At 41.5% G+C, this 54,270-nt stretch overlaps 4 protein-coding genes across 13 annotated transcripts in view; 2 read left to right on the top strand and 2 right to left on the bottom strand.

Moving 5' to 3' along the window:
• Positions 1–16,595: 16,595 nt before the first annotated feature.
• LOC122664624 (epidermal growth factor receptor substrate 15 homolog) lies at positions 16,596–41,189 on the top strand. 7 transcript variants are annotated; one of them, XR_006333364.1, is made up of 17 exons: positions 29,027–29,177; positions 29,291–29,347; positions 29,457–29,693; positions 30,365–30,463; positions 30,572–30,627; positions 30,919–31,030; positions 32,305–32,484; positions 32,718–32,984; positions 37,415–37,634; positions 37,736–37,938; positions 38,038–38,157; positions 38,393–38,692; positions 38,816–38,914; positions 39,002–39,519; positions 39,650–39,682; positions 40,871–40,941; positions 41,178–41,189. XR_006333364.1 is itself a non-coding variant. In XM_043860529.1 (16 exons), coding segments are annotated over exons 3-16 (2,397 nt in total). In that variant the 5' UTR covers positions 16,596–16,606; positions 29,291–29,347; positions 29,463–29,504; the 3' UTR covers positions 40,872–41,082. The 7 variants fall into 7 exon arrangements, 5 of the variants coding, with proteins under 5 accessions (XP_043716464.1, XP_043716461.1, XP_043716460.1 ...); XM_043860529.1 differs by lacking the exons at positions 29,027–29,177; positions 41,178–41,189 and adding an exon at positions 16,596–16,606 and having other exon boundaries at positions 29,463–29,693; positions 40,871–41,082; XR_006333365.1 differs by lacking the exon at positions 41,178–41,189 and having other exon boundaries at positions 39,002–39,567; positions 39,600–39,682; positions 40,871–41,082.
• On the top strand, positions 23,430–23,906 carry LOC122666104. Its single transcript, XM_043862213.1, has one exon. The coding sequence runs from the start codon at positions 23,430–23,432 to the stop codon at positions 23,904–23,906; it is 477 nt and encodes a 158-aa protein (XP_043718148.1).
• A 1,266-nt stretch (positions 41,190–42,455) lies between the features above and the next one.
• LOC122664441 (GRF1-interacting factor 2-like) lies at positions 42,456–48,250 on the bottom strand. Of its 2 annotated transcripts, XM_043860252.1 has the most exons (5): positions 48,146–48,250; positions 45,767–45,843; positions 43,233–43,317; positions 42,838–43,147; positions 42,456–42,807 (listed from the first exon to the last, which is right to left on the bottom strand). In XM_043860252.1, exons 1-5 carry the CDS (start codon positions 48,221–48,223, stop codon positions 42,677–42,679), a joined length of 681 nt encoding a protein of 226 aa, XP_043716187.1. In that variant the 5' UTR covers positions 48,224–48,250; the 3' UTR covers positions 42,456–42,676. The 2 variants fall into 2 exon arrangements, with proteins under 2 accessions (XP_043716187.1, XP_043716185.1); XM_043860250.1 differs by having other exon boundaries at positions 42,456–43,147.
• A 5,592-nt stretch (positions 48,251–53,842) lies between these two features.
• Positions 53,843–54,270, bottom strand: part of LOC122664440 (probable lysophospholipase BODYGUARD 3) — a 3,231-nt gene continuing 2,803 nt past the window's right edge. For all 3 annotated transcript variants that reach the window (XM_043860249.1, XM_043860247.1, XM_043860248.1), the window contains exon 4: positions 53,843–54,175. In XM_043860249.1, the coding sequence (XP_043716184.1) occupies positions 53,845–54,175 (331 nt within the window). In that variant the 3' untranslated portion in view covers positions 53,843–53,844. The remainder of the gene's footprint in view (positions 54,176–54,270) is intronic.

Here is a 54,270-nt window from a genome sequence, read left to right as displayed (position 1 = left end):
CTTTATCGAAGATCCCCTTTTTTTCCCCCATGAAATTAATCAAATCATTCTAAAAAATACCCAATAACCATAAATGGAATTGAGAGATACCTGAGCATTGTTGATCGATTGAGAGATAACGAGTGTGAGTTTAGAGGTAATGTCACTATGGGTGAGCGTATAAGTTCTCGGAAGATTTCCTGGGTGTTTCTTTTCATCTACTCCTAAGAACAGTACCTTCGACTTGATGCTTCAAGACGCCGCCCAAAAAGCCGTGCAACTCTTTGATCAAAGTAAAACCCTCGAGAAATTAATTAAAACTTCAAGGAGAAACAAAGGAGAAATCCCAAAACGAATTTTTACTGGAACAAGTGATCGGTTCTTCCTGGGCTTTTTGTCATAGATGAAGAGAGAACCCTTTTGTTCCCAGAGAGATGGTTTCAGTTGTGAGGGGAGAGGGAAGGTAGATGCAGAACCCATCTCAGAATGAATCAAATATGTGTCTAATTAGTCTTCTGGGGACTGAAAGCTCCGATCTTGGAGTAGAGAGGAGGCGATGACTTAAAAGGTTACAGGTTGGACTGTTTGGTTGTGTTTAGAGAGATTTTTGCTTTTCTTCTTCTTCGCTTTTGCTTTGCTTGCGTGGCTATTTTGATTTGCTTCGCGTTTACTGTTTGTCTTTAATAATTTGATTTCGGTGGGTAGCGGAAGTGACTATAGAGGAAAAGGGAAGGGTGTGTTGCGTGTGGAAACCTCCGGTGTCCGGTTCGCCCACGGATGAGCCTACAAAAAATCGAGTGAGCGCAAAAGAGCTGATGTGGCTCTGGTCTAGGAATCTCCAACGCTCAAGTTAGGTCTCCAATGCGACAGCGTAACAGCTAGTGAAAAGTAAGGTTTTGAATTGTGCTCCATACCTGGGTATTTATAGAGCGTGGATGAGGTGAGGCGGTTGGGAGAGTCCTAGTATGGTAGGAGTTCTTCTTTTGGAAGGCTCCCTCGCGTAGAGCAAAGTGGAGAGTTATTTTTGGGGTCGGACTCTTATTAAGGTAAGAGTCCATGTAAAGTGTGATTCCGTATCGCGTTGGGATCATGGCTCGATCCTTATTCCGGGATACTCGGGCGGTGGTGTCGTGGCTCCGCGATTCTTGGCAGGCCGTTGTGATGACCTTGATGGAGGGCTCGGCCATGGAGGTCGGTCATGGGAGGTCGATCTCGGCAGTCACCTCAGCCTTGACCGTCCTGTGTATGTTCGGCCAGGGAGGACGAGCTCATCAGTTACCTCGGCTTAGGCCGTCCTATGTATGCTCGGCCAGGGAGGTCGAGCTCATTAGCTATCTCGGCCTAGGCCGTCTTGTGTATGCTCGGCTAAGGTGGTCGGCATGGATGATGTGTCGTGGGCTCTGCAGAGTGCTTGGCCCATCCATGCGATATGACGGAGATCAGGTCGGCCCAGTTTCTGATTAAGCTCAGTTCGGTTCATGGGATGACCCCGGCTCGGCCACGTGGCAGCTTCTGATTGGTGAGGTGATTTTATGTTGTATCACGGGCCCCCCCACTCATCAGGGGTCTGTCCAGTGCTGATGAGTGAAGTCTTCTGGTCAGCTCGGCTGGTTTATCTTGTGGTCGGCCCGACCTTACTTTGTCGGCGACATGACGTTGTACAGTCTGACAGTTGAGCTGCCAGCGCCCCGTTATCCATCTCTAAAAATGAGCTCTAGAATTCGAATCGTCTTTTGATCTGGACCATTGGATCATGCTGAGCTCTCCTTGGCCGTTGGATCAGTTCAGCCCAAAAGTTATAAATAGGCGACTCCTCCCTGTTCATTCTTCACTGCTTTAAGTTGTTGACTTCTCGTCAAGCTCAGATTTCTCAGCCCTACAGTGCTCGGTGCTTTCTAGTTCGTGCTTAGTTCGGCTTTTGTTTCGTTCGTGTTCAGCTCATCTTTAGCTCTTCTTCAACCAGTAAGTCCTCTCCGCCCAGTATGTCAGTTGGTAGCAATCATATAGGCGAGCTGCTCGTCGGGGCGGCAGAGGGCTCGAGTCTGAGCCGAGAGCTCCCCGCTCATTCTCCCACAATAGACTTGTTGGGCTTGACTTCGGATGAGCCCGGTGTAGTGGAGCCTCGTCAGGCCGAAGTTGCCGAGCTTCCATTACCTCTGGAGTCCGGCCTCGTGGCCCAACCAATTCCCGGAGACCGAGCCGAGAGCTCCGGATCGTCCTCGTCCGATGATGAGGAGTCAAGTGAGGGTAATTCTTCAAAGTGGGGGTTGGTTCGGTCAGCTCGTCCACTGATGCCCCTGAACCCGAAGAAGGGAGTGTCAGCACTGTCCCGAGCACGATCCCGGATGCCGACCTCAACTACCTCAGGACGACCTATGCCATCCCCGAGAACATCCAGCTCCGAGCTCCCAACCCAGGGGAGATGGCCTGCTATATCAGGCCCTGCGAGGTGGCTTTGTACGAGTTGCCCTTCAAGTATGCATTCAGGCTCCCCGTCCTCCACCTGGTGGACCAGATCTTGGACCACTTCCACCTGTCCCCAGGTCAGCTGGTGCCGAACTCTTGGCTGGCCGTGTATGGCTTCTACGCCCTATTTTACGAGATGGGCCGAGGTGTAAGCGTAGCGCTTTTCTCTCTGCTCCTTTTCTTGAAGAAGTCGCTAGAGAAGGGGTGGTACTATTTTAGTCACCGATCTGGGAAGAGTGCGGCCCTAAGTTTTTGGTCGATACGCCGAGCTTCAATAAGTATTGGAAACCTCATTTTTTCTTTGCTTCCATTCCAAACAGCCCTCTCTGAGTCGAGTGGAAGGAGATCCACTTAAACTACGTCAACAGGGTATTGCCCTTGACCGAGAATGAGCTGACCTCACTCGACCTGATCCTCCAGCGTTAGCCCCTCGATGTCCTCCAGCTTCAGGACGAGGGGTTCCTTCAAAGGTGGCATATGACCCCTGGTAGGAGTCTGAGCTGAGCCCGTTTCTGTCGCCCGAGCTGACCCCTTTACTTAGTCTTCTTTCTTTCTTGGTTTATTTCTAACATTTTATCTTTCTTGCAGTGGTCGGCCATATTCCCCCAATGGATTCAGCTTGGCTCAGGGTCGAGACCATTGTGGACAGAAGGAAGAACACCGCGAAGAAACCTCGAGGTGAGTCTTCCAAGGCGTAGAAGGGTAAGGCGACGATTCTGAGCCTAGCTGACGTGGTGGTCGGCCGCGAGGCCGAGAAGGATAGAGCCCCGTTGAGCCACTCCAGAAGAGGGAAGGGTCGAAAGGGTGAGCTGAGCCCACCGAGGGACATCAAACACCAGAAGTTCTTGGTCAATCTGTAGGGTGGTGGTCCTCTGCTCGAGGCCTCACCCCTCAACATCTCCCGATACATCTTGGGAAGGGCCTCGGCCGACAATGTTCTGCTGAGGCAGACCTGGTGCCTCTTCCCAGGGGATTCGACTTTGGCATCGGCCTCGCATGATAAGGAATGACTGGACGCAGGTCGGCTCCCGACTGATAGGGAGAAGCTCGAGGCGCTGTTCGACCCCGAGCTCCTCTCTACTCTGTTCCAGGATTTTAACATGGTAAGTATTGTGTTCGGCTCTTGAGACTGGATCCGACCTGTGGAGTTTGACCTGACCTTTGTTTAGATGTTTTCTTGAAGGGCTTCGCCAAGGCCATGGAGACCATGCTCCGTTTTGAGCGGCTCTTGACTGAGAACCACTCCCTGGGCGTCTAATGTAAAAAGGCTTACCAGGATGCTCAGGAGGCCGTTCAGAGGAGTCGGGTGACTCAGGAGAAGCTCACCGCCGCCGAGGCTAAGGTGAAGGGCTTTAAGGCCGAGGTGACCAGGCAGAAGGAGAAAGTCAAGGCTCTGCAGGCTCAGCTGGAGAAGGCCAAGGAGGACCTGGCTCTGGCTCGGGACGAGGCGATCAATGACTACTTCCTATCGAAGGAGTATGCTAACATATGCCATGAGATCAGGAAGCCTCCTTATGCTAATGGTTTCAAGGCAGGCCAGGCTGATTTCTTGGCCGAGATCAAGGCTGCCTATCCCAATCTCAATCTCTCACGCTTTGACAATGATGCAACCACTGTGGCTGAGGAATTAGGAGATGAGGAGGGCACCGAGGTCACACAGGCTCTGCTAATCGAGGACCCTACGTAGGCCGATCCCCTCGCCCTTGGCGCTGAGCCCCAAGACCTCCTTGTTGAGCACACTACAGTAGAGGTCGCTGAGGTCGCTTCTAAGAACGCTACCGAGGAGAGTGAAATGCAAAGTTTTTATTTTTTATTTTTTTATGCTGGGCCGAGCTGCCCACTTTTGTAACCTTGCTGAGCAGTCGGCTTGAATTGAATGAAAATCTCTTTTTCTCCAAATTGTCTAAGTGTTTTAGCTTGGTAATTGCTTGCTTTGCTTTTCCTTGTAGTTTTGAATGTTGAGATTGAGCTGCCGACCCGATCTTGTAGCCAAGCTCAAGGACGATCGGCCTAACAGCATGGATGCCATACGTCAGATCCGGTCGGATACCATTTGAGTGGCTATACTGCCGAGATGACGCTATGGCCGAGCTCAATGCCTTAGATATTTTACTTGATATTTAGTTTTCGTTTAGCTTGACCGTAACGCGCTTTGGTAGTTGTTGGTTTAGACGTCGGCCAATCTATGAGGACCGGTCTTACGACTTGGTTGCTGACCTATGAGGGTCAGTCTTCGAGGTCGGCCAGGTCTATGAGAATCGGTCTTACAACTTGGTTGCCGACCTATGAGGGTCGGTCTTCGAGGTCAGCCAGGTCTATGAGGACCCGTCTTATGACTTGGTTGCCGACCTATAAGGGTCGGTCTTCGAGGTCGGCCAGGTCTATGAGGACCAGTCTTACGACTTGGTTGTCGACCTATGAGGGTTGGTCTTCGAGGTTGTTCAGGTCTATGAGGACCAGTCTTACGACTTGGTTGCCGACCTATGAGGGTCGATCTTAGAGGTCGGCCAGGTCTATGAGGACTGGTCTTACGACTTAATTTTGAAGCTTGAAAATATGCTAAGTGGTGGAGAAAGACTTTATTTTATCGAATCAAACATCGGGGCCGAAGCCGAATACAAATATGCTCGTCATAAACTGTGTCGAGCAAAATACTGAAAAAATTTCTTCAAATTTTTCGAGTTCCAAGGTCTTGGTACCTTCTTGCCCCCCCGGAGTCTGCAAGCGATACATCCCTGGGCGAATTTGCTTGGAGACTATGTACGGGCCTTCCCAATTTGGTGCTAACTTTCCTTGTTGCCTTGGCTAGGACGCGCTGAGCTTTTTGAGGACGAGGTCCCCCTGAAGGAAGTGCCGCTTTTTTCCCTTAAGTCATAGTACTTTGTCGTCCTCTATTGGTATGTTGTGTTCCGGAGTAGGGCATTTTCTTTAACTTCGTTGAGGAAATCAAGGTTCGCTCTCAGCCCATCTTCATAGGTCTTCTCATTGAAATTGAGCACTCGGTATGATGATACCATGACCTCGACTGGGGTGAGGGCCTCGGTCCCATATGCTAGCCGAAAAGGGCTCTCCCCAGTTGGCATTCTTATAGTCGTCCTATATGCCCATAGGATACTTGGGAGCTCTTCCACCCATCTTCCTTTGGCCTCATCCAACATTCTCTTGATGACGGCGAATAATGTTCAGTTGGACACTTCTACTTGTCCATTTGCTTGTGGATGAGCTACCAAGACTGGTCAAAAGTCAATATAGAAGTGCTCGCAGAACTCTCAGAAGGTCGGGTTGTTGAATTGCGCGCCATTGTCCGTGATGAGCACTTTTGGTAGTCCAAACCGGTAGATGACCTTATCTCAAAAGAACTTTTCCATGCTCTTCTCGGTGATGGTTGCCAAGGGCTCAGCCTCGACCCACTTGGTGAAGTAGTCGATTGTCACGACCACATACTTTTGATTCCCTAATGCCGGGGTGAAATCCCCGAGAATATCCATCCCCCACATAGCGAAGGGGATCGGGCTCAGCATTGGGGTCAGCTTTGTTGCAGGTCGGCTTGGTACTGGTGTGAAGAGCTGACATTTTTTGCATGTCTTCACATACTTCATGGTCTCTTCTTACATTCTCAGCCAATAAAATCCCTGTCGTAGTATCTTGTATGCCAGAGCTCAGCCACCCATATGGCTTCTGCATATTCCTTCATGTACCTCGGCTAAGGCATACTCGGCTCCCTTCGGACTGAGACATCGGAGAAGGGGCATTGAGATGGCTTTCTTATAGAGCACCTTGTCGATCATGGTGTACTTGGCAGCTCGAATTTTGACTTTCCTTGCTTCATCTCGATTCTCCGGGAGTTGGTCATTCTCCAAGTAGTTGACAATGGGGTCCATCCAGGTCGGTCCATCCTCCACAATGTGTTTGACGCTTTCCTCCTGTAATGAGGGCCTCTCTTGGATTTCTATGTATACTGATCGGCTCAGATGTTGGAGGTCAGCCTCGGCCAACTTTGATAAGGAGTCTGCCATCGCGTTCTCCTTTCTCGATACTCGGGTCATCTCAAAGTGCTCAAGCTTAGAGATCAGATCTCGTGCTCGATTCAGGTAAGCTATCATCCTTTCATCTTTCGCCTCATAGTCTCCGTTGACTTGGTTGACCACGAGTTGGGAGTCTCCTTATAACTTTAATCGCTTTATGCCTATGGCTCTGCTGACTCGGAGTCCGGCCAGGAGGGCCTCATACTCGGCCTCATTGTTTGAGGCTGAGAACTTGAACCTTAGGGCATATTGGACGTGAAAGCCCTCAGGGCTCACCAGGATCAGCCCTGCCCCGCTTCCCCCGGGGTTGCTCGAGCCGTCAACGTTCATGGTCCAGGTCGGGTCGGCCTTAGCTTCTCCATTGACCTCTTCTGCTGTCTTCTCTTCCTCGACCTTGAGGTCGGGCATTATGCACTCGGCGACGAAGTCGGCCAGGGCTTGTCCTTTGATCGTGGTTCTTGGGCTATAGCTTATGTCATACTCAGTCAGCTCGACCGCCCAGGTGATCAGCCGACCTGACACGTCGGGCTTGTGCAATTTCTTCTTGAGAGGCTGGTCGGTCAGCACTGATATCGGATGAGCTTGAAAGTATGGCCTTAGCTTTCTCGCGACCGTGACAAGGGCGAAAGCTATCTTCTTGAACTTGGAGTATCTCATGTCGATGTCGCCAAGAACATGGTTGATGTAGTATATAGGCTTCTGAGCTCGGCTTTCTTCCCTAACCAACACCGCGCTGACTGCCACCGGGGTGGTAGCTAAGTAAACTTAAAGCTCCTCTTTTGGCTCGGGTCGGTTGAGAAGAGGCTGGTTCTCCAAGTATTTCTTTAGCTCTTCAAAAGATTATTGGTACTCGTCCGACCAGACGAAGTCCTTCGGGTTCCGGATGTTCTTGAGGGCCTTGAAGAACGACAGACACTTATCGCCCAACCTCGACATGAATCATGCAAACACTGCCACTCGCCCATTTAGCCTTTGCACTTCTCGGATCGTCCTTGGAGGGCTCATCTCTTGGATGACCTTGATTTTTATCGGATTGGCTTCAATGCCCATAACAGAGACCATGAAGCAGAGGAACTTTCCCAAAGTTATGCCGAATGCACACTTGGCGGGGTTCAATTTTATTTAGTTCTTCCTCAATACACCAAAGGCCTCTTCTAGGTCGGCCAATTGGTGCTCGGCCTTCAAGCTCTTTACTAACATGTCATCCACGTAGACTTCCATGTTTCTTCCGATCTGCTCGTGGAATATATAGTTTACGAGCCGCTGGTATGTCGCTCCTGTGTTCTTCAATCCGAACGGCATGACCTTATAGCAAAAATTTTCTTGGTCAGTTCAAAATGTCGTGTATGACTCATCCTCCATATGCATCATGATTTGGTTGTAGCCGGAGTATGCATCCATGAAGCTTAGCATTTCGTGCCTTGCCATAGCGTCAATCAAGAAGTCGATCCGAGGTAGCGGATACTCGTCTTTCGGACAAGCCTTGTTGGGGTCGGTGTAGTCGACACACATTCTCCACTTCCCGTACTGCTTAGGGACCATGACGACGTTAGCCAACCAGGTCAGAAATTTTTTTTCTCGGATGAACCCTGAATGGTGAAGCTTCTCCACCTCTTCTTTGATCGCAGCTTACCGATCAAGGGGGAAGTTCCTTCTCTTCTACTGGATCGACTTTTGGCTAGGATCCACGTGGAGTTGGTGCTCGGCTATGTGCCTTGATATGCCAGGCATGTCGACAGTCGACCAGGTGAAGACATCGGCGTTCGCCTTTAAGTAGTTTCCGAGCTGATTCCTTTGATCCTCGCTCAATAATGATCCGAGCTGGACCACCTTTGTTGGGTCTTCCTCGCTGAGGGGGAATGGGGTCAGGTCTTCCATGGGTCGTCCTCTCCTTTCGATGAGCTCATCCCGTTGATCCTCAGGGAGGTGCTCGACGTACATTGCCATTCCTCGGACATGGCCTTTGTTTTGCTTAACAAAAGTAGCATAGCACTCCTGCGCTTTCTTCTAGTCACCTCGGAACTCGCCGATACCGTTCTCGGTAGAGAACTTCATCTTCAAGTGCGTTGGCGAGATGATGGCTTGGAGAGCGATCAATGATGGGCGGCCGAGTATGACGTTGAAAGCCAACACTAATCGTACTACCATGAATTTGACCTGGATCGTCGCTTGACATGGAGCTTATCCGATCGTGACCATCAGGTCGATTGAGCTCTTGATGGTCGCGGCGGCTCTTGAGAACCCATGAAGTGAGGTGCTGATGAGCACATTTATGTGTGAAACCTAGGGCATAAAACATACGTTTTACCACATTGGACAGAGTTACTCCGTGCTTTCTTGTACTTTTTAGATTTTAGGTGAATTCTTGTGAAAATGGAGGAGATGATGCTAAGGAAATGTTTTTAAGCTCTTTAGAGATGTGAATAGTGTGGATGCGTAGCCCATCAAGTCAGCTTCGTAACGGTTCAAACGACACTTGATTCTGAGTTGAAACGAAGAAGTTACGGCTGTTTCTGTAACGACGCACGAAAATGGTCTGTAGGGGTTTATTTGTAATTATTGATAGTCGGTCGGGGACAAAGTGAAGCGGAGGTTTGGATTCCAGGGGCCTTAATGAATTATCAGAAGTTACTTTACTATATCCGAAAGATTCCATTTGGAAGGCTCTGGATAGTTCAACTTCAACTTGAGATATCTTGGGTTCCCCAACTCCGAATTAGACGAAATTTGGGTCTCTTTTGGGTATTTTTTGCAAGGAACACAATGGTGAGGCCTATATAAGCACCCCATGCTCCACGTTTTCTGAAGGACAGAATGGGTATTTTATTCTTGAAGGAATACTAGTCATCACCCTTACTCTCTCTCTCCTCCAACTTCTCAAGGGCACTTCTGGAATTCTACTTGGGATAGATTTATATTTTCTCATCTATGGAAGGTTGAAAAATCAAAGAGGTTTTGATTTTATTGCTTGGAGAAGATATCTACAAAGAAAAAGAAGCACTTGTTAGAATTGAAAATTTACTTTTCTAGAAATAGAAGGTCTATGTAAACAATCTTCTCTTCTTCTTCTTTCAATTTTTTTTCTTTTTTCTTAGGATTCAAGGCATTGTAAAAGAGGAAAGAGAAGAGAATATTCTCTTTTCTTAGGGAATATTTCTCCTACGCTTCCATCTTCTCTCTTCTCCTCTCTTCCACCTATAAATACCCCCTACCTCTCTTGTAAAAATGGCTCATTCACTTAGTGAAATTTCTTCTCTTCTTCTCCTTCTAATTTGTGATTTTTGGCTTTTCTAAGTTTTAGTTTACTTTTATGATTTTTTGTTAATGGTTATAATAGGTTTAGTTTATGCTTTAATTTCAATTTAAGTCTTCAATTGGGTTGTAATTTCTTAATTCTAGTTTAGGTTTTAAGCCTTCTAGTTTAAGTTCTTAAATTGATGACAAGACTTGAAGATTTAGAAGAGGAGGCCATGGTAAGTTTATACAAGTATTCAAGCTTTTCAATTACATTCATGCAAGCACATCCAGGTTTTACTATCTAAACTCTCAATCTCATTCTCCATCTCCTCTATCTCTCTCTATCTTCTTCATCTTCCCCCTCTATTTTTTTTATTTTAATTTTATATGGTTGTGGTTTATGGATGCATTTTTATTCCCTTATTTCTTTTTATGTGGTTAGTATGTGTGGCTGCATTTTTATTCCTTTCAATTCACTTTAGTTTGATAGGTTAGATGCTCATGTGTTAGGATGCCGATTTAATCCCTTAATTTTGTTAGATGCTTTTGAGTTAGGATGCATTGATTTTCGTTAGTTTAATTAGTTTAATTTAACACTTTAATTTGGTTCACTTTGCATTACTTTGAAGTTAGTTAAATAGAGTGGCGTATGCCTCCTCGTGTTCGACCTGTAGCTACGATTGACCCGTACGCTTGCGATTTTATTTTAACTCAAACAAGTTTTTGGCGCCGTTGCCTGGGAGATTATTGTCCATTTTATTTATCTGATTTTTAAGTAGTTCAAAGTGTTTTAGTTTATTATTTTCTCTTTTTTTTTTTGAAAAAAAAAAAAAATCAGTTTTTGAAAACCTCTTCTTGTTTCTCTTCTGTTTCAAATAGTGTGCGCCCAATCTAAAGTCCTTCATATGCTTCAACCCTCCATCTTTTGGTGTCCCTCATAGGATTAAGTTACCTATGATGCTACATCTTGACTTGGTTGGGTGGATTGACATGTGACTTATCTTTGGAGGTGATCATTCTTGATAACAGGAAAGCGATATAGTGAGAGTGTTGGAAACATAAACGTATAGTAGACCTCCATTCTACATCAGAATCCATTTTGGAGTCGCACGTAGGTGGCTATAGAAGACTATACGGGTTCCCTTGTTGTCAACCTATATGGCATCCTTACAGCTTTTGAACCATTATTTCGCTTTTTGAGGGATAGAGATGCACTATCTACCTTGGGCTCCCTCTTGTTTCTATTTTTTTTTTAAGTGTTTTATTTTTCTTTAATTTTTCTAAAGGAGACCTCATATCTATTTAGGTAACTAAGGTGTGGACTCATGATTCAAGTAATCATCTTATTAGAATACCACCTTTGACCATGAGTGACCAACAACCCAAGACTCTTAAGGATAGGTTTTACCCCACCAGGGCTGCACAGCCCTCATGCATTAGTCTGCCTGTTGTTACAGGGAATAACTATGAACTCAAGACCAACTTCATCAACATGCTACTCCATTTCCATAGGATGGCTAATGAGGATGCATATCTCTTCCTTAGGGAATTTGAGGAGGTCTGTGTTCTAATTAAGGTCCAGAATTTGACTGATGATGCAGTTAGGCTTAGGTTTATACCCTTTGCCCTGAAAGACCAGGTCAAGAAGTGGCTCTATGGACTGCCAACAAACTCCATTAATACATGGGATGAGTTTACCATTGTCTTTTTGAGAAAATTCTTCCCTCTTCACAAGACCAATAAGCTTAAAAGTGACATCCTCCAGTTCAGGCAGAAACCACATGAATCCTTTTCTAAATTCATGGAAAGATTCAAGGACCTCCTCTTAGAATTCCCTCACCATGGTTTTGACTTATGGCAGTTATGCCAAATTATTTATGAGGGTATTGATTATCAGACCAAGCAACTTGTAGAGTCTATGTGTCCAACAGACTTTACTTCTTTTTCTGAGGAGAATGATGCATGGACATTCTTAACCAACTTGGCTGATAAGACTAGGGCATGGGAATCTTTCCAAGAGGCTGAAAGGATCACTAAGGGGTATCTCATTGAGGGTATGCCAGTCAAGGAGGCCAAACTTGACAGTCTTATAAAATGGTTGGAGTCCATAGTTCTTAAAGAGTCTATACCAGTTAATTCGGTTAATCAGGTTGACCATGTGTCGGTATGCAGTTGGTGCCAAACCCCTGGACACATTTCTGAGGAATGCCCCAACACCTTGGTGGGCAATTCCAGCACTGAGAATGTAAGTACTCTCTACTAAAACAACCCATATAGCAATACTTACAATCCAGGATGGAGATATCACCCCAATTTCTCATGGAATCAAGGGAACCAAGCAAGCCCATTCAACTTTAACCATCAAGGTCAGGTTGGTGCTCAAATGCCCAACTATGCACCACAAAGCTAAGGAATGTCTCCTAACCCCTTTCCCCCTCGTCCTCATCTAGGACCTTCTATTAATTCTGCTAGGCCTCCTCTCTTTGCACCTTATCAGCAACCCCCAGGGTTTACCAATACAGGAGAGGCAACAAGACTGAATGAGATGGACAACAAGATAGCTCTTCTCATGACAAACCACAATAACATGAAAAAACAACTCACCCAACTTGTCATAATCCTGTATGAGAGGGAAACAGGGAAGTTATCTAGCCAACCTGAGCCAAATCCTAGGCATCAGGTTCATATTCAGTAAGGTACCCAAGCTCCTCCAACCAATGTTGCACAAGGCCAACAGCACCAAGGGCCCTCCAGACAGGTAAATGTTATTTATGCTTTAAGGAGTGGTCGTGAGTATCAACAGGCTAGTGCCCCTCAGTCTTTACCATCGCATACTCCTGTTGACTCTCCCCCTTTTGAAGAGGCCATTGAAGTGCCTACTGTTCCAGGTTCGTCTGATGAACCTGAAAATATTCCAGATGATTCGGTTGAGGAAACCAAAGAGGATTCTATTGAGGAAGTTAAAAAGCCCAACCCTGAAAGAATTTATACCCCACCTGCCCCTTTCCCAAATATGTTGGTTAGTAAGAAATCTTCTTCTGTGGAGAAAATATTAGATGTGTTCAAACAGGTTCAGGTGAATATCCCTTTGTTGGATGTCATTGCCTAGATCCCCGCTTATGCTAAAGTCCTCAAAGACTTATGCACCCAAAAGCGGACCACCACTATGCCCAAAAAGGCATTCTTGGCTGCTAACATCAGTTCTCTCATCTCGCAGCCAGTAGCAGCCAAGCATAAGGATCCTGGCAGCCCCACCATCTCTTGCACTATAGGCAATACTACTATTGATCATGCCTTATTGGACCTTGGTGCAAGTGTGAACCTCTTACCCTTTCATGTCTACCAACAACTGGGATTGGGAGAACTGCAACCCACCAAAATCACTCTTCAGCTTGCAGATCGATCGGTTAAAGTTCCTAAGGGAATGATTGAGGATGTCCTGTTGAAGGTTGGGAAATTTATTTTTCCTGTGGACTTTATTGTTTTAGATACCCAACTTACTACCAACTTCAAGGACCAAATCCCTATCATCTTGGGTAGGTCATTCCTAGCTACCAGTAATGCTTTAATCAATTGCAGGAATGGTCTCATGAAATTATCTTTTGGCAATACTTTTATTGACTTCAATGTGTTTAGATTGGGCAAGCAGCCTGATATGGATGACAAGGTGCATATGCTTCAAGGATTTTTCGATGATATTGATACGTTCTTTGATATTGATTTTGATTCGGGATTTCAAGAATGTATGTAAGAATTGGAGGGTGTTGATGATACCCCCTTATCTGAGGTCTGGAGCATCCAACCACCTTTGGAGCCTCTTGGACCCCTATCCACTTCCATTCCCAAATCGTCTATTATTGAGCCCCCCACATTAGAGTTGAAGGCATTGCCCTCCAACCTCAAGTATGCCTTCTTAGGACATGATCATACTCTTCCTATTATTATTGCTTCTGATTTGACTTCTATTCAGGAAAAAGAGTTGATTAAGCTTCTAAAGGACCATAAGGAAGCCATAGGTTGGACCATGTCTGACATCAAAGGTATTAGCCCCTCAATTGTTCAACATCATATACATCTGATGGAGAGTTCCAAACCTTCTAAGGAACCCCAAAGGAGGTCTAATCCTGTGATGAAAGAGGCAATCAAGAAAGAGATCCTAAAATGCTTGGATCATGGCATCATTTATCCTATTTTTGATAGCGAATGGGTGAGTCCTGTGCAGGTTGTGCCTAAGAAAGGAGGAGTCACTGTAGTTGAGAATGCCAATAATGAGTTGATTCCAACTCGTATCCAAATGGGATGGAGAGTGTGCATTGACTATAGGAAATTGAATGCGATAACTTGGAAGGACCACTTCCCCTTGCCTTTTATTGATCAGATGTTAGAGAGACTAGCTGGCCATAAATATTATTATTTTCTTGATGGTTATGCAGGCTATAACCAAATTCTCATTGCTCTAGAGGACCAACACACAAGACTACTTTCACATGCCCTTATGGAACCTTTGCTTATCGACGTATGCCTTTTGGGCTTTGCAATGCCCCTGCTACATTTCAAAGGTGCATGATGAGTATCTTTTCTGATATGGTAGAGCACTTCCTAGAGGTGTTTATAGATGATTTTTCTATTCACGGCTCTACTTTTTTTAATTGCTTGCATTATCTCTCTTTGGTTCTTAAAAGATGCATAGAAAAGAACTTGGTCCTGAATTGGGAGAAGTGCCACTTCATGGTGAAGCAAGACATAGTTCTTGGTCATATTGTGTCTAAAGAAGGGATCAAGGTTGATAGATCTAAGGTGGACCTTATTGCCAATTTACAACCACTCAAGAGTGTGAAGGACATTAGATCTTTTCTTGGTCATACAGGTTTTTACAGGAGATTCATCAAGGACTTTAGCCAAATAGCTAGACTTCTCACTTCTCTTTTGGCAAAGGATTGTCCATATGATTTCTCTTCTGAGTGTCATGATAGTTTTGAGCAATTGAAAAGAGCTTTGACCTCAGCCCCCATTATTCAAACTCCAAATTGGACTGTTTCATTTGAGCTTATGTGTGATGCCTCTGATTTTGCTATAGGGGTTGTTCTTGGGCAAAGAATCAACAAATTGTCCCATGTGATTTATTATGCGAGTAGGACTCTTAATGATGCACAACTTAATTATACCACTACTGAGAAAGAATTTTTAGCTATTGTGTTTGCTTTAGAGAAGTTTAGGCCCTACTTGGTTGGATCACATGTGATTGTTTATACTAACCATGCAGCTATCAAATATCTTTTGTAGAAGAAAGATGCCAAGGCTCGCCTCATTAGGTGGGTCTTTTTGTTACAAGAATTTGATCTTGAAATTAGGGATAAGAAAGGGTGTGAAAATTTGGTTGCAGACCATCTATCCCGGCTGCCTAATTCCTTGATTGTTAATTCTCCAGTCAACGAGAATTTTTCTGATGAGTATCTGATGGCAGTGTCTAGTGAACCTTGGTTTGCTGACATTGTTAATTATCTGATTACGGGTGTGACACCTGCACATTGGTCCACCCAAGATAAGAATTATTTCTTTTCACAAGTTAAGTATTTCTTTTGGGATGATCCTTATCTTTTTAAGACCTGCCCGGATCAAGTAATCCGGAGATGTGTCCCTGATCATGAGCAACAATCTGTCTTATCTTTTTGCCATGATCAGGCTTGTGGAGGCCATGGGCCTAATAAGACTGCGGCCAAGGTTTTACAGTGTGGATTTTATAAGCCTAGTCTATTTAAAGACGCTTTTACTTATTGCAAGGCATGTTCTTCATGCCAATCTTTAGGGTGTCTTACTAAGAGAAATATGATGCCCCTCAACCCAATTCTGGCGGTTGAGGTATTTGATGTATGGGGTATTGATTTCATGGGACCTTTCCCTAACTCTTTTGGTAACCTGTACATATTACTTACTATGGACTATATGTCCAAATGGATTGAGGCAGTTGCTTGTAAGACCAATGACCACAAGGTGGTTGTGAAATTTCTGAAGGAGAACATCTTCTCCCGTTTTGGTACTCCCCGGGCTATCATTAGTGATCGGGGTAAGCATTTTTGTACTTGGCCTTTTGAGGCCCTCATGAGAAAGTATGGTGTCATCCATAAGTTGGCCACACCCTACCATCCCCAGACCAGTGGCCAGGTTGAGGTTTCAAATAGGTAGATCAAGTAAATTCTTGAGAAAACCATCAACCCGAACCGTAAGGATTGGTCTAACCGGTTGGTAGATGCATTGTGGGCCCATAGGACAGCCTTCAAGACCGATCTTGGTCAATCTCCATACCATCTGGTATATGAAAAGGCATATCACTTACCTGTAGAGATTGAGCACAAGGCCTTTTGGGCTATCAAGAAGCTTAACTTTGACCTACCCATTGCAGGTGCCCATAGGAAACTCCAACTATCTGAGTTGGAAGAGCTTAGGAATGAGGCATATGAGAATGCCCGGATTTACAAGAAAAAAACCAAGGCTTTCTATGATAGGCACATTTTGAGAAAATCTTTTGAGGTAGGCCAGAAAGTTTTGTTGTACAATTCTCGTTTGCATATCTTTTTAGGTAAGTTGCGTTCTAGATGGGATGGCCCCTATATTATTCAAAAAGTTTATCCTCATGGAGTTGTTGAAGTCCTCAATTCAAGTACGGGTGCTACATTTAAGGTCAATTGTCAAAGATTGAAGCCATACATTAAGATGCCTACTCCACTTGTAGAAGAGGTCATGGATCTCCATGAACCTCTTTACCTTGAAGAATGACCTCCTGGTATATTTCTCCTCCCTAATCCTTACTCTTTCTTTTCTGCATGTATTGAGGACATTGCATAAATTAAGTGTGGGGGGGTGTGTTGGACTTTATTTGTGAATTTTGATTGTAGCGGTAGGTTGGTTATGTGCATAAGTCGCTTTGATTGCGAAGTGAGAGAAAGAGGGAGTTAGGTGCCCTAGCATGCGAAATAATAAAAAAATCCCTTTTCAAGGACGGTAGTTGGTTTGTATTCGGTAATGGAGATTGATTTTGAAAATATGAGTGCTACTTCATTTTATGGTTAGATTCCTCTATGTGTTTATGGACCCCTTTGATCTTTTGGCTAGTAGTTGAGACCAATTTGTTTGTGGCAAGGCATGAAAGTGAAAGTGAATGGGAAAAAAAAAAAAGAAGAGAGAAACAAAAAGAAAAGTGGAATTCTTTGGGACTAGACAGGGTACTGTGCCTCATGAAGCAGGGTGACTTGATCGAAATTCCTTGGAAGGAAACTCAAAAAAAAAACTCTTGCATCAATGTTTCAATGTCTTATAGATACATCCAAAAAGCGAAGCTACCAAGTATTTGGGTGTCTGGTGTATGCTCCACCATGTCATTCAGAGAACAGTAGTGGAGTAGAAAAAGAGTTTGTTGTTGAGAAAGAAAAAAAAAAAATAAAGCTTTTGCCTTAATGCCTGGAAAAGAAAGTATGGTAAAAAATACTTAATGCCTAAGTCTTTGGTTCCATCGGTGCTATTAGTGGTTTACTTGAAGGTGAGCAGTGTTCAGAAAATATGAGGAGATCCCTTGACCTTGATGTATGCTTGTTACTTGAATTGATGTGGGGTGATAAAATTCAAGTGTGGGGGAACCTTTGGCTCCTTAATCTTTAGTTGAGTATTTCTTTGAGACTATGTGCACTATCTTACTTATGCCATGATTAAAATTTGCAGCATTTATTTACAATTGAATTTTGGGTGTATATTCACTGCAAACACTCACGAGACACAACTCGTCCACTAGGGGTAACCTAGGGGTTTAAAGGCTTGTTGCACATGCTAAGTGCGACCGTGATTCCTACGAAAGTGAGTTAGGATTTTTTGCATTTTAGGTTAGTTTTATTTTTCTTTACTTGAGGACAAGTAACATTCAAGTGTGGGGGAATCTGATGAGCACATTTATGTGTGAAATCTTGGGACATAAAACATACATTTTACCACATTGGACAGAGTTACTCGGTGCTTTCTTGTACTTTTCAGGTTTTAGGTGAATTCTTGTGAAAATGGAGGAGATGATACTAAGGAAATGTTTTTAAGCTCTTTAGAGATGTTAATAGTGTGGATGCGTAGCCCATCGAGTCAACTTCGCAACGGTTCAAACGACACTTGATTCCGAGTTGAAACGAAGAAGTTACGGCCGTTTTCGTAACGACGCGCGAAAATGGTCTGTAGGGGTTTATTTGTAATTATTGATAGTCGTCCGGGGACAAAGTGAAGCGGAGGTTTGGATTCCAGAGGCCTTAATGCAATTATCAGAAGTTACTTTACTATACCCGAAAATTCCATTTGGAAGGCTCTGGACAGTCTAACTTCAACTTGAGATATCTTGAGCTCCCCAACTCCGAATTGGACGAAATTTGGGTCTATTTTGGGTGATTTTTCGCAAGAAACACAATGGTGAGGCCTATATAAGCACCCCATGCTCCACGTTTTCTGAAGGACAGAATGGGTATTTTATTCTTGAAGGAATATTAGTCATCACCCTTACTCTCTCTCTCCTCCAACTTCTCAAGGGCACTTCTAGAATTCTACTTGGGATAGATTTATATTTTCTCATCTATGGAAGGTTGAAAAATCAAAGATGCTTTGATTTTATTTCTTGGAGAAGATATCTACAAAGAAAAGGAAGCACTTGTTAGAATTGGAAAATTACTTTTCTAGAAATAGAAAGTCTATGTAAACAATCTTTTCTTCTTCTTCTTTATATTTTTTTTCTTTTTTCTTAGGATTCAAGGCATTGTAAAAGAGGAAAGAGAAGAGAACATTCTCTTTTCTTAGAGAATATTTCTCCTACATTTTCATCTTCTCTCTTCTCCTCTTTTCCACCTATAAATACCCCTACCTCTCTTGTAAAAATGGCCCATTCACTTAGTGAAATTTCTTCTCTTCTTCTCCTTCTAATTTGTGATTTTTGGCTTTTCTAAGTTCTAGTTTGCTTTTATGATTTTTTGTTAATGGTTATAATAGGTTTAGTTTATGCTTTAATTTCAATTTAAGTCTTCAATTAGGTTGTAATTTCTTAATTCTAGTTTAGGTTTTAAGCCTTCTAGTCTAAGTTCTTAAGTTGATGACAAGACTTGAAGATTTAGAAGAGGAGGTCATGGTAAGTTTATATAAGTATTCAAGCTTTTCAATTACATTCATGCAAACACATCCAAGTTTTACTATCTAAACTCTCAATCTCCTCTATCTCTCTCTATCTTCTTTTTCTTCCCCCTCTATTTCTTTTATTTTAATTTTATATGGTTGTGGTTTATGGATGCATTTTTATTCCCTTATTTATTTTTATGTGGTTAGTATGTGTGGCTGCATTTTTATTCCTTTTAATTCACTTTAGTTTGATAGGTTAGATGCTCATGTGTTAGGATGCCGATTTAATCCCTTAATTTTGTTAGATACTTTTGAGTTAAGATGCATTGATTTTCGTTAGTTTAATTAGTTTAATTTAACACTTTAATTTGGTTCACTTTGCATTACTTTTAAGTTAGTTAAATAGAGTGGCGTATGTCTCCTCGTGTTCGACCCATAGCTACGATTGACCCGTACAATTGCGGTTTTATTTTAACTCAAACAGGTGCCCTCCGATTTGAGCCCTTCATTGCCGAAGCCAAATTGTCGGTACGCGTCTAGCGACATAAGGTCCACGGATGCGCCGGTATCGACCCATACCTGATGGATGGGTCTCTTCGTAATTTCTACCCGCACCACTAACGCATCGTCATAAGGCAAACTTATACCTTCGAGGTCGACCTCGGTGAAGGAGATCGTCGCCGCTGGCTTGAGCTTCTTAGTGGGCATCTCGACTACTCCGACGAACCGCGCGTTTGCCTTGGCCTTTCGAGTAGACTCTTGTCCGGGCCCCCCAAGGATAGTGTATATAGGAGCTCCTTTGTCACTGTTCGGCCTGGACCCATTGTCTTTCTTCTCAGCTCGGGCTTTATCCTTGCCCCGATCGGCTCGCCTATTCTCGGACCTCGGGTCGGCCCTCTTCTGGTCGCGGCCCTCGAGCCTTCGACCTCTACGGTCTTCTCGGCCTCCCCTGATGTACCTTTTCAAGTGACCTGCCTTGATCAGCTCTTTGATTTCTCACTTTAACTGATAGCAATCTTCGGTGTCGTGGCCGTTGTCTTTATGGAATAGACAATACTTGTAAGGGTTTCGAGATGACCCGGCCTGCATTGGCCGAGGACGATGGATGTATCCGTCATCTTGGATTTGCATTAAGATCTCTTTTCGCGACGCGTTCAAAGGGGTGTAATCTGGACTTTGAGCTCGGTCCGACCTTTCGGCTCGGTGGTCACTCCTGGTCCTCTTCTCATCCTTTCGATCGTCGGTGGCCGACCTCTTCTTCTGTCCCTTGCTTTCAGTCGTCTTTCACGCTTGGAGCACCTCCGCCATATTCGCGAACTCATTACACCTTTCCAAGAGCTCGACCATGTTTTTGGTTGGTTTTTGGGCCAAGTACTTGATCAGGTCCATGTCGATGAGTCCGTTGCTCATGGCCGTATGAGCCGTGGCCTCATCTAAATCCTTGATGTCTAAGGATTCCTTGTTGAAGTGGGAGACGAATGCTCGGATTAACTCGTCAGACCTTTGCTTCACACTGAGGAGGTTGACTGTCGTCTTCTTGTGTTTTATGCTACTCTGAAAGTGCGTGACTAAGGCTCGACAGACCTGGGCAAAGCCTGTTATGGAGTTTGGCGGCAACCAGGAGAACCATGAGGTTGCCGTGCCCTTGAGAGATGCGGGGAAAGCCCAACAAGAAATTATCTCGGTTCCCCCGTACATGGTCATCATCGCATTAAAGTAGTTGATATGATCCATCGGGTCGGTCGTCCCGTCATACCTGTCGAAAGGTGGTGGCTTGAACCCGGCCGTTAGTGGCGCGGTCATGATTTCGGGAGGATAAGGGTGTCGTCCGACCAGTGAATAGGCGTTTGGGGTCGCCTATTTCTTCAATCCCTCCACCTGCTCGGCCAAGTCTCGTAGGCACCTTTCCAGCTTGGTTTCAGGTGCTCGACGTTTCGGCTCATCCATCTGGTGCAAATTATCTTGTTCACTCGGCCTAGGTCGGCCATTTTGTTCTTCAACTCGAGGTCGGTATGCTCAGTCTTCCCGTTGTGGTCGGTCGTTCTGGTCTGCTCGGTCAGCACCATCCCTCCTTATTCTTCTTTCCACTTGGAAATTGGACCCACGGGGGCTCCTCTGTTGCTCTTCTTGGGGAGGCGGGCTTCGATGCCGGGGGCTATGCCGAGATCCTTCTCCTTGCCTAGCAACACGTCTCCCATTTGGCTCGTTCCCTTGTTCTCGGTTTCCCCTCAGCTGCCCGTCTTCTCCGAGCCGACCAAAAAATATCGACCTTCTCGCTACCGAGCCCGCTAGTTAGATTTCTTGCCCTGCCCCCGGGCTTTGGGGATGCTCTTTCTCATCCCGTCGAGCGCCTCTACTAGGGCATGGAGGAGTCTTCTGACGAGACGGGTGTGATGATGCGGCCCGACTCGGCTCGGCCCAATGTCGACTACCATACTGCTGCAAGTTTCCCTCTATGCGCATCGGGGCTGGAGGGGACACGACCAGTGGTTGGCCCATCAGCCCACCCCGGGCCATCTGGGTCATAAAAGTATGCCGCATCTCGTTGGTGTGGAGCATCTGTAGCTGCAAGTCCATAACTTACCGGTTATTTATCGGGGCTTCGGGGTCCAAATTCTCCGATAAGGGCGGCGGCGTGGTAGGCTCAGCCCGTTCAAGTTTGGGTCGATCTGTGCCCGGTCAGCCGCTACTGTGTCGAGCACACTTCCACCATTCCCACCCTCTGGCAGGGGAATGGGATTGGTCGCGGCACCCGTGCTGGGCTTGGCACCCCCTGCCCGAGGGGGTCTTTCGGTCGTGCCCTGTCGCGAGGCTTCAGGGGGCGGTGATCACCTCGCCTGCACAACGGGTTGTAGCTCATCCCCACAGGAAGTCGAGCGCAAGAGAGCCGATGTGGCTCCGACCTAGGAATCTCCGACGCTCAAGTTAGGTCTCTAATGCGACAGCGTAACAGCTAGTGAAAAGTAAGGTTTTGAATTATGCTCCATACCTGAGTATTTATAGAGCGTGGTTGAGGTGAGGCGGTTGGGAGAGTCCTAATATGGAAGGAGTTCTTCTTTTGGAAGGCTCCCTCGCGTAGAGTGAAGTGGAGAGTTATTTTCGAGGTCGGACTCTTATTAAGGTAAGAGTCCATGTAAAGTGTGATTCCGTATCGCGCTGGGATCGTGGCTCGATCCTTATTTCGGGATACTAGGGCAGTGCTAACGTGGCTCCGTGATTCCTGGCAGGCCGTTGTGATGACCTTGGTGGAGGGCTCGGCCATGGAGGTCGGCCATGGGAGGTCGATCTCGGCAGTCACCTCGGCCTTGACCGTCCTGTGTATGTTCGGCCAGGGAGGTCGAGCTCGTCAGTTACCTCGGCCTAGGCTGTCCTGTGTATGCTCAACCAGGGAGGTCGAGCTCATCAGCTATCTCGGCCTAGGCCGTCCTGTGTATGCTCGGCCAAGGTGGTCGGCATGGATGATGTGTTGCGGGCTCTGAAGAGTGCTCGGCCCATCCATACGATGTGATGGAGATCAGGTAGGCCCAGTTTCTGATTCATCTCGGTTCAATTCTTGGGATGACCCCGGCTCGGCCACGTGGCGGCTTCTGATTGGTGAGGTGATTTTATGTTGTATTAGGGTGGATGCGTGATGAAAGGGGGTTTTATTTTGCGCAATTTCAGTGCGGCAGTGCACATGAAGACATACAAATAAGAAATAGATCAGGTGAAGGCTGCCATGGATAATAGTTCCTGCGCAAGTTCAGGTTGCCTGAGAATGCCAAGATTGATCAGGTGAAGGCTGCCTTGGATAATGGAGTACTCATTGTTACTGTGCTCAAGGAAGAAGTGAAGAAGCCAAAGGTGAAGGCCATTGAAATCTCTGGCTGAGAGTTCTCGTTATTACAAGAGAGAGAGAGAGAGAAAAGGGATGCCTGCAACTCCAGTTGCAGGCCTTTTTTTTTTCCCCCCTCTTGTAAGGGCAATTCCGTCAGTTCAAGTCTAATTTTTAACAGTGTTAGTCATGAACTGACGGAATGGGCTTATTTGTTACCGTTCGCAAACCTCAAGGGGGTATGCAGAATTTTTCAAAACTGGGGGGTGAAAATATCCTTTCGTCAAACCTCAGGGGTGGTATGTGTAAATTTCCCTTTTTTGTTTTGGCTGTTACATGCCAGGGTGTTAATTACGAATGCTTATAGTCGTTAGATTAGTACTCTCCCACACCCATACCAAAAAATATTTTGGTGGCGATAGTTTTTCTTCACCCGAGTAGAAGAAAGAATTGCTTTTCCATCAATGAAGTAACTCTATGATTGGACTCTTGGGCTATTTTTACACTCCCACCCTTATTCACGGGTTAAACTATCCTCCCTATTTGGTTGTCCACTTGGTTCTATCTCTTCAATGAATGGAAATCCATCCATATCAAATTGGATTTGTGGTTGGAAGTCATTCTCTAACCCGTGAAAGAAGGAAGCTCGATCGTTGATAACCTTATACAGCTTTGTTTGTTGGTTTTTGTGGTTATCACGCAATGATCTGATCTTTGGGCGTGGCCTTTGGCATCCAAGTGAGGTAATTTCTGCTACTGTGAAGGCTTTTCAGGAGTTTATGGGTGTACAATCTATTGTTGCTACTACTTCTCCAACAACTCTAATCTTAACACAACGATGGATAGCACCATTTGCAAATTTTATCAAGTGCAACTGTGATGCCAGTCTATCTTTGGACTTATGCAGATCTGGGATTGGTTTCATTTGTAGAGATCACAAGGGAATGCCTTTGATAGTTGTATCCGATCTAATTTCTTTTTCAGATGTTATGGTTGGTGAGGCTCATGCTATTCGTATGGCACTGTTGGAGATGATCAAGACTGGATTTGCGCAAGTTATGGTTGAATCAGATAATATAAATCTGATTACACATATCCAAGATGGTGGTGCCATTGCTGATTCGAGTGATCCCGACTTTATCTATTTTTCTTCCTTCTTTGAATCTTGTAGCTTCACTTATATTCCATGGGAGATTAACAACGCGGCTGACTCCTTGGCTAGGAGGGCTTTGTCGTTAACATGCACGACTGGCTGACCCATTTCCACTCCATGGCTGCATGAGATGTGTCATTCTTTGCTATCATGAGCTTTGCATGTCTTTTTCTTAATAAAGACTTGTTTACCCCAAAAAAAAAACTATCCTCCCTATTTGGCAATGTGACGGTACGAAAGGGGAAGGGAAACTCGATCCATTATTGTTTACATCCATCCTATTCCTATGTGTGTGTGTGAGAGAGAAAGGCTTTCCAACTTGGTAAGAATGTAAGACAAGTAACACAACAAATTAAGTGGCGGTCAAATATTAGGTTGGGAAGTTCATTTAACCATGTGTTAAATTGTAGCAGGACAAATGTCGACCAAATGTGGAATAGGAAAAAAAAAAAAAAACACTTAGAATTAAGGGTCTTTTTGTTTTCAAGTAAAACCGTTGTAAAAATGGAAAAAAAAAAAAAAATTCCTATCGTTCTATGTTAATTTTACCGAATGATTATCCTTGGTGATCTTTTACTTGAAAACAAATAGAGCTTAAGAGTTTTTTTATTTTCCCAATTTTAAATGACTGAATTATATTTTATTAATTGAGGAAGGTTTACAAATACATAACGCTCCTTCTAAAAATTTAAACATAGCATGTTGTCTATTATAATTTTTGGGCAACGGTTTTCTGAGCCGTAAGGGTTTTCGAAGTATACCCTCTCATATAAAATATTTGGGGAAGAGATCATTGTATGAGCTTGTAGGCAACAGGAGTGCAGGCACAAGCATCGCTCTAGACAGGATTTCCGCCTTTCCATTAGGGTAGCATGATACTCTTGCACACTTCTGTGTCTAGATACAAGAATCGTAGATCACGTATCCAAATAGTGTACTTTTCTTCAAAATATTTTATTCATTATTTTTCAGTAAAGAAAAAATAATTTAGAAACTTCATGTCGAAGGACATAAGAAACCCTTGTCGTTTAGAAAACCTTGTCCCATATTTTAAAATCGAGTTGGGCTCCAAATGTGGCCAAGGCCCAAGGGTATGCCAACTCAAAAATGACCCAATTTAGTGGTCCGATATCAAATCTTTGGTTTTTTTTTTTGGGTGGGTTGAAGCCCGATATCAATTCAATACAATGTATCATTTGGTTTTGGGGTTTGGAGGGAGGGGACGATGAATCCACCAAATCCAATGCAACATAACATGTTTAAAATGGGGTGGTGTTTAAGTCATGGTAGTGTTCTGTTCAGGAGAAAAAGCAAAGTCAGCCCGACATGACATGAAATCTCATCAATTGACACAAGGTAACCTAAAACAAAACAAAATTTTCCTTCGTATAAGGAGAAGGAATCGCGCACAACCAAGAGGTATTTCCTCCCTTCTCCAATGGTGAAAGAAAATTTTGTCCGGTAAACTCGGATCGGCATCCACTCCAGTGCAGTCCAAGTTGAACCATGTTCGATACACCCCCAGAGGTCGATACGTAGTCGAGGTGCCGTTCAAAGAGACAGGATGGATACGCACACCCGAGCTGGAAATCCTTCTCTTCATCGTATGTGCACCACACTCATATGTGTACATTCATCCTCGCCGTTTGAATGACACCTCAGCCCCATGTTGACCTCTCGAGGTGCATCGGACATTGTCCAACTTGGAGGTGCGCTGGGGAGGAGCCTGATCCGGCAAGCTCTTTAATTTTGGGCCCCACTTTCTTATGTCTTAATCAACTTGGTTTTTCCTTAATAGGTAGGCACCCATGCGGCAGATTGTACTCACAACTCACCACTATGGTTTGAGGTAGGAAAATAATCCTCTCCAATTCTTAAAAGCGTGTAGTGCGGCAACGTTAGGTGGAGATGTCGACACTTGACAGCTCGGACATCCAACAATGGATGTCAATGAGCTCGGATCATTGGATGTCTGAGTTGCCAGGTGTCGACATCTCCACCTAGGACTGCCGCACTCCACGATTTTAGGAATTGGGGAGGATTAAAATCCGTTTGAGGTATTGGTATCGAATCGCCTGATACGGCTGATGCTGCATGGTTTTGAAGGCGATCGATACCAAAACTTTATCAGTAAAACAATATGGATAAGGACTAAAATAGTTAAAAACCCCGTTTTTTTATTATAAGAAAAATCAAGTGTAAACTTGACCAAAATAATCAATCCATGCCAATACCATATCAATATCGTTTCGGTTTTGAAGGTGACTGATACCCAATCCATCACTGTGCACTAAAACCATGCTCTCAACTTTTTAATTTTGAGGTATTAGTCCTTAGCTACCCCTCTAGGTTGTTTTAAGTTTTAACTCTTCATTATGGAGTACAAAGTAGCAAGCAATTGAATCCACATAAGTAGTCATGTAAGCATCTGGCTCTATGTATTCCATTGGAATTTAATTTGATTGTATCTACTTACCTAAGAACTGATTCTAAGAATTTTATATTATGATGCACTCATCTTACCTATATTTTTAGGGAACTATATAAAGTAAGCTTTTAGTTTTGGGTCAACTTTCTCTGTGAGGAGTGTTGCCCTTGTACACTCACAGGGCCAATGAAAACATGCGCATTGGCATCATGGGGGCGGGGCAATCATTTTGCCCCATGTGTGTCTGGGTGTGGGCGGTAAACTCCCTCACAAAGAACTTTTCTCCTTTATTGAAATGGCTCTGCCTCAAGGCACAAGATTGAGACAATTCTAGCCAACCATTCGATGAACTTCATCTTAGTTGGATTGGCAATTACTTATACTCTTGTGGAAGCCCGATTGGCTGATCCGAGGGGTAGTTCAATTAGACATATTTTTCACATGTATACAAATCTCTATTGTAGTCTTTTTTATTTATTTAAATTCATGTTTTTGTGTTGTACAATAAATTTTGCTTCTAGAAGTGGTAGAATATGAGATGAAGGCACTGTTTGGTATGCATTCTAGGCCTAAAACGAATTATGGGATGATAAAAATAGCATTTGGTATCTATTCTCGTTTTCGATCTCTGGAATGCATCATAGAAAGTGGCTCATTCTAGAACGCACAAGATGACCCATTCCACGTTCTGAGACAAAGGAAAGATCTCGTTCTCAAGCCCACCCCCCCCCCCCCCCCCCAACGACTCAACATTATCCTCAGTGAAGAACCTGTGATTGGAGAAGCTTTAGCGATGAACCTGTGATCCTTCAAAGGACTTCAATCGATTCTGCTTCAAGGTTTATGGACTTCAAATGGCAGCAACAAGGTCTTGCCTCCTAGGATTTTCAAGGCTACCACTGCATTTTTTGTCTCAGACGGTGGAGGTGTCTCACAGTCTAAGCTTACGAGCTCTTCTCATGTCTGTCTGGACAACCTTTCTTCTAAAGCTTCACATCGAGTCCTGTAAGATTGAACCAGCTTTTACGAAGTCAATGTCTGAAGGATGTGAGAATAAGCCTCTTCCAGGTTCAGGTGTGGGGGATTCAAGGCGGTGGAAGTGGATTTGAAAAAGAGGGGTGAAAGTGCATTGCTTATGGAAATGGGGGCTGTGAGCGATTGCAGGGGTGTGGGATGATGCACATTGCAAGGGGGGATGCGCAGGTATGGGTTACGTTGGGGTGAATTGTGGGAGCTAGGATCGCAAGCTTGTGCGGAGTTTGGAGGTGAGGGCGAAGATTGTAGGTTGGGTCGAGTTTGCGTTTGTAGGCGGTGGTGGTGATTGCAGAGTTCGTGATTATGGGTAGAGATTGTAGGTTGGGGACTTGGGGCTATGCCTTTCTTAGAGATGGGGTCTTAGATTGAGATTATACTTATTAAAGAGATTTTGCCTGTGAATTGTTCCACGAAATGCATGAGTATTCTAAAACTTAGAATGCAATGCATTTTAACTAAACATGTATCCAAACAATATTCTCATTCTCCACTAAGAATATATTCTCCATTATGAGAATGGAAATGCAAATCAAACCCAACAGAAATGAATGAAACTAAATGAGAATGGCTAAAAGTGGAGCGTCATCAACATCTTGTACATTGGAAAATCAATTTTCATCTTGTACATTAGTAAAATTTTACCAAAATGGCAAAAATTTCAAATTTTTTTTTTAATTTGATTGAAAAAAATATTCTGCTTCTTCTTTCACTTGCTTTATGTTGTAATCTCTAGTCTCCACGTTGTACCAGTTTACAAATCTAAGTTACTTACCAAATACAACATGTCAAAAAAAAAAAATTTAATGTATTATTTTAATATATTTTATTTAATTTTAAGAAAAAGGTTGGACAAACTGCTGGTATTTAACACCTGTTGTGTCTATCTCTCTCTTCTTTGAAATAACTTCCCTACCCCTCTTATATTATGTCCTGTCCCATGCCATCATTATTGCACTTGAGGTGATAAAAATTTGTGCCACCCACTTATTTTTGTCTCTTGCCCTTATTCTAAATTTTTTTTTTTTGGTAACGCACTTATTCTTATTTCACTTCTTAGTTCTTACGAGTGAAGATACTCAAACCCATGGACCTGGACTGGATCCGAAAAATAAAAACTCGCTCAATGCCTCCATGGGCCTGGGCTGGATCCAAAAAATGGAAAACATGCTCAAAGCCTCCATGGCGGGAGTCTTTCCCTTAGTCCACCCTCTCAGAGTTCACAGCCAAATAACCCAATAGCTCTCTCTCTCCCTCTGTCTCTACCCACTCACTCTCACTCGCTCTCCCGCTCTTTAACCCATAAGCAACTTCTTGGTTAAATATCGTTTCCGTCCCTTCTTTTTGTTGTTACCGTCAACGTTTAGCCTTTTTAATTTTACACTCTAATTCTCTCGACGGCCTATAATCTTAAATATCTCCAAACCCCGTATGAAAATCCTGTTCGAGAAGGTATAATCGAGAGCAGCCGATTTTTGTTCTCGTCTCAAAATTTAAATTCGCTTTTGTTGTTTCTTTCGATTCATTTGGATCCCATTGCAATCGCTGTTCGAGTGAGAATGTTCTGGTTCTAGGGTTTTTCTTGAAGAAAACTAGGGTTTTGATTAGTGGAAACTGGAAAGAGCAATCACGATTGTATTACATATTGAGCTTTTGCTGGGGAGGGGAGAAATATATTACGTATTGGGCTTTAACATTCATTGGGAAAGAGAGTAAGAGACGGAGACGCGGAGAAAGGAGAGAGCGTTAGTGGGGAAAACAGTGTCGGAGGAAGGTTGGAGCTTTGATTTCATGGAGGCTACGGCCGGGGTCGCCGCTGGTCGCGGCGGTTCATTGCCGATGCCGTCTTCTCAGTCTGCGAGGAAAGAATGGCGAGCTGTTTCGGAAAATTCGGTTCGTAACGCAGGGAGTGAGGTAAAAATTGCTTTTGGTTCTGGCAAAAGGATGGCGCCGTTGTTTTGTCTCATCATTTTGTTTTTTCTGGTTTTTCTAACTTCCTTTGCTTCTCCATTATGGCCATTGCTTAGGACGTGGTGGTGGAGCGCTCGAAGTTGGCGCAGTCGGAGGAGAGAACTATTTATGAGGTAAGGATCATGTTTTGGCTTTTGAGACCTTAATTTTATTGCAGTTTTACATTCTTTATCGGCTGTAGAGTGTGGAGTATAGACTGACTGCAATGAGGTGTTATGCAAGGTGCAGCAGGGAGCGGGACCACTTGATGTCGATTTCTGTTCGATAACGATGGACGGAGGTCTCGATCACGACATACTACAGCAACGCCTTCATAGTATCTCCAGACAGAGAGAAGAGCTTCAACAGATGGAGATCGAGCTTAAAGCTCAAGTTATAACTAGATCGGAGCTAATGGAGATGCAGAACAACTTTGATGCCCAGATCAAAGAACATGCTAATGCTGCTGCCAAACTAAAGGTATTGGTCATTCACTTATTTCCTGCTGGTCTCTTTCCTCATCTAGTTATGAAAGTCTGAAAGGGATAAACAATACCTATCTGCCAGCGAAGTTTCCAGCTCAGCTGAGTAGCTTATTCTTCTTTTTGACTGCTATACTTTTAGTCTCCTTGGGTGTTAGTTATTGAATCCTTCATTATGTACTTCTATGCAATGCAGCACTACTTTTCTCCACTAATGCCTACCGCGGGGTTGATGGAAGTGCTTTTGATAGTGCATTTGTGATATGTTTTATTGACCGATGCATATTAAGGAGTATCAGATCAGCACTGCTTTCTTGGTGCTATTGCAAACCTTTTTTGGGGGATTTTACCAGATCAACACTGCTTGTATTGGTGCTATTGTAAACTTTTCTAGGGGATTTTAGTTTCAATGAAATTTTATGATTTTGGTTCTCAAGTGTCACACTCTACAATTGATTCTTGGTTCTTTTGGTCTCTCAGTTTCCAGTGAGGTACTTGTGCGGTTGGAGTGACATTGGTACTCTACGATGTTTTTGTGACTTATTTGTTCTCTAAGTAATGAAACTAGCAAATCATCCTAGCATGTCAAACTCAGAAATGACATAATGATTTGTTACTTCATGTGTTGATTTGTGTGGCATAAGGATTTGTGTTTATCTTTTTATGTAGGAACAACTACAAGAAAGGGAGCAAACCATACATGAGTTGGAAGTGAAGATGGAAGAGAAGGAAAGAGAGCTGCGTGCAATTAAAATTGACAATGAAGCGGTTTGTTAATCAATTTGTTTATGTATATTTCATCGACATCTTTCTTGTGTGTCTGGTGATTCATTTTTCTTTTTTGTTTTCTGTCCCCTTTTTGTTTTACTTTGTCAGGCCTGGGCTAAGGAGGGCCTTCTTAGAGAACAGAACAAAGAGTTGGCAACCATTCGGTAAGTGCTGGTGTCTTTATGAAACCCTCTCGTATGTATCTGTTGTGCCTTTATTGTATAACTGGATATTTCTGGTATGGATATGCCTCTAGTTTGGGGTTCATGAAAAAGTGGTGTCATATTTAGTCTGTAGCATTTGAATTAACTTCTTGTGGTTTTAGGGGGTGGGGGGGTTCTTACTACTAGCAAATTTATTTTGGAAGCGAGTTTCTAGAGAAAATATACGTTATGCCATTTTTTGGAGGCAAGGGCCATTAAATTATTCAATATGTGGTTCCTTCTCTGTTGCAGAAGAGAGCGTGAGAACTCTGAAGCTGAAAGAGCACAGAATGTCAAACAAATACATGAGCTTCAAGAGCATGTTCAAGAAAAAGATCGGCAGCTTCTGGAAATGGAGGAACAGGTTTATTCATGTACATTTTACTTTTTTATGATGCTCTATGTCAATCTGTTGTACTTTTGGTGTTGAAGTTAGCACTTGTAGTGCTGTAAGCTTTAGAATAATTTTAGTCATATATCACACTTGCAGATTATAGTTTTTCATGATGCATCTCAAGTTTAACTTGTTCTGTTTTAACAGTTTATATCTTTTTGTCTAGAGTAATGTTGTAAATTACCATCATAACATGCTCATGTTGGTATAGTTGTACCTATTTACCCAGATTCGGCACCCCCTGCCGAATCGCCTTTCCATATGTGTGGACATGGTTTTGGTGATTGGTGCTCCACCACTTCTGGTGGTACTGTCCAGAAACCCTTTTGAGGGGGGAAAAAAAAAGAAAAAAGAAAACAGAGGAAGCAAGAAAGAAAAAGGTGGATTGAGAGCAGAAGAAAACAGAAGTAGCAGAGGAGGAGAAGAAGATGGGAGGAGGTGGGGAGGAAGGCAGTGGGAGAAGAACAAAAAGAAGAAACATAAGGGAGGCGACAGGAGGAGATGAGAACCTCTGTACCTGTTTCGCTGGTGATCTCTCCTCTGTTATTGACCACACAGTCGAGTAGTCAACTGCTGTCCTTTGCTTCATCTCTCTCTCCCCCTCTCTCTCTCTTAGTCTTATTGTCACTTAAGGTATAATTATTTTTTAGGGTTAAAAGCTAATCTGTAGAACCATTTGATAATCTCTCTAATCACATAAGCATAAGTATATGGTACATCCAGGGACCATAGCCAAAGCTATAGACCCTGATTAAGGCCTTTACTCTAGAATCTTCTTATTTAAAAATTTAAATTGATAAAAGATGTATTTTTTTGGCATTGATCCATCTAATAACATGTGAAATTTATATTTTATAAAATAAAATAGCTAATAATACATTTAAAATTATTAAAAAAAAACTGTATACACCCAGATCCCTGAATTGTATTTTTTGCAATTTGTTGAATCAGACACCGTGTGTTGGTGTTGGACTCTAACATTTACACACATCTTGGTAATAGAGAATTGACCTCTGCTGGGTCAAATTTCCTTTAAATTTGGCAAATGTGATGTGATACCTCGTAAGTCATGTTTGCATGTTGGGGAAAAAAATCTCTAATGAAGTTTGGATTTGCATGTGTAGTCAATTTATTATGTTTTAATGATCACAATCTTTCCCTCCCCCCACCCCCCACCCCAAAAAAATAAAAAATAAAAAATAAAAAAAATGAAGGGGTATATTGTCTAACAAACTGTCTTTCAGAATAGGGTTGCACAGGAAGCTATACTTTATAAAGATGAACAATTAAGGGAGGCCCAAGCTTGGATTGCACGTGTTCAGGAAATGGATGCCTTGCAATCAACAACAAATCATTCCTTACAAACTGAGCTGAGGGAACGCACTGAACAATTTAACCAGATTTGGCTTGATTGTCAAAGACAGGTTGCATTTTATCTACCCACTGCACCTTTGTTTTGTTTGAATCCTCTCCCCCACCCCCACCCCAACTTTGCAGGAAAATTGTCAACCACCAGAGATGTGATATATGTTTGTGTTTTCCCATAATATCCCCTTCAGAAAGAGGGGGGTGCAATTATGGGAATCATGTTGGGATTTTCTTCTCTTTCAGTTGAATTGACTTTTTTTTTTTTTTTTTTGTGTTCTATTGAATTTAGTTTGCAGAAATTGAGCGGATGCGTTTGCACACCATACAGCAGCTTCAGTTAGAATTGAACACGGCAAGAGAAAGGAGTGGAATTTATAATGATGAATCAAGGATGGCTCATACAGCTGCAAAGGATGCATCTCCATTTGGACAGAACAGAGGAAACCAACTCAATGTAAATGAAAGTGGAACATTAAATGGTAATCCTGGAGCTCCACCAAATGGAAATGTAGACAATGTCGCTCCCTTTGTTGCAACTGTGAATCCATCAACCAAGGTAGGAATGCAAGACAATATTTTGTCAGATTGCTTTGATTATTATTGTTATTGTGTTATTATTATAATCTCATATCCACATTATTATTGTTATCTCCAGTTCTTATTATTGATTAGGATGCCTATTATGCAACCTTATTGGTCTACCCATACCTTTTAGCATTCTACTGCATATGCGAATTTACCATACTCCCAGTATAGGTGTTCATATAATTTATTTGGATGGATTTTATTTTTAATTGTCATTTATGAGTTATTTGTTGCCTAGATGTATATTGCTTCTAAATATTGCTTAATTTGCAAAACATAATAAATATTTTTTTTTGGGTTCATAGATTGTACAGGTTCTTTTGATATTATTAATGTGATTTGTATACAAACACAGATTATCTCCTGTAATTGATTTTTTCTTCATACGGGACTTTTGTTTGTCAGTGCTGCATTTGATTCTTTCGGCAAAAGATGACTATGGTGTGATGAATGGAAAGGAAGACCTGATGACAAAAAGTAGATGGAGATGATTGCTTCACATGATCTGATACCTTTGGCTGTTTGGTTTTTGAGTCAATGGATTTAAGCATGAGAAGACAACTCTAGTTGTCAAAGAGAGTGATCCAAAATATGACTTTTTGTCAATTAAAATCCTCAGTATTATTGTTTAAAAAGAATGTAATCAAAGTCTTACTTCATTAATCTCTGTCCACAACTAATCCCACATCTAGAAAGGATCCCCCCAACCTTGAGTTTCTTGTGTGGCAATCTTATTTAGTTATGTTAAGTTGATGCAGTTGCCTTAGCCTGGCTGTACTGAGACAACCCACTTTGGAAGCCTAAGCCAAGAACCAGTCCTAAACCAGCTTTCTGGTCTGGCAAGGGCTGGTAGATGCAATCTCTTAGTTTAGTTTATTTTATTTGAGTATTTGACATGGGTAGACTACGCAGGATTTCCTTGGTAGTTTCTGTGTTTGAGTCATTGCTTACTTTGGTTAGTTTCCTCTTTTAGTTGGTTTCCATTTTTTGCTAGGTTTCTATTTTGATGTAATGGAGCTTTCTTTATATTCATGTAATACGTAGAGTGAACTCAGATTTGAAGTTTTGAAGAATTGAGATGAGTTTATGAGTGTGGCTTTGGTTTTGTGCGACTCTTCCCTCCTATTGCTTATGTGAGTCTCTCTCTCCCCCTGCAACTCTGGTTCTCCTAGTTTCCCCTCTTCTTCCCTGCCGGCTCCTCCACCTAGTCAGTTTCAAGGATTGAGATTTCGGTTTCGAGGCCGGCTGATATCTCGGATTTTGACTGAAAGCTAGTCAAAACTTGAGATATTTCTGGGCCAATCGAAGCCTAGTCTCACAGAAAATGGTTTCTTGACTTGTTTTATTTATTTATTTTATTTTTTTCCTGTTGCCTATTTTTACCATTTTACACCTATTCCATGAATTAGTTGCACCAAAAAAAAAAAAAAAAAAAAACCAAAATGGTACTATGGTCTGGACCCAAGTTTGCTAGTGTATACTGAATGCTGCTGTGTACTATCCCTATCATAAACACTGACTACGTATAATTTAGATACTGGAAATGTAAATATGCAATTAAAACAATAAAAAACACATTAGCTTTGGGAAATACAAGTATAGAACATTCACCACTCAATACATGGAGTGTCTAAGCCACGAGCTGCTACCGCTGAAGACGTTGGTAATGCTCCTTCGACAGCAATACATATGTATTCCATGACATATTCTATGCCTAGCACTATGTCTATGTACCTACTCTTTTAAAAGTTTGATTTGAGGAAAAAACCATTACCTTCAAGCTCCAATCACGCAAATCCAAGTTGTAGAAGGGTTGAATGAGTAGAAGAATGCCAAAATGTAGGAAGAAATGAAGTGATTTGGTTAAAAACTTTTAAGTTTTTGGCATAATCCCCTTGGCAGTGTTGAAACTTGTGAAACTCCCAGCTCTTGGCTGAAACCTATCAAAACAGGGTTGAAACTGAAACATGGTCGAAACTTGGGACAAACCAGTTTCGACTTAGACAGCGTTGAAACGAGTTTTTTCGGTCAAAACTTAAAGCCATGTTCAGTTTATGTTACCTTATTAGTTAAGGATTAGGTTAGGCCTTTCCTTTTTAGTGTTTTTAGTCTGTTTTTAAGTCTTCTGCAGGGCTTACAGCCTTGTACACGAATTTGATTAATGAGATTTTGGCTTGAGCTTTTTCTTTATTTTGTGAGATTCAGATTTGCTGTGAGATGCGGTGTTATGTCATGGGATACCTTTAATGGCTGGTGGGACTCTAGTCGAGGCTAGGTGGGATGCTTAGTCTTATCTCCTTCTCCATCAATATTCAAGTGAATACTCCATTGTTTTCTGCAACTCAATATCCTGTCCAATGATTTCAATACCAGTGTTTTTTTTAATTAATTCTATTCTGCTGCAATCTAATCCTTGTGGCTAAATGCTAATATCTGACTGCCATTCATATACACATTTATGTTTTGAGTTATTCTTCTCCATCGATACTCCATTATTTTCTGCAACTCCATTTCCTGTCCAATGATTTCAATACCAGTGTTTTTTGAGTTAATTCCATTCTGCTGCAATCTAATCCTTGTTGCTAAATGCTAATATTTGACTGACATTCATATACACACTCATAAGTTTGTAAGGGGCTACAACCTTGTACACAAATTTGATTAATGAGATTATGGCTTAGGCCTTTTCTTTATTCCACGAGATTAAGATTTGTTGTGAGATGCAGTGTTATGTGGTGGGATACCTTTAATGGCTAGGTGGGATTCTCAGTTATATCTCTTCTTCTTCTCCATCAATATTCAAGTAAGTACTCCATTGTTTTCTGCAACTCCATATCCTGTAGCGATTTCAATAACAGTTTTTTTTTTTAGTTAATTTGATTCTGTTGCAATTTAATCCTTGTTGCTAATATTTGACTGCCATTCATATACACATTCATGACTCCAATAAATATCCAGCAAACTAGGGATTGGAACTTGCTATTTTCAAGTCTGATTTGAGGTGTCTTAATTGAACAATGACTCTGTCCAATCTCAACATCCAACTGATGGATTAATCTGAGATTAGACTATGTTATTGCGTCAAATTTGACCATTGAAACATTGTTGTATTTTGGGATTCACTTATTCTAACACTTTGTGACCCTTGGTCAAAATCTGAATTCATCAGAAAAGGTTGACTTTGACCCTATTGTTGACCTAAATTCTGTTCTAGGGTTTACTTGTGATCCTGTTACTATGGGTGTGTAATTCTGAACCTAGGGTTCATCCTTCCTATCCCCTCACAACTTACCTTCCACCTGGGGTTCGAAACAAATATGTTGAATTATGATGGATGCATGTATTGTGTAGGATCTATTTGTATAATATTTTTTTTGGGTGAATAAAAAATTCATTACCAAAAGGGAAAAGAGATACAAGGAGCCCCTATAAAAGGGCAAGAAGAAAAAACAATACAGAACAACAATACAAACAAAGCAAAACCCAATCCTTGGAGAGGAGGCAGAGGGCTGCACAAGGGAGAGAGGCAGATCCCAGGACACAACATTATGTCTGTTCCTCGGGGAATCAACACAACGAGAGGTAACCATGGATAACTTGCTTCTGACATCAAAGGAGATGGAGCCCCAAATCTACTGGAAGGATATGGAACTGGAGGTCCATTTACTGAGATTACCCTCCATCCATGTATGGTTAATAGCGGCACCAAATGCAAGCTTACCCACCACATCACAGGTAGATTTACCTGCAAAGGACATATCCGCCTAGATCCATTTCCTCGCGAATGGAAGAATCCTTTGTCTCTTTGGCCAACATTTTTCCAGGAGCTCTTTTCAAATAGAAGAGGAGAAGGAGCAAGCAAAAAAGAGATGGTCCACATATTCCAAGCATTCCAATAGAGGCAGCAGGAAGGAGAGACATGAATCTGATGGTGAATGAGAAAAGACTGCGGGAGGCAGTTGGAGAGGGCCCGCCGAATAGGGAAAGGGGTTATTTAAATTTCAATAGATCAGTGTAGGTTATGGTTTAAAGTGGTAGAGGGGTTTTTTTGGGTGGTTGGTAGAATGGTGTTTTAAAGTTGGATTGGGTTTTATTTAATTCATATCTTTCCATCTAATGGTTACGCACTTACTCATCCAAGTGAAGCTTTGGGCATGTTTTCATCTTCCTGTTTTTAAATGCTTATATCAGTGTAAATGTTCTGGAATTATCAATGGTTGCTTCCAGTTTTTCTATGGTGACTGGAAAATGAAATTCCACCATATCTAATGCTTTGAATTTAAAGTGTTTGTTTATTGCAGTGAGCAGTATCATTGCCTGATGTGTTTTTTTTTTCTTCTTGAAAATCTGAAGTCCCAAATGTTGAGCTTCTACTTGTTTTCTTTTTTGGTCTTTTACTAGAATGATCATGTCCCTGGAGTTCCAGTTGTCCCATCTTCGCTACTCGGGATGGGAACCTACCTTCCACCTGGACAGATGACAGCACTGCATCCTTTTATCATGCATCAACAAGGTGTTCCACAGTCTGTACCATCAACTGAATCACACGTGCCTCAATCTAATGTGAACCATTTTCCGCCAGTGTCTGCAATTTCATCCCATCCACACTGGCAGAATCAGCAGCAGGTGATAAGCATTGAAATTCATAGTGGGAAGTCTTCATGTATAAATTGTGTCAATTTTTTACCTAGTAGTTAATTATTCTTCACTCTCCTTTGCCTTAGGCTGTATCTGAGGGTTCAGAGATGTCAAATCAGAACCAATATCCATCCCAAACAGAACAGAACCTTTTGAGGCCCGATGCTCGTTACGATTACGAACTTAGTGGAAATGGTCAAGTTCTCCATTCAGACTATCTGGATTCTCATATCAGCTCAAACCAGGAGACTGGTTCTGTAATCACTTCATCCAGTGAGGAAGCACAGGTGGTAATGGAAAATGTTCTTGTTCGTATTTATTTGATATTCCGCCTTTGGTTATTGACAATGCTAACCTGATCTTCTGAATTATGTGTTTTGCATCAGGTTCATGAATCAAGTGCTACAGGCTACTTGATGCAACAACGACAGAACTCGCAAGAAAGCTCTTCCCAGTTGCATGATGCATCAACATTGGAACCTCCTGAACAGAAGACTGAGACCAAGGTTTGTCACTACTGTTCTATAGATGCACAACTGATTCAGGTTCGGCCAGATACACAGCTTACTGTCAGCCTGGTATTGATTTGTGTATCAACTTGATTCGTGATCCATCTTGCCAATTGAAAGGGAGAAAAGAACATGCTGCACCTATTTATCCCTCCCCCCCCCCCCCCTGGATATTATTGAGACTAACTGATGCTTAAAAGCTAACCTAATTTCTATATGCCTGATGGGACAGGATGAAAACATCACAGAAGCCAACCATTCACATGATGGTCAGTGTACTACTGTAGAACAATCATGGTCAGCAGTTCATACACCACCATTAGATACCCCAAGCCACCCAGTTAATTCCAGTGAAACCACGGAGTTGCATATGGTTGCGCCTGAAGCTTCCATTTCTGCTGGACGGGCCTCAAAATTGCTGACACCAGGAAAGATTGCTGAACCTACTCTTCTAGATGAAAAATCACTGTTGGCTTGCATTGTTCGTGCAATTCCTGCTGGATCGGGTGGCAGAATTAGAATTAGTTCGACTGTGAGTTTTGTATTATCTCACACTAGTAGTGCTTTTCTCTTTCCAAATCATGTTGATTACTGATTGTGACATATTCATGATCCTGTCTGATTACTGATTATGTTGTATTAATGTTCAATTCAGCTACCAAATAGACTTGGAAAGATGCTAGCTCCTCTCCATTGGCATGATTATAAGAAAAAATACGGAAAGCTTGATGACTTTGTGGCTGGTCATCCTGAAGTAAGTATCCTTGTGCGTGCACCATTAAATTTATTCTTCATGATGTAAATTTCTGTCATCTTGCATGCACTTACTTTTTTATTTCAGCTATTTGTAATTGAAGGGGACTTCATTCAGCTTCGTGAAGGAGCACAAGAAATCATTTCAGCTACTGCTGCTGTTGCCAAAGTTGCTGCAGCAGCTGCGGTTTCTGCTCCTTATTCATCACTGCTGCCCGCTGTCGCTGTTACTCCTATGGCTCAGACTCATCGTTTAAAGAAGGTTCCATCCATTGGCGCCAAGCCTGGGAAGGCTGTTTCTGTTGAAACAACTCCCGCAGATATGTCCAATAAGCCTTCACAATATTCAGTCATGCAGAATCAGCATTCAAATGGTGTCTGTTTTAACATTGTACAAGGTCTCTCGAATGTAAAAATTTTGAGCAAACCTAAAGATGTCCTGGAATTAAATGGCTATCAATCTGAGATTAGGACTGGCCATGCTTCTGTGCATTTATCAGTTGGAAATGGAGCAAATCCTGACACAACTGTTTTAGCTAGCTTTCCAAACAAAGGATCAAGTAATGGGAGACATGGCCCAAATTTTGGAGGGAAGCAACAGGGAAGGTAGTAAAGAGTTTTCATTGAGCCCTGGATTGAAGCTTGGGCTTTATATTTTGACACCACTTCCTCATTCCATTTGTTCCTTTTAAAGTTGTTATAAACATACTTAATTGATTGTTTGATTCTTTGACAGGGCAACTGGTGCTGCCTTGACATCTAGAAGATAGTAAGTATTCTCATTTTGTCCATATTCTCAAACTCAAGAAGAATTTTTACATTCTGTTCAGCTTTATTTGCTGCTAGTCCCGTGATAATGTTCTTCCGTTGTTACAGCAGTCATTACCTTGATTGATTGATAAATGCTTTCGAGTTTACTTTGATGTTATAATGAATTAAGACTGCCAGTTTTTTGTAATGTTCTGGAATCCGGGTAGTATAATGTTTCTAGGACATGTTTGTGATTACTCAAGAGTTAGAACCTCTATTAGTGGTTGAACTTATAAAATGCCTGCATGACCTGCCTATTATTAATAGGGCTGTGATTGTGTTCTGACTATTAAGTGGGTTGGGTTGATCATGGGTCTTGCATCTGATGGACCAGTATAGCCATCCAGCCTGAACCTGCATATCCAATTGGATTGCTTGTCTAAAAGTTTCATGTAATAAAGTAATGAAGGTTATTTGATTGTTTTATAAATTGAGGGCAAGAGATGCTACCTGGTCACGTGGCACCTAAATCAGTACAGGGACCAATGAAAGCATGTGCAGGGGCATTAACATGGATGGGATTTTTGGTTTCATGGGGGGGCAGTAATTATGTGCGCCCCTGTGTCTGGGTACAGAAGCCACACTGCCGGGCAGCGTTCTTCCCAGAAATTAATAAGAATGTATTTTTGCATTTTATGTTTTAATAGTAAGATTATTCATTTTAATTATGGGCAGGCCACCTGAATCAACCTCCTTGTAAATTGGCTGTGCATGGGCATTCCCATCCCCTGCCCATTTGACAACAGAGCTGGCTTGGGTCAGTCATAAGGATGAGACACTCTAGCTCATCTATAGGTGAAAACTTTTGATCAGTTGCCACCCCTAGGCACCAAGCTCATGTGCCAGGGGTTGAAACCCTTGCTGAGCAAACCGTAAATAATTCATATCTTTAATCATCCAATTCTTATGTCATTGTTCATATTTTACAGAGCTGGGTAACTTTGTAGTTCACATTTTGTATATTATTATCTCTCAAGGATCTACTTGCTTAATAAGCAAGTTATTGCCAGTTTAGCAGGTTTATAGTTATCATGAGATTAAGATGTCTGACTTCTATGCCAGTGAATCAATTTCTTGTAGCTTGGTGTCAATGCCTTCCTTGCATGAATATAGTAATTTCTCGTGTAATTTTGTTATTCTCTGGCAGGAAACAAATTAGATGCCATGAAGACACATTATTTATAATGAAACTGAGTCATCCACTGCTTGCTTGGATTGGTTAAGTGCGGAGTGTTTTGGGATGACAAAATTTGGAGGTTGATATCTTTAGGTTGGAGTTCTTGGCTCTACCATAGATTATTCATTTTGGGATGGCCTGTTGGTTAATTTTTATCTTATGTAAAGTCATTTTAATCTTCATTTTGGGATGGCAAGCTGGTTAATTATTTATCCTTTCCCTAAAAATGATATTTTGTTTTGCCTTTTCTTTTGGGATATATGTTAATTTTGTTAAGGGGGAAAAGTGCGGGGATGGTCGTGGAGATTAATCTTTAAAGAATTATTGAACAATCTCTCCACCCCTCATGCCCCCCAAAAAGGAAAACCTTTGTATGAACAACTTTTTTATCACATTTTGTATCCGTCATGAATTGCAACATCAAGAACCTTCTCACCGGTCAAGTTTCAGCCCAAGGGAAAATTCTCTGAAATGCTAAGTGGACTATAAAATGGCAAACTACAAAATGATTCAGATTTTATTTTCTAATGAACAGAAAAGCATTCTTTGAAGGAGGTACGAGCTGCAAGTTCACAAGAGTAAACCTTTTTTAGCTTTACAGCATTGGTTTATGTGTGAAGAAGCCATCGGTTAGACCAGTTTTGTTTACGCTATCATACTGGGTTTGAACCACACAGTATCCTAAATATACTCCATATCGTTATCTCTGACATTGGCATTTAAACTGATGAAGATGAATTGACCAGAATGATGATTAAAAAGCACGCCAGTTTCCACTTGGCCCTGGACTCCTTTGACCATGAGCAATCGATCCTCAAAATTATTCTTAACGAAAGCTTGCTGTGGAGGAGACTTGTTAATTCGTTCAGTGAATATTTGTTGGTGCTTCTGCAACAGAAGTTATTCGTTTATGTAAATTTAAGATGGTGCTTCCTTTGTTTTGGTAATCACACAAACCACAAGCTAATCCCAAAAGGTGTAATTAAGGCTGTGTTTGGTATGCATTTGAGGTTGATTTCGTATTTTCATATAATAATTTTTTTTTTTATTATTCAAAAATACAAAAGCGACTTAGAAAACATTCCAAAAATACATACCAAACACAGCCTTTTTGTTTCTTAAATTTCAGGGTATAAGAGATTTAGGGTCGTAGCATAAGTCTGAAAAACCGGATCTGTAATAAGGAATGGCATTATTATTATTAAAAAAAAAAAAAAAAACCAGAAACAGCATTGGGGAGGGTTAGATTTAGACAGGACTCCTGATAGACAAGGTCTGATAAGCAATTTTGCCATGCCTTAGTGCTGAAAGGGGCACTCAGGCTCTATTTATTCTCTACACATCCGCCAAAAAAAATATTACTGTTTTGCACTAATATTACTTGAAGATTTTTCTTTTACATGGATTTGACCTTGAAATAAACAGATGATTTTTTTCTTGTTTAAACCTAAAAAAAAAAAAAAAAGTTGTTGGGGGTGGCGGGGTGCAAATAATGGTCCAATGGAGCACAGCGTCCTAATTCCTGCCTCTGGTGTGTTTGAGAGAAGTAAACTTAGTACAATGTAAATTCTGTTTTTCCATTCTTCTGCATTAATTTATATAAAATTCACCCCAAGCACGTAACTGTCCATTGAAGCACATAAAAACTATTTTGCAGAAGAGGGTATCGGAAACATACATTGAAGTCCACATAAGTATAGCAGCACTAGTATAAGAAACAGTGAAACATCAACACGGGCTACTCTATTCCTTTGGCACTCTTATCAACATCCTATTTCAGTTGCCATCCTCCTCATCAGCAGTGCCATGTCCAGCTGCTAAGTTCCCTTGCCCATCACCAGAACCTACCTCTAATACATCATGCTTGCTTTCTCCCCGTACGTCTAATGATCCACTTGAAGCACCACCTGCAGGATTACCACCGCCACTGCCACCACCACCACCACTATGCATAAATTCACTTCGGCCCACAGATGATGGTTGACTAGCACCACTGCCACCTCCAAGAATGGTCTCATTATGCATAGCAAGCATCCCATTGTTGGCTCCAGATCTCATGCCCATGTGACCTTGCATAGATTGTTGGTGTAGCTGAAGTTGTTGCTGATACTCCTGGATTTGCTGTGGGTTAAACTGCAGAGGGTTCCTAGGTGAAAAAACACCGGGTTGCCGAGCCATTGCAGCCTGAGAATATTGCATGTATTGCCCTGACTGCCCTCCTTGTTGCATCACAGGTTGTGGGGCCATCTGCAAATGTTGATGGAGTTTTGCAGTGAAAATTTGATATGAGTGCTCACTGCTGAAACACATCTCAAACAGGTTTCTAACCTACCTGAGGAGGCATGCTTGCTGCCTGTGGTTGGGCATCAGCAATTGCAGCTAGATACATCAAATTCTTCTGAAGCTGAGCTTGGTACCTAAAATTATTATGTCAAAATCACATTATAAAAATGTTAAATACAAGTACTACTAGAAAAAGCTATATCATAATGCTCACAATTGAATACAGCCAAACCTACAGTTTCCTGAGATATGATGTTGCAAAACTTGTTAATACAAGAAACAGGTAATGGAGGTTCTCCCCTGGGATTAGAAAAACTAAAGCCCATGTGCAGTAACTGTGAACAAACACAAATCTCAACCTTCTGCAAATGACAAAATGTTCATGGGTCTATAGGATTGGCTCACTATATTCACAGTTTTAAAAAATGGCCAATTTGACTCAATTAACCCTAATCTAGCATACTGAGTTGGACCAAGTCCAGCCGAGTTCGACTCAGTCTGATCGGTTCCAAGATGATTCAATCAGAATCGAATTGATGGAAACTGATCCTTGACTAACATTGATTACCATAGGATGGGTAAATTCCTTCTAATGGTTCAATATCAAGAATAAATCCTACCATTTTCTCCCCCGCCTCCTATATGTGATTCACACATAGATATATTATGAATTTACCCAGGCAATGATGACGTGAACAAATGGTACAACAAACTTCCGCACTCAAATAATTTTAGGATGCATGATTAATAGATATGTTTGAGTGCGGAAGTTTGTTGTACCATTAAAATCACATTATAAAAATGTTTAGGATGCATGTCAAAATCACATTATTATGTCAAATGATGACGTGAACAAATGATACATCAAATGCTTATACCGAGTACTTACTATCCATGGAAACCTATTAGCTAGGATGACATGTTGTTTAACTCCAATTCAGTCTAAAATTCTTTAACATGTGTCGTGTAAACTAGTGTATATAACAAACCACTCCAAGAAAACCTCAGTTCCATGTGGAGAGTTCTACTGACATAAATTAACAGAAATCATGGGACTTTTTACCTGCCCAAGTAATATTATCATCATATAAAGAGCAAAAGGAAACAGAAAGGGGGCACAGGGAGTGAGAGCTCTGAAGATAACAATGAAAACTTGCAACAGAATTCTATTTTTTTTGTTCTAAATCTTTATCAGAAACAAAATTGCATGTCTCAACTCTCAACTTCAAATCAGAACAAATTTTCAAGATTAAAGTCCACAGCATGATGGCTAGTATCATCCACTAACACATTCCTCCAAAGATTAAATCTTCAATATTTATTAGATCGTGCAAATCCTAAAATTGGAAGAGAGAGCCCTGACAATAAAATGAGTGCATCCTCAAAGTCAGCATCTAAGACATATCCTGAATGATTTTGGGTTGGCACAGGCCAATGACTGTTCTATAAAGGATGGCTAGTCCTACAGTCATCTTATAAAAGTTTACCTTAATTTAATTTGTTAAAGCTTCCCATGAATTACCAACCTGATTCAACCCGTCATTTGAGACTGAAATTTCCAGTGCAAGAAAATTCTGAATATAATATAAGCATGGATGCATGATTAACAGAAGGGTAATTTACTCAAGGTTTCTGAAATCGATCTATCCTTGAAGTCCATGAAAGTGCAAATGGCACCTGCAAAACCACCTTGGTTTGTATCTTCAACTTCTCTCTCTCTCCTTCACTTCTTTCTTTGTTTTGGTTCCCCTCCACCCTTCCAACCCCCTCCCCAAGGCCGCAGTAAGCAAGTATTTCATTTAAGAATACATGACCATAACATACAATAGGATAGCAAGATCAACAGAAAGTGCACCAGGATAACAGTATTTGGAATCAAGAGAAGTCCTACACAGTGGGAATCTCAGCCATGCAGTGGACCTTTTTTTTTTTTTTTTTTTTGGGGGGGGGGGGGGGTGTGCTTCACTTCAGGGCAGGGATCCCAAGCATGCATCATCCAACACAGATGAGGCTAGCAGTTTCCTTAAAATCAGCAGGTAAAAATATATTTTAGAACCTACGTAAATTATGAGATGTGGATACATCAACTACTAAACTTAGATAAGATTTATGCACCAAAATCATAAAAGTATCAGGTAACTGTTAGGCGCAACAAGTTAGTTGAGAAACATATCAGTGGAAGAATAATAGCTCTCGTTTCAGCTGGACACCAAAGAAAACAAATCTGTAGAAAAGGTCCTGTATCTATGTCTGGGTATTCACCTTGAATAGTGTTAAAGATTTTGTTCTAGTTTCGGCGCTAAACAGTCAACCATATAATCTTTATAGTTTGCTAAGTATATGCAAAAGGTTCAAAAGGTTGATTTGGGCCTTTTGGCCAACAAATAACTCCCATGAACAAAAGAAAGATGATGTGCATTATCTGTCACTGACCTCTGTATATGGGATAAATATTTACTGAAAGACACTTTCTGCGAAGAAAAGTTGCAGGAATTGGTCACTCAAAACCAGAAACTAAATGAGAATTCTTCATTGTAATACGATGGGTGCCTGTATAGGTATACCCAGAGATTAGTCACTTACTGGGCACATTCGGCCAATTTTCCAAGGTTTTGATTGTCCAAAATTGCCAAAATCAACTTTTTGTTTTCGTCCAGGAACTGCATAAAGAATAAGATATCATCAACATTAGAACCACAAGTTATGGGCCACTTAATCCATCAAATAATCCAACAAATGAGGTCCCTGAAAAATATCATTGGCCTTCCAAATAGAGTCATTAAGATCTTGACAAAGACAAGTTTAAGTGACAACATTAATAGGATATACCCATACTGCATTACGGCTTTAGAAGCACAGGTGAGACAGTCAACTCTCCAAGTTCCAGGAGCAGCAATTACGATTAAAGACATTGAAGCGTAATGAAACCAAGAAGTAGCAGTTATGAACAAAAGTTTGGAGGGGAGAACTTACAGATATAGCCATTAGTTAGTGGAAAACACAAATACATTAAGATTAAACATTTATTATAAGCACATAAATTTTAGGGAATGTTCTCTGTGCGGGAGCGCAGCTTCTGCCAGCGCCCCCCACATTCTCTTTCTCTTCCCCATGTGAAATGACGCATATGGGCAGAGGAGAGAGGCAGATTATGGGGGCGGTGGTGGAGGCTCCACTGAGAACATTCTCCCTACATTTTAATAGTGGTATACTAAACTCAACTAAGCCTAATCCCAACTGTTTGGGATCGGCTACATTAATCTTTGCTTGGCCATCCCATTCAAATGTTGACAGTAGCATATGTACACTAGAAAGATGATAGGCAGGAATGAATAAAGTATATTATACAATATATTTCACCATATAACTGAGCATTTATTATTAATTTTGCAATGCTTAAAAAACGTAACAGAGCATTGCATAGAGTAGCTTCTATTACTTTTGATCTTGGTACAAATACCACATGGAAAAAAACCCAGTAGTCTACAAAAAATACCAGTTTTGGACCAGCTGATAAGCTACAATTATCTCACAAAAGGATGGTTGAACAGATGGTGTGGATAAATAAACAGTTCCATTTAGGGGAGAGATGGGGCTTTGTCCATTTTATATCCTTTAATAATCATGGCACAGTCCTTTAATTATTATCCAAAAGGGATGTGGGGGGGGGGGGATTGCGGCAGTCTATCCGAGAGTTCAAAAACATCCACGCTAAGTTATGTAATAGTAATAACAAAACTAATAATAACAGACGGGGTAATTGCTCAGTCAAGGAACAAAAGAGAGCAACAGAGTGGAAAGCCAGGAAAAAGTTTACTCCAGTCCAGAACACAACTGTCAAAAGTTTAATACTTCCCACTCATTTCTTTTCCAGGTTTTTATCAAAGGACAAAGGACTACCACTAACCTTCAATATTAGGCAAAGTACAAACACAATATAGAGATGGAGTACCTTCAAGGGTGTCTATAAGTGTAGTTTCAAAGCTGCTATTAACAACATTTAGACACATCCTTGAAGAGGAATGGATATTAAAGACAACAATCTCCTCATTCTCTTCAAATTTCCATGTCACTGGGCAAGCATCTAGGGAGGCCTAGATAGAATGGAACATTGAATATGTGGCATCATAAAGATTACAGATATGACATCAATTGTTAAAGCCATCAAACAGGAAGCAAAAAGAATTTAATGTTCTTCATTCTTTTCTTTCCCACTTGGTAAAGATAACATTGCTACTTTGAACACCCACCCACCCACACACACACACACACACACACAAAAAAAAAAAAAAGGGGGGGGGGGGGGTACTTATATTTATATCCTTGACCATGAAATATGACACATTTTATCTATAAGTCCCATTGTTTAGTTCAACGTAAGAGGTAACTCTATAAATTAAAAAGTAATCTTAGCATATATCAGGGTTGGCAGAGTCCCATATCCCACTAGTTTCATATGTGTAACAATGTGACGTGGTCTTGTTGGAATAAGAGAACAGTGATATTTACTGGCCAAGAGCATTGAGCCAGGGGGAGATTCACTATCGAAGGCTGAAGAACATTAAAGTAGCAGAGTAATATTGGGCATCGATAATAACTGAACTTCTAGTTTGAGGAAATGAAGAAATATTAGAAATCCTGCGAAGAAGTAGGCAAAAAACCATCCGTAGAGTTCAGGTGATTTGAAAGCACGGTTCCCGTGATTCGACGGCCCAACTCAGGGTAAAAAAAATACAAAATTTAAACAGCTGGGAAAACAAATGCATGCAAACCTTAAGTGGATCAAACACACTGCATAAGCACTTGGAAGAAGCAACGGAAGGAAAAGTAATATTATTTAGAGAGGGCCTGAAATCGAATATCTTCCGGATAACTGGAAGACCCGTGCGGAAAGAAAGAGAAGAAGAAAAAGGAAATCCCTAAAATTGAGGAGAGGACATGATAATAAAAATGGAATCGCACCTTCTGAATCTGTTCCGTTGTGATGTTTCTCGGAGGAAATGAAGGAATCATGGGAAGCATCTGCTGTGACTGCTGCATTACTTCCTTGGAGCTGCTACTGTGTTCAGACTTTTTTTTTTTTTTTTTGGTAAACTGTGTTCAGACTTTGGAGAGAAAGAGAGTGTGAGAGAGCAGAAGCCAAAGGGTGGGATTATTTACATGTATCATGTATGTGTCTATGCTCAGCCCGTCAAAATATTGAAACCTTGGTTTTTTAGACCATTTTAAAACCTTATCTGGTCTGATACCACATTACCACCCAAGTGAAAAATATCCTTCCCTATGGTAATCCAAAGAGGGCTTATATGTAATGTCCTTAGTTGTGAAGATTCCATCTTCACCATGGGTTTAGTGTCGGTCATTTTATAATATCATCTAGGGGTGCAATCGGGCTGGATCAGGTTTTTTTGAAAACCCAAACCCAGCCCATAGTTTCCATGGCTCAGCCCAAGTCCGGCCCAACCCTAGGTTGGGTTGAAATATTTCAGTCTAAGCCTAGCCCTATTCTATAAATTAGACCATTTAGTTAGTCCAATAATAATCAAGATTTTTTTTTTCTCATTCATGACCTCTTATTAATTGAAGTGTTGGTCCTAATCGTTTGTTTTTTTTATGATAAACAAGTGTTGGTTCTTGTCAAGAAAGCTATCCCGTTGGATCTATAAACTTTGATTTAATTCACCATCTCCCACTCTTAGCTATTGACTCTTATTCGCTTCTTATTTTCGTAAATCTTTCATTGTGGGACAAAAATGAATGTATTATTGTCTTAGTCATTTTTCTCTTCCTTTAGATCCCTATTTATAAACGTAAGAAAAGGAATTTGCCATCTCCCACTTTTAGTTATTGACTCATATTCACTTCTTATCTTCGTAAATCTTTCAATGTGGGACAAAAATGAGTGTATTATTATCTTAGTCATTTTTCTACTCCTTTAGATCCCTAGTTAAAAACGTAAGAAAAGGAATTTGCCATCTCCCACTCTTAGTTATTGACTCTTATTCCCTTCTTATCTTCGTAAATCTTTCAATGTGGGATAAAAATGAGTGTATTATTATATTAGTCCTTTTTCTCCTCCTTTAGATCCCTAGTTAAAAACGTAAGAAAAGGAATTTGGATTGAAATTTCTGATAATGTGACATGAAGACCTTAAGATCCACTTAATTGTCTACAAAATTTGGAAATATCGGAAGGTGAATGAGGTCAAATTTGTTGACAGATGATGCACGTACTCCTCATCCTCCTAAGTTTTACTTGATGAATTTCAACGTTAGTTTAAATGCCCCACCCACGTACAACGTACCTTCCTCTTGAAACGGAAAAGCGTGTGTGTGGAATTTTTATCCTCTCAATTATATTGTCCGTATTTGACATCAAGTACATCTAATAGAGGGAGGTGGACCCCACCTCGGGTAGGGGGTAGGATAGTCATTTCTGCTTCCTCTGTTAGATGTACTTGACGTCAAGTACGGGCAATGTAATTGAGAGGATAAAGGTGTGTGTGTTAGTGACACTGCGTGTTGGCCTTGACGACGACTTCTTTTTTGGCTAAGGCGTGCTAGTGATTCCACGCGTAGGTTTTGGTCTCCTCTGTAGCGCGACATGGTGTGTTGTGCACATCCAATGGCCCCCAATGCTTGGGCATCCAGCCCAACACCCAACTTGTGTGTTGGGCTGCATGCCTGAGCACTGCGGACTATCGGATGTACTACACACCATGTCACGCTACAGAGGACCCAAATCCGTGATTCCACATGATTTTCGATTCGATGAGATCAGTGAGGATTGCTTGACTCCTCCCCATCCTTTCCCTTTATTTTTTCCAAAGCCAATTCCTCTAAAAGAGGACTTCTTCAATTGAATTGAAAGTTGAAACGGCCCAAGCTCATCGCAAACCTTAGGTCTAAAAGATTAATTAATGATGTGCATATATACTTTCTCTCTGTCTCTCCTCTCCACCGTCCATGAGAACCATGCATGTATATAACCTCATTCAAATGGACCCAAGGGATAAAGAAGAATCGAGCTTAGGATCTGTCCTTCCTGAGGTGTAATCCCTTGCGTGCCAACTGAGTTACTTCTTGGAGTAACTTTTGAAAATTATTTGAAACAGACGACCTTATTCAAAGAACATGGATTGTTGGGATTGAAAGGGGAAAAAGTCTTAAAGAGAGTGTGACTTGTGGCAATTGGGAATTTGGGATAGCAAAAAGCTGTCCATTTACATAAACAATCAAATTTGATAAGGGGCTTATATAATCTAGATCCCATTCGCCCAAAAATCGATGTATCTCCATGTATGGGTTATCATCACATGCAAAGAGGGATGAATTTTTGCTGGTACACGCTATAAGGCTGGCAGCCAAGAAAATGGAATCTTAAAGGCTGGATATTTTAAAAAATACTAAAATCTAGGAGGGTATTTATGAAATAAAAGGGGAAGTGAATTATTTTATTTCCTTGGCTGCTAGCCTTGTAGCAGCAAATTTTTTTCTGGCAAATAGTAGCCAACCCATGTTTATAGCCCTCATAGCAAGTTGGTGATGGAGACAAAGTTCATAAAAAAAAAATGTGACATTCACCAAAGACCAACAAAGCAAAAACACCCAAACATCAATTGGTTTGTGAAATTAATTAGTAGTTATGAGGCCCATTTAATTAATAGTAGTTAGGCTTAGTCTTACATGGCTTTGTCTGCTCCATCTTGGCCCAAGCTTGAGATAGACAAGTCCAAACCCAATCTAAGCAGCCCGTTCAAACCCTAAGCCAAGCTTGGTCGTTAATTGGCCCATGGGCTGGTGCCCAAGCTTATTGGAGATAAGGACATACATAGCTGAAAATTAGGCAAAGGAGATCCAGTTGAGACGACATTTTCATCACATGGTAATGTTTGTTGGCGCACGTGTTTAATTATATTATATATGGATATGTGTTATAAATAGCTCATGTGGCAAAAAAGAGGTTAATTCCTAAAATGGTGACCTGTATCCTATATGCATTTTAGGTCAATTTCACATTCTGAGATGATAATGGAAAACTCATTTAGAATTATATTATGTATTAACGTGTCTTAATTTGTTTTTATATATCGTCTCAGAATGGGAGATAATAGACCTAAAATACGTAACAAACACAGTCTAGAATGATTACTGGATCGTTCACTAAAATGGATCCTCCGATCCCCAACCCATGTTTTCTGTCCTATCTTTTGATCTTTCTAGGTGTTTCTTATGGAGTGAATTATAATTGGAAACTCGATCACTCTCCTCGTTTAATTAGAAGAGTTCCGCAATGGTTAGGTTAAATCTTTCACCAACCTGTGACACAAAGCGTATAACATGGGAGAGTTGATCGAGGATATATAGCTAGCAACCAAACACTATATATATATAATCCTTGCCTTTTACCTTCAATTCGTTCTAAGGTCTAGCTTTAGCCAATGTACAACCCACCACACCATTTCTCTTACTTTCAATATACTTTAAATCAAATTAGGTGGTCTTGCTTATTGAGTAGTACAGACTCTATAGACACTCGGAATTTGCATGTGGGGGCACGAAACAGAGTAAAATATATTTAAAAAGTGAGAATATTAAAGAGATACAAGAAGTATATATATATGTATGTATGTATGTATTGAATCTAGGTGGGTTCAGTTCCTCTGCACGTACCAGCAGGCCGGCCGGTGAACGTACAAGTAAGAGCCAACCACCTGTCCTATTTTTGCCATTTACAAGTGGAGGAGGGGTTTTTATGAAAATAAAATTAAAATGTGATTGACTCTGAGATATACGTTCATCTGTTGATACGTGCAGATGATCCATTCTCAATCTAGATAAGTACATTAGTTATAGAAAGATAGACTTTACACGAAATAGTGTGATTTCTCTGTCCCTCCCTCCCTCCCTCCCCTCTCTCTCTTTTCTTTAAGAAAATATACCTATTTAAAAGTTTGAATTAATGAACTTACCTTGGCTCTCATCATGGAAGTAAGGAACTACGTACTACATATTTTTTAAATCCAGTCCTTGGCTAATTGGATTATGTGGTTGAATCCTCTCCTTTGCTCCCGAGAAGTGTCCATAAACACACTAAACAGGCAATGGACTTGGCAAACCTTAGTCCAGCAAAAGACTTTTGAGGCTACCCGTTTCTTCGCACGTAATCTGTTTTCCACACTCAACCGAAAAGATATCTACTACTGGGCCTGGGCAGTTAAGTAGAGATTGGAAGTTTGGAATTTGGAAGGAAAATAGAAAACCAATGTATCGAATTCAATCGCGCGTGGAATTCAAAGCTATAATTATACCCAGAAAGAAAGCAAGGGTGGAACTTGCTCACGAAGCCTGACGCCTTGTGGGCCAGATTAATTATAAGCTTATATTTTTGGATTGCTGGCATTGATTTAATTAACCAACCCGAAGATGCATTATTGGAAGTTAGAAATGTCAAAATTCCACATCTGAGTGAGTGAGAAATATTTGAAAAATTAGCTGGTCTTAAAAGAGAGTGTGCCCAGGTCCTTATACGTCTCCACATCATATTTGATGTAGATTAATTGCTTTCACGTTGAATCGCAACAAGAATAAATCCCTTTCTTAATATTCCTTGAACACTCTCATTTCATTTCATTTCATTTCATTTCATTAGACCAGTCTTTTTATAAATGGATATTCACATGCATGGTACCAGAGTAGGTTATGCCAATACTCTCCTTCCATGTTTCCAAGGTGCCCCTTTGATGTGACCTAATTTATACTTGGAACATATATATATATAAAAGATGTTCCGAGGGTGAAGGCCGGGATATAATATTAAGACTAGATAGATGATTGAAGACTCTATCTATATATATATATATATATATATATATATATATATATATATATATAAATATATATATATATATAAAATATAAATATTTAGAGGAGCCATATATATATATATATATATAATAACTTCCTATCCTATCCAATGGTTGGTTACTGACATCTGAGAGTGATGAGAACCAACCAATAATGTCCATGGCCAGCAAGAGCTCCTCCATCTCCATCAAAAGCAATATTTATGCTACTACTATTGTTCTCGATCACATTTATTACAGGACAGAAGATATTAATTAATATTTGCTGACAGGTGCATTAACGTGACTCATATGTTTAATGCCATCAACAACTTACGGAGATGGAAATCAATCACAAATTTGCAATACATGGTAGAGCTAGTGCTATCCATTAATTAATGGGTCTAATAACAAGTAAGTAATAAACAAACCACTGTATTACTTATCCATCAATTTTTTTTCACTTAAAACTTTAGGTAATTATCATCAAACATCTCTCTCTAGAATTTAGAATTTAGAATTTAGAATTTAGAATTTAGAATTTATGGGTGGTTATAATCACATGGGGGCCAGCTGAGTTTTCAGCATTCATTCACACTTGAACCAGCAAGATCGAGATGGATGAAATTGAGAAGAAGAAGGAGAAAAGATATTCAGGGTTTCTTACTCTCTGCAGTGCATTGCAGTGCAGTGCAGTGCATTGCAGTGCAGTGGGGTCGGTCATATATCCGCCCCGTTTTCTCAAATAAATAAATAATAAGAAGGAACGGTAAGTACGTACGTACGTACGTACGTCGACCATCAAGGCATCCATCAATCAACCACGACTGGATTTCTTCTTCCAGATCTCCTCAAGTTCCCTGGCAAAAGCTTTCTGTCTTCCCACAACGATGGTGATGTGATCTTTCTTCTCGATCACCTTAACACGAGCTCTTGGTATTTTAGTTTGAACTGCGTAGCTACAGTCCACTGGGAGAAGTTCATCGTCGCTTCCATGGAATATGGTCACTTCGCAGTCCAGCCTTTCCCGGACGGCATCCAAATACTCATTCACTTTTCCGGCACTCCCACAGATGATGTTGTGTAGGGTATGCCATGCAGCGTTGTGTGTGTGACAAAAGAACCCCTCCATCATATACGTCCTTATCCTGTAATTATCTTCTAATTATTAATTATATATATAATTTAGCATATACAACTTTGAAAACTTGTGCACACAATCCTCTCCAGTCACACTTGTGAA

Source organism: Telopea speciosissima, chromosome 6, assembly GCF_018873765.1.
Source record: "Telopea speciosissima isolate NSW1024214 ecotype Mountain lineage chromosome 6, Tspe_v1, whole genome shotgun sequence".
Lineage (NCBI taxonomy): Eukaryota > Viridiplantae > Streptophyta > Magnoliopsida > Proteales > Proteaceae > Telopea > Telopea speciosissima.
The sequence above is the reverse complement of the archived record's forward strand: the minus strand, read 5'-3'. Positions and strand labels throughout refer to the sequence as shown.

Coding starts and splice junctions, on each gene's coding strand:
- LOC122666104 (XM_043862213.1), top strand. CDS start 23,430: ATGGGTGTACAATCTATTGTTGCTACTACTTCTCCAACAACTCTAATC.
- LOC122664441 (XM_043860250.1), bottom strand. CDS start 48,223: ATGCAGCAGTCACAGCAGATGCTTCCCATGATTCCTTCATTTCCTCCG. Junction 43,318..45,766: donor AAATTGGCCGAATGTGCCCA/GTAAGTGACTAA, acceptor TAATAATTTTAG/GTACCAAGCTCAGCTTCAGA. Junction 43,148..43,232: donor CAGCAAGCATGCCTCCTCAG/GTAGGTTAGAAA, acceptor CAACATTTGCAG/ATGGCCCCACAACCTGTGAT.
- LOC122664624 (XM_043860524.1), top strand. CDS start 29,055: ATGGAGGCTACGGCCGGGGTCGCCGCTGGTCGCGGCGGTTCATTGCCG. Junction 29,178..29,290: donor TTCGTAACGCAGGGAGTGAG/GTAAAAATTGCT, acceptor GCCATTGCTTAG/GACGTGGTGGTGGAGCGCTC. Junction 29,694..30,364: donor ATGCTGCTGCCAAACTAAAG/GTATTGGTCATT, acceptor CTTTTTATGTAG/GAACAACTACAAGAAAGGGA.